The 72,089-nt window shown below is 44.5% G+C and overlaps 1 pseudogene; it reads left to right on the top strand.

Moving 5' to 3' along the window:
- The first annotated feature begins 46,198 nt into the window (after positions 1-46,198).
- Positions 46,199-67,309, top strand: LOC130109626 (piggyBac transposable element-derived protein 4-like; annotated as a pseudogene).
- Positions 67,310-72,089: the final 4,780 nt, after the last annotated feature.

Here is a 72,089-nt window from a genome sequence, read left to right as displayed (position 1 = left end):
TCACGTTTTTCTATTGTGTTGGTGTTTGAATTTGGATGGCAGACTTTCCAAAATGATATAAAAGAAAATGGTAGCATGGACAAATAACTTTGAACCCGTTTCCGTCACGAACGCCGTCTCTTCCCGTTTCTCCAGATTAGTGTGGATTTTTAATCTAAGATACTGGTATCTTTTTGGGGTTTTTTTGGGGGGGGTTCCCCCTCTTTTCTCCCCAATCGTACCTGGCCAATTACCCCACTCTTCCAAGCTGTCCCGGTCGCTTCTCCATCCCCTCTGCTGATCCAGGGAGGGCTGCAGACTACCAGATGCCTCCTCCGATACATGTGGAGTCACCAGCCGCTTCCTTTCACCTGACAGTGAGGAGTTTCGCCAGGGGGAAGTAGCGCGTGGGAGGATCACACTATTCCCCCCGAACAGGTGCCCTGACCGACCAGAGGGGGCGCTAGTGCAGCGACCAGGACACAGACACGGCCAATTGTGTCTGTAGGGATGTCCAACCAGAGGTAACACAGGGATTCGAACCAGCGATCCCCGTTTTGTTAGGCAACGGAATAGACTGCTACGCTACCTGGATGCCCCAAGATAACTTTAGGAAGTGGTCCAAAGCATGGCTTTCAGTGTCTTCATTCTTAAAATGTCTTAACCGCACTACGGACAAAGACAATTATAGAATTAAAATTGGTGATTTCCTCCATCACACCTTCATTTACATGATACTTCACTGGCTATTTCCCCTGACAGGTCTAAGTTGTTACATTTTAGGGTCGGCGTCATTTAGTGAAATGTCACATAATGTTCAGCCAATGGATTATGCCGTCTATAAACACACTGTCTATAAAGGTAGGGGGATCTTCGAAAGATTCCTCTCCTCTCTTTCGAAATCAGTGCAACAGCAAGAAGTGACCTGGGCTCAAGGGAGAGAAGTGAGAGGAAGAGAGACAGGTGTGGAAATTAAGGGAAACCTGAAACGGTGTTTCAGCATCGTGGGACTTCACTTGATAACGACTTAATAGTGATAAAGGAGCTTTGCAGACTGCACAGGGTTCTACACTGTTGTCAATGGGCACCTTAATTGAATTTTGAATGTTTTTATTAATAACGAATTTTGTTATTACATTTTTTTCCTCCCCATTCATCGTCCAATTGTCACACCTAAGAAGCGGTGAGGGATTTGTTTGGACTTTGGTAAACACGTCCAGCAATATCGCTGAAGAGGACAGGCTTTAGTGTACACTAAGACAACTACTATATACTAAGATCACACAGGTTGGGCCTCTCTCGTCCCCTCCAAAGTATAAAAAGATAATGGCGCTACGTTGGTTTCTGGCTGGTGGAGGAAAGGTGGGGGGGTTCTTCACCTTCTGGGATGGGTCATTTGAACGGAAGCTAAACAGCGTACTACATCATATGAAGCGACTAAAAATTTATGACTGCCAATTCGCTGCACACTTTGATTTAAGTGCTATTTGTCAAGGCACTCACTGGCAGCTATCAAAATTATCGCTAGAAAAGCGCAACAAAAGCTATATTTATACGAACGCACTCGTACCACACAGGTTTACATCAACGGATTATGGTTTCAGTTGGACAAGGATATAGGCCGATGGCATAGTTGACTTTCAGACCACATATATTTCTGTCCGAAAATGTGATTTTCATTTACATATGTAGTAACATGCAATGAAAAGAACAATTGCCAGGTCAAAGGTAGAACAGAAATCCATCCATTCATCCATCCATCCATTATCCAAGCTGCTTATCCTATGCAGGGTCACAGGGATGCTAGAGCCTATCCCAGCAGTCATTAGGTGGTAGGCAGGGAGACACCCTGGACAGTCCAGGCCATCACAGGACGGACACACACACACACACACACACACACACACACACACACACACACACACACACACACACACACACACACACCCACACCTAGGGACAATTTAGTACAACCAATTCACCTGCCCTACATGTCTTTGGACTGTGGGAGGAAACCGGAGCACCCGGAGGAAACCCACGCAGATACGGGGAGAACATGCAAACTCCACACAGAGAATGACCTGGGACGACCCCCGAGGTTGGACTACCCTGGGGCTCGAACCCAGGATCTTCTTGCTGTGAGGGGACCATGCTAACCACTGCGCCACTGTGCCACCCAAAACAGAAATGTGATAGTAAATAAGGGGCAAAACAAATTTAACACGTGTCAGTTGGGTTTTTGTCTTGAGTTACAATCATAACATAAATATATACATATATAAAATACAAATAGTTGAACTGAAGGTTTTGCTGGGGGTTAATGGAAGTCTCTGTGATTTACCTTTAGCCAAAAACTGATCTTACTCAATCAGTGTTTCTGCTTTATTGCCACTGGCACCAGCTTGCTATAGTCAATTATTGGAGGGGTTAAGTGTTGTAGCTAGACTGATTCTGGTGATCTGGGTCAAACAGACCATGTGGCTGTCCTTGGTCTAAATAAGCATTTGCCTAGAAACACCATAGAGTATGCGAATCTAGACCTACTTCGTATAGGTAACGCTATCCATCAGTAACCAGGTAGCCAGGTTGAAGGGTGTACCCGAATTTGAAAATTAACGAGTTAGGATTTAAATTGTCCTTGCAATGAAATGCACTCAGTCGATGAACAGCAATCTTCAAAATCCCATGTCAGGGTCCTATGTTAGGTTATATCAGGGCAGGCATATGTGGATAACTTCCATGAAATTTCATTTTAAAAAGGGGTAATGCGCTATGATTTTAATTTTGAGTCGGAATAAATCCTGTGAAAATTAATCATTTGTTGCATTATTAAAAGCATAGCATAAATGAAGTGTTGGCGATCAAAAACACCAAATACAATCATTAATGGAACAGATACGATTCACTTCCACTTCACGACTGACTGCAAACCGTGCCGCATATTTATTTTTTTTCATGCGGCAATTCATATTCTGACAGATCACAAATGAAGAATCCCAGACGACGTGACGCTGCAACCACTGATGATTCCCATGATTCCGTTCAAATGAGCGGCTCTTGGTGGGAAATATGACTGTCATAAATGCTTGTTGTGATTGGGGGCCTACGCTGTGTGCGTACACCTTTGAAAAGCTGATCGCGACAATTTGTGAGTCACACTTTACAGAATCATGTCAAGCAGCATGAAAAATTCATTTGTTTCTCTGGAAAATAAAAGGAACCACAGTACACTGCAATGGTGTGTGTGTGTGTGTGTGTGTGTGTGTGTGTGTGCTTATTAAAGTATGTAAGTGTGCTAAGAAAATGAATATTTCTTAGGTTTAATAAGCTATATGACAGCTTTAAGCTAAGTGAGAGGCTGGGCCCACCTGAAATTGCAGGATCAGCTTTTATCATTCAGAATGTGAAGCGCTCCTCACTAAAACATGTAACCAAAACACAACAAACACATTCTGCTGATGAAACGATCCCCAGACGTAAACTCTATAACTGCGGAGCTAATGAGAGCAGGATGCTGCTTAGCATTTGGACCCAGTGTGATACGATGAGCTCGGGCAATAATAAACCATAGAGTTAATTTCATCTTTTTCAGCTGTTTCCATTCAAATGCATCACGATATATGCTTCACAAAGGAGATTGGGGTGCACATTTCATGCCAATTCTTAATTATTATTTTTTTGGATTTTGAGACACTTTATTGATCCCCGTGGGGAAATTACGCTCCGCATTTGCATTTTAACCCATCCTAGCTGTGTGGCTAGGAGCAGTGGTCAGCCGCCGCGCAGCGCCCGGGGACCAACTCCAGTTCATTTTGCCCTGCCTCGGTCAGGGGCACAGACAGGAGTATCAACCCTAACATGCACGTCTTTTTTTGATGGTGGGGGGAAACCGCAGCCAGAGATAACCCACCGCAGACACAGGGAGAACGTGCAAATGCCACACAGAGAATGACCTGGGATGACCCCCCAAGGTTGGACAATCCCGGGGTTTAAACCCAGGACCTTCATGCTGTGAGGCGACAGCGCTGACCACTGGGCCACTGTGCCGCCCAGCTGTGGAGCAAATGAGAGCATGATGCTCTTTAGCATTTGGACCCAATTTGATGCGATGAGCTCAGGCAATAATAAAGCATGGAGTTCATTTCATCTGCAGCGTGGTGTTAGACCACTAGACTTCCTGCAGAAACAGCCTCTTTCAGTTGTTTCCACTGAAATGCATCGTGATATATTCTTCACAAAGGAGATTGGGTTACACATTTCATGCCAGTTCTTGTAGCCTCACCTTTTCTTTGGGTGCCAAGACGTGTAAACAATTTTTCATTTTTATGGAATTTCAGTATTGTCCAACATGGTTTTCTAGAGGACAAAATGTGACTTATCTATAAAAAATATTGTCTTATTAGAAACTCTGGCCACATAATTTTGACGTTTCTTTTCAAAGGCCTTGACTGCTTGGCTTCCTTGCGTAGCATTCACAAATGCCAAAAGAGCAGCAACAGAATTATGCTATTTACATGCAAATGCCTGGTGTAGTTGCAGAGGAGTGAGAGGTGCCAAAGTGTATTGTTGTGTGACAAGCAGGATTTCTGAATACATAGCTGAAAGCCGAGACGTACATGAGTGCACTTGACACAGCAAAACCCGTGGCATCTATTTTTCATATAAAAAGGCATAATAGATTCATGAGCATTACGGTGTGGGACCTATTCATACAAAGGATGGGATTACTGTACCCTAATGACAACAGATTAAATGAGGTCTGTCCAGTAAACATGATGCCTTGAGTTTCAGGGGAGCATAATTAAGTTTGGAACGGCAACCTGATGTTGGTGTGCTCTTAACAAAAGGTCAACAACAGTGATCAAGGAGTGCCGCGGTTGGCGTGGGCCTTACAGCAAAGTGCGAGCTGTACGTGATTACGATGTCACAACATTTGGATGCTGCCGCACTAATGAGGCAGTGACCTTCGTCTTCAGCGAGACACAAAACCAGACGCAAATGCACACTTGAGCATATTGCTCGTATCAGCCATTAATGAGCAGCAGTCGTTGTTGAGAAAGTCTCCATCAACATTAGGCTGGGCAGCGTGGTTTGGTGCACAGTCACCTGGTATACGGGACAGCAAGTTGCTTTTGTTGTGAAATGTATTCAGGTCACGAACTGGAGATGTGTCATACTTTGATTACTGCAACAAGACAGCCTGGCACAAAAGCGAATGCAACTATTGCAGTGTGTCTGTGTGAACTGAGTGGTGAAGATTTCACAAACGACAGCTTACATCTCTGTAATTTTCGGTACATAATTGGCAACATAAAATAACAGTAAAGCAACGACGGCAACAGTAATCATGTCAACATTGGGAAATGTATAGGCGGTTGTGTATTTCAGTGTTAATTCATCCCATTAAAGCCCTGTTCGGAGCAGCAGCCAGGTGGATTTAGAGGAGATATAGGGGGATTAGGGAGCTGATATCAATCACCACAGTTGAACCAGCCCCTTATCCAGCACCATCAGACACCCTGGCTGCCTTCCCCCATTGGGGCTGATGGTAGAGCAGGAGCTCAGGGCTACGCTTTCACTTTGGGGGACCAAAAGCTCCAAGAAATGCCTAATCTGAAATTATTAAATTCAACAGATTGTCTGGTATCAAGCAAGAGCCTATAATAAACGCAAGCCAAATTGGGTTGGTTGGAGCATGAATGGCTGAAAAAAAAGAAAAGAAAAAAAGAGCAGAAATTTGGTTTTGAAGGGAGCGTGCACCACTATTTCTCTAACAGAGCCCCCGCTGGGAAAGCAACCTTCTTGCATCCCTGTTCACCTTTTCATGGCCGATGACGCTCATCCTAAATCGTATCCGCCAGCCGAGAAAGCGCAGACGATCACGAGCGGCAAGGGACACTTTAAATTACTGCATCCGTCCTCCAAGGGGGAGAATAAACAAAAGAGGAAACCAGCAGACTGTCTTGTTACCAACTGAGTGGTAATCATCCACTTTCAATCTGCACTCATCTGCATTCAATGAAATGATGATAACTGAGGGACAAATTAGCAAGACTGGAAAAAAAATGAATATGAATTTTGTAATGCGGCGAGGTGGGGTTGCTAGCGTTTGGGGCAAAGCCATGACTCCATATCACACATGAAGGAGGGAACATTTGCTCTAGCAGACGTGTCTGCTCTCCATTCACTATTTCTAATCCTGTCTGAAAGCCTATCTTGGATGTCAGGCTTCTTCCTAAATTGGCTCATGTTCTTGGTGATTGATTAAAGTACTGTAACCCAGCTTTATCAGACCACCATGAACTCTATTTCTGCCAAATCTATTAGGTAATGCATCCTTTGTCATTGCACTGGTTGGTCTTTTCCTTTTTTTTTCTTTCCCTGTCCCCAAAAACTTGTACGAAGACCCATCAAACATATTTTCCTGTATGTGGGGCCGTGACATAAACATACCCAGTCTTATCTGCCTCTGTGATAGCAAAGCTGCCCCCCAGATCAACCTGCCGAGTGGTCTTAAGCTCGCAGTGTTTTGCAGTAAATATGTCACACACTGTCAATTGAATGTTATTGAGCGATGTTGACGAGTACATTTATCACTCGAATCCAAAACAGGAGGCTGTGCACGGGAATATGCTAAAGACACGTCTCAAAATTCCTTATTTCTTATTTCCGCAGCTTGATAGATGTTGTGGTAGGGCGAGGAACACAGCTATGTTTTCTCCTGACATTGAGCTAACGATATGGATATAATTCACAGGTTCTAATGCTGTAATATCCACCCCCGCCCCCATGCTATTGCACAACGAAGAGAAACGAGGAAGAGAGAGGAGAGGAGAGGAGAGGAGAGGAGAGGAGAGGAGAGGAGAGGAGAGGTTGGCCTGGTAATATTGCTGACGCCTGAGTCCTAGACGTTGCACTTAAGAGTGTCTCCTTCAGGACATTATTCACACACAGGCACTATAATGATCATGAGACAAGAGTAGGCCACTGTGGTAGGAAATACAAATATACTCAGACACTGTGGCTCGCTGAGGTTATTCAAGGTCACACAGCAAGGCGCCACATACAGTATGTCGCCACCTTCCCAAACCATTCAAACCCATAAACCTTTATCGAGAACATGTTATATATATATATTGCCAGGAAGTAGACTGCACCTCTGAGTTTATGCAAGCTTTAACTGTACTGGGAAAATGCAGAGCATGCAATGAAGAGCACTGACACTCAAAACAAAACCCCTTGGATCTCTGGGAATGAATTCAAATCCCATTTGTTTACTTAAAACAAAGTAGGAGACCACATTAATGACTGGATACAAAGTAGGCCATGTCCAAATACTGCAGGCGGCTTTGGCCTGAGGTTGTCTCCACCTCCTGAAAGACTACACACAAGAGGGACTAAGAGCTACTATCCCCCCCCCCCATTCTATGGCTGCCCGGCACTGAAGAAGCCCAGAGGGATGCCAATGCTTACACATTTGCACCCTCACCTTATTCATTCTTTCATTGCAATTATGCTCTCTCTCTCTCTCTCTTGCTCTCTTTCTCTCGCTCTCTCCCCCCCTTCTCTCTACTCCTCATTCACTCACTCACTCACTCACTAACATATACAAACCCACGCATGTATAGTACTGTACATACAGACATGCAAGGTGGAAAACAGTTCTGAAACAACCCACAGTGTTTTTCTACCGCAGAATATATACGCAGAGCAAACGGGCGGTTTTCTCTATTTTGTTATGCCCTACAAGATAACTGAGAACATCACTCTTGTTTTTTGCATCAGCATCCCGAGAAATTCTGGATTGGGGTTATCGTCCAAAATCTGGATGGTAGCCTGCTTAAGATTGAAGTCAGATCAGATCCTGCAACATCAAATGCAACTTGAGGGGTTATTATTTATTCATATAGCTGTTGACATCAAAACCATGCCCTAAACGGTGACACTTTGAAAACTATTCCTCTGTGCCTGAACTGTGCCGATACGACTGTAACTAGCAGGGGCTCGCAGAGGGAAAAAAAGTGTTATGTTCCTTTTACCACACATAAATGTACAAGAAAAGAATAAAGAACGAGGCCGTTGTTGTTTTCTTGTTTGAGAGCCTTGGAGCTTCTGTGAAGAGTTACTACAACAATGGAAGTGACTCTACAGAAAAAATCCTGTGCCTACAAGTCCCTCCCACAGTTCTCATAGTAAGTACACTAAGGGCATAGCCCTCAGTTTCAAAATGCCCTGTTAACGATTACACATATTTATCCCTGCGGTCAACAGAAACACAAGCTAGCATAAATGTGCCTCATTGTATATAGCATGGTTGTGTGTTGCTATGTGTGCGGGCGTTTGTGGGCGAATGTAGCTACTTCTGCATGTTTTATGAGTTGTGAAAGATAAAATGCTGATGGTAAATCAAAGAAGAAGAAAAATTCCACTCAGCAGGAATAAAACATAGCTTTTAGTCAAGACTTGTTTTTTTTTTTTTGTGAGTACCAAACTGCAATTCTTTAAATTTCCCAGGTAAAAAGGCATGAATTATTACGACTGATGCTCTTTTCCACAGTCTCAGCAGTAGGTGTCTGGAGTTTAGCTTCAACAACTTAGCATGCAGACATACTACATCACAAAGGAAATCCATGCAAGTAGAAAAAAGTTTGCATTGGAACATTGGCAACCCGCCTCTGTGAAGGATTAAGTGCTTTAGATCTAATGATGAGAGCGGGGTTGTTTTTATTGTTTGCGAGCAGGCATTTCACTCTTGATGGAAAAGCATCCATGATATGTCTCCTGAGTGTACCGCTGCTCATCAAAGACACGGCTTTGTCAAACGATCCATGAACACTTAATGCTAAATTGTCAAGTTAAGAAAAAAGCAAAATCTCAGGTCAATGAAAAAAAACTATTTAGCCCTTTTGCCGTGCGATAACTCTACATCATATTTTATGCTGTATATTTTATATATGATTCCACACCATAATGGCGAGCAGATTTTTAGGGGAGGTTAGACCCTTCAGTTCAGAATTCCTTAGTGGGATTTTAAACCTCCCTATCAATATCTGTGGCAATGACTGCCAGAAGATTTGGTAGCACTGGGCACCCGGGGCTGTAAATCTAGGCCGGAGGTTGTGTGGGCTTCCCAGATAAATGGGATGGGCTTTGTTTTATTGCGGCATTGCTTGTCTTAACTTTCAGTGTTGACCAGGGATTTGGAAAATTTGCTACTGTCCTTGGGCCTCTTTTTTAAAACAGCCACTCTGGTTTGAGTCCGAGTTTGAGTCAGCCCTGGTGCCCTAAGATTACATAAATATCCTCTACCAGCCACCAGCCCCCCCCCCCCATACCCGGGCTCAGCCAGTTTGGTTGGTGTGTTATCTCGAGCAGCATTTCGTTTTGTGAGGGTATGGGAAGCAGTGCTCAGATTAAAACAGAAACAGAGGCGGCACATATAACCGGAGTTGACGGGTCCTTTCACACTGTGTTGAACAATTAAATGGAAAAAGTAAACAGTTTGGATCCTATTTTTTTCAGTCAGAGAATTCCTTTGTCCACAACCTTCACTAATGGATTTGTCTGGACGGACCTTTGCATGTGAGGCAGCTGCTTCGTCATTCGTGCGCAGCAAAGCATCAACATGAGGCAAAAGTGGGCCACCGAGACACAAAGCACAATCGTCCCCGGGGAATATGTCACATTTCCAACGTCTTTTGTGATAACGTTCGCAATTCATGCTCCCTCACTTCCTTTTTCGGAAAGCGCTACAGGAAACGAAGGCAAATATATTAGGTCAGCTGTGGATTTGTTTTCGACACACTTATCCTCTATAAGGTACATTAGAGGTGTGTCATTAGAATCGACCAGGAGGAGACCGTGGTGGTGGTGGTGGTGGTGGTGTGTGTGTGTGTGTGTGTGTGTGTGTGTGTGTGTGTGTGTGTGTGTGTGTGTGTGTGTCTCTGATCCTTGAAATGTTGAAATTTCTCAGAAAACACATTTTAGTGTTTTAACGTCTTTCTCCAAGTAAACGGCACAATAATTATTCGGTCCTATCAAGAATGTAGAGTGGTTTTATTTATTACGGATCTAAACTTGGAAGATAGCTGGGGCACACAAATCTTGAGGAGGCTCAAAGAACATAAATTCAGTATCTTGTTTGATGAACTGTTATTCTTCTACAGTACCGAGAGCAAATAACTCCATTCGACATCCCATTAGTTAGCACATTATCAAGGGCCAGGCTACCAAAAAAAAAAAGATTCAACACCGAACGCTCGCTGCTTGCTTTGGAGTTGGGATTCTGTGGACTTTCAAAATGCATGAATGTGTGCGAGGCAGGTTGGAATTGAAAGAGCATGTGATTAAAGAGAATAAGAGATGAGACTGCCAGTAATTTCGGGGGTGTCAGAAAGCGTTGAAACATTTAGTAATTTTTCAACATGGCAGGGAGATCTGGTTCAATCAAAAAAAGATCTTCAGATAAAAGACTCACAAAGGAATACTTAAAAAAGCTGGATTCAACTCGGTGGCATTTGTATTCTTGTTCTTTGTGAATCGCCGCGAAAAAAAATATATGGTAGAACAGTAGTTATCCATGGCATGAATAAAACAAACTTGACAGACTTTTGTTTGACTGGCTTTCTCCGGCCCACACCTCACTTGTCAAAAGGCTTATCTCGGCTTACCTTTCTCCAACCTAACCATTTTCCTCTTGTTTCTTCTCAGTCTCGCCTCCTCCACCTGTCCTTACCCTTATCCTCCCTGATCCCCTCCTCGCCCCTGCTACTCTCACAGAAGTGCTCCTATCCAACACTATCATTTCACTCCTCGGCTTCAGGACTGAACTGCCCACCGATATTATGTCATTCAACACCTGCACTTAATCCCGGTTGAAATACACCGTGGGCTTGCCGGCCGAAGGGCCCATGAGGAAGAGCGGTCTTTCGTCACAAACTGTTCTGCCTGCTGAAGTGTTTACATGCATGTGTCACTTTTTCCACTTGGCTTGCAAGGGACAATCAATAACTTTCATTACCTCCGCCAAGCGCTGGCCTGGAGGGGATTATGTGTTTGGTCGCGTGTGCGTGCGCGTGCGCGTGTGTGTCGGCTAATCTCCCAAACTACTGGATCCATCAGCCTAAAATGTTTGTGCACAGTTATGAAGAACCTCTCGTGGTTGCGGTGATTCAAACCTTCAAAAAAACCATTTGTTCTCGCTGCTCCCTCTCCTCATTCACTTTCTAGCTCGCTCAATCAATGCTGCTGTCCGTGGCAGCCCGCTCCGGGTCAACCGTGCGCATGCGCGACTCACATCTGTGGTTGCGTCAGATCGGGGCAGCGACCGTCAAGGTTTTGACAGCCGCTGCCCCGATGAGTCTTGAAAGTAAACGAGAAGTCGATCGTACTTTGCAAGCCAGCAAATCATTCATTGCTGATCTCAGCACAGGAGAACGGGAGGAACACGGGATGAACCAAAAAATAATTTGCCTTATTCACCTCACCATCACACGGAAGTGCCATATAGTCTCCAACGTTAAAAAAAACCAAAAACATCAAAGAAGGTCAATCAGTTCATCTGGATACAATGTTAATTGACAAATACGTTTCACCGCTCAACTCCGCTTTAAAAAAACATTTCAACAGAAGGATTAACAACAGTCACAGTAGTAAATCATTTAGTGGCTACAATAAAACATTTCCCATGGCTGAGCCATGTTTTCTTACTGTTGTTTTATGAATGAAAGTCAATTAGCCATTCTCCTTCATTCATTTTATAGCATGGAAACCGCTACGGCTAAACATATTTCAAGTCTTTTAATAAGGGCTTTGAAATGATGATAGCTTGATTTGTCATTTCATGTCAGAGTTGATCGCTCCCATGTGAGCGTTCACCTTGCAGGAGGTGTACAGGAGGCTGCACATCCACAGACAACATGTTTTTATTAGGCAGATTTTTGTTTTAGCTTGAGCACTGCATATTAATAATTTATAATTATATGTATATAATCCTGGATTATATTGCTCCTTGTTTGTTGAGCACTTTCCCTACCGTTAAGTGTTTCATATAATGAAGTTTTATATATGTATATATGTGTGTGTATATATATATATATATATATATATATATATATATATATATATACACACTCACCGGCCACTTTATTAGGTACACCTTGCTAGTACCGGGTTGGACCCCCTTTTGCCTTCAGAACTGCCTTAATCCTTCGTGGCATAGATTCAACAAGGTACTGGAAACATTCCTCAGAGAGTTTGGTCCATATTGACATGATAGCATCACGCAGTTACTGCAGATTTGCCGGCTGCACATCCATGATGTGAATCTCCCGGTCCACCACATCCCAAAGGTGCTCTATTGGATTGAGATCTGGTGACTGTGGAGACCATTTGAGTACAGTGAACTCATTGTCATGTTCAAGAAACCAGTCTGAGATGATTCGAGCTTCATGACATGGCGCGTTATCCTGCTGGAAGTAGCCATCAGAAGATGGGAACACTGTGGTCATAAAGGGATGGACATGGTCAGCAACAATACTCAGGTAGGCTGTGGCGTTGACACGATGCTCAATTGGTACTAAGGGGCCCAAAGTGTGCCAAGAAAATATCCCCCACACCATTACACCACCACCACCAGCCTGAACCGTTGATACAAGGCCGGATGGATCCATGCTTTCATGTTGTTGACGCCAAATTCTGACCCTACCATCCGAATGTCACAGCAAAAATCGAGACTCATCAGACCAGGCAACGTTTTTCCAATCTTCTATTGTCCAATTTTGGTGAGCCTGTGCGAATCGTAGCTTCAGTTTCCTGTTCTTAGCTGACAGGAGTGGCACCCGGTGTGGTCTTCTGCTGCTGTAGCCCATCTGCCTCAAGGTTCGACGTGTTGTGCGTTCAGAGATGCTCTTCTGCATACCTCGGTTGTAATGAGTGGTTATTTGAGTTACTGTTGCCTTTCTATCAGCTCGAACCAGTCTGGCCATTCTCCTCTGACCTCTGGCATCAACAAGGCATTTTCGCCCACAGGACTGCCGCTCACTGGATATTTTCTCTTTTTCGGACCATTCTCTGTAAACCCTAGAGATGGTTGTGCGTGAAAATCCCAGTAGATCAGCAGTTTCTGAAATACTCAGACCAGCCCGTCTGGCACCAACAATCATGCCACGTTCAAAGTCACTTAAATCACCTTTCTTCCCCATTCTGATGCTCGGTTTGAACAGCAGCAGATCGTCTTGACCATGTCTACATGCCTAAATGCATTGAGTTGCTGCCATGTGATTGGCTGATTAGAAATTTGCGTTAACGAGCAGTTGGACAGGTGCGCCTAATAAAGTGGCCGGTGAGTGTATACCTGTGTGTGTGTGTGTGGGCCCATGTGATGGCCTGATGGCCTGTCCAGGGTGTCTCCCAGCCTGCCACCCAATACTGCTTGGATAGGCTCCAGCATCCCTGCAACCCTGAGAGCAGGATAAGTGGTTTGGATAATGGATGGGTGGATAGATGGATATTTACAATCTGAGAGGTAGTTGTCTTGTATAGCATGAGAAGTCTAAGCCACGGACTCTTACTGCAGACTCCTTCCCACCGGGACTGAACCCCAGATTGTCGGCGGGAAAGCCGGTGTTCTTATCTACTGAATCTAGCTGCTAACTAGCTAATTGAACCGTTCCCATTCAATAGACTTGGGTGCTGTACAAATGTCTTAAAAATACTGATTTTTCTGTCCATGTGTGCGTGTATGCCTGGTGGAGCTCTGCACTGGACTCCTCAAGTTGTATTTGAGATGCAAAATGTGAAACAAGTGCTTTAAGTCCATGGAGGTATTTTAATCTATATCCATATGAAAGTTATATAGCCCACAAATCGCATAGTTTTAAACCCATAAAGGTATTTTTATAATCATATACAACTATAAACATATATTTTCATATCCCAGTAATTGCATCCACATAGTTGCAGCACCCTACGAATAACATGTAAAGTGATTATGGATTTTCACCTAATTTGAGCAGTTTTAGAAAAAAAAACATATCTAGGCTTCTTAAAGGATCAGCAAAGGTGCCTTAAGGATGCCTGTGGCGTTATGTTTTCACCCACATCACCATAGTCTTATAAAACAAAATGTTCTGTGACTAGACCCAGGGAAGACCTCCTAAGCTAAAGGGGAACACATCACACGCTTAAGAAGCCCCCCCCCCCCGTCCTTATCATTTCTTTTTCTCTGGCCATTGTCATAGTGACCTACAGCCACTAATTTATCATGCTGCCATCTTGGGAAAGGGAGCCACCATGCTATTTCTGTAATGACCCAGATTTTCAGGTGAATCGTTATTGGAATCAATGTAATGAGCTGCAGCAAGTCAAACAGAACCTATCAGGTTTTGAAACTAACTGTATTTAGCAAGTACACATAAAATAAATGCTCTATCATTAAGATCCAACAGACACAAAAAAGGTGTGCATTTTGCTTTAAAATCCAATCAATACCAGAGAAAATTCCCTAATTTAATTTCCTTTCCTGACAGTTTTTGTCCGATTAGTATCAAGTCAATTTCCTGCAGCCTGTTCTTACACAGACAGAGTGATGGGCTGATGATGCTATCATTGGGGAAAAGCTCTAATTGTGGAGGATGGCTCCTTTTGGGGAGAATATGGTCACAGATGGGCCCTGAGCTTGATGGAGGAATTTCTCTGTCCTCCAAAGCAATCGGGACGCTTTGCCAAACTGGCAATAGCCTAAAATAGATGTGAGCAAGGACTGGGTCTATATGCGAGTATCGAAATAGCCCAATCCTAAGGCAAGTACAGAAACTGTGCTGCTGCAGCACAAGGCTCGCTGTGTGATCAGGTCAAGGTTGAAATGCATCAGCAATGTCAAATGTGAATGGGTGGTAGTGACACGCAGTCAAAAGAGTCAGAGTTTGGAAGAAATTGCCATAAAGTGATTGCCCTTTTCCTCCTTCTATTTGTCTATTATTTTTATTAGTCCATCATTTTCCTTTCATTTTCAGTGGCATGAAACACAACAAGATGAAATTAAGTGAAATAATCTTGGCAATCACACTGCCAGAAAAAACTGGCAAAATGTTGGGAGTGTGGCGACGACTCTGCTTAAATAAAAGACTAAAAAAAAAACAAGATCCCACAAAAATCATTATCCACATCATTGAAACCCTGCCACATGAGAGCTCTGTGGATATTATGGATGATACTCAGCAACTCCTCAATTTTAAGGGATAAACCCAAAGTGGATAGTGACTGACACTGGTGACCTGCAAGAAGAGCGATCCTGTTCCTAATGCGTCACATCTCTCTCCTGACCTTTACAGACTTCTATAGACACACGCCTCTGAGCTGACGACGAAGAGGGAGAAGAGGGGAACCGGAGGATGCAGCATTTTCAAGGTGCGTGAAAAGAGTGACGGTGATTATGGACTCTGCATGGGCGATGATTTTGCTCAGTCTAAAATACACACACACAACAAGCATGTGCATTTTAGACATTGGCGTGTTTGTGCATGTTTGTGTGTGTGCGCGTTGTGTTGTTGCAACTGTAATTTGCGTTAACATTCTGCATATGCTGTTGTGGTCTGTTAGTAAATGACAGACAGCCAGGGATAGTGTCAGAGGGGAGTTTGCATGTGTGTGTGTGTGTGTGTGTGTGTGTGTGTGTGTGTGTGTGTGTGTGTGTGTGTGTGTGCGTTGAGGAGCGAATCTCTATTAATCTCTTGCATTACTGCAGTCATTTCCACTCTCTTCATCATCAGCAGCATGTGCTCCCTGAGATTTAAAATATTTAAATCTGTAATCTGTCAGCATTATGAGGTTAACGCGCACCCGCGAGACTGGTGTCCCATCCGTCACCCTGCTTTCCACTTCACACTGCCCTCACATACATCACAAGGACCTGACATGGCCTTTTGTAGACCTATTGGAAAAGTCTTTGTGGCTGGTGTCTGTTAATTTTTGAACAGTGGCGCGAGCAGGCAGCAGCTAGACTCTAGAGAAAAATTAAGCGCAGTGTGCATAGCTGGGGAAGGGGGGAGAAAAAAAAAAGCTGCCGTACCGCGAAGCGAGAGGCAGCCTCTCTAATTGTTTCCCTAGTGCATGTGACCCAGTGACTCAGGAGGAGCTCTTCCTTGGTCTTTTACTACGAGTAAACCAGCATGCATTATTGATTCGGCGGCGTAGACTCGCAGTCTTACACAACATACTCTTACTAGCGGGCCTAAGCGTTGTGTCAGTCGGATGTGCAACTGTGTTAATACACCTTCCTTACTCATGCAACCTGACGGAGCCGCATTTTCCCTAAAACTCCGAATTAATAACCGAGAATGAATAAATTGAATGGGATTAGGCGGTGAACGACGGTGACCCATATATGAATATTAGGTTGATGGAAGGCACTCCAACGCAGCCCATTTAGCCAGCTCCATGTCATGTCTTCATGCGACAGGCTTTTACTAAGCTTCTTAAGAGCCTGCCCCAAGGGATCTATGGTAGGCTGGAGGTACTGACTCGGGCCTTATCTCTACTAATTTACCCCATGAATTAGAGAGGGCCCTCACCTCTGTGTACCGCCAGACCCACAAAACACCCGCCTGACATTAAGAAAATGAGGTGGAAGCGGCACTTAGTGATGGTTCAGCTTGATAAGGGTGCTGAAGATTGGATGGGCAGCGGCCATGTCAGCCCCGCCTGGACTATGACAGTCATCCCCGGGATTTACAGGCGCTGGTTTCCAGTCACCTGTTTGCATGTTTTTCTAGGTAGATTAAGTAGAAGAGAATGCAACTCGAATCAGCGGGATTAAGACCAAGTTTTCAAAATAAAAAAAAAAAGGACACAGCTGTAACCGGTAGCCCAAATGCAAAGATTACATCTTCTTTTTTGTTCATAATCTGCACTGGGGAAAGCTACGTGTTCTACATGTTTGCCTCTTTGGACAAGTACACAACAAGTGCGAAGCCACGCAGAGTCACGGCACACCTGTACTGCACACGGAGGTGCAGGAAGGCGGTGTTGGATGAGAAAGGGGGCAACAGCTGATGTCTCTCTCAGGTCATCCAGGAGTGAGTGAGTAAGTGACCACAGTTTGCCACCCCTTGCCCAAGGCAGCAGTTGTGTGCATGCATGTCACCCCTAACAAACATCCCTATTAAATGTCCCTACTAAATGTCCCCAGTTAACGAACGTCCTACTAAAAATTCCCAATAAACAAACATCCCTACTAGATGTCCCTACTAGATATCCCTACTAAATGTCAAGTCAAGTCAAGTCAATTTTATTTGTATAGCCCAATATCACAAATTAAAAGTTTGCCTCAAGGGGCTTTACAGCCACACAACATCATGTCCTTAGACCCTCGCATCGGATAAGGAACAACTCCCTAAAAAAAACCTCCTACTAAATGTCCCTACAAAACGTACCTACTAAATGTCCCTACTGAATGTCCCTACTAAACATCCCTGATAACGTCCCTACGAAACATCCCTACTAAAAGTTCCTACTAAACGTCCCTATTAAAAGGCCTTACTAATTGTCCCTACTAAACATCCCTACTAAACGTCCCTACTAAATGTCCCTATTAAACATCCCTACTAAAAGTCCCTACTAAAAATCCCTATTAAATGTCTCGAGTAATTGTCCCTACCAAATGTTCCTACTAAACGTCCCTCGTAAATGTCCCTACTAATCATACCTGATAATGTCCCTACAAAATATCCCTACTAAATGTCCCTACTAAACATCCCTACTGGATGTCCCTACTAAACGTCCTGAGTAATTGTCTCTACTAAATGTTCCTACTAAATGTCCCTAGTACATGTCCCTACTAAACGTACCTGATAATGTCCCTACTGAATGTCCCTACTAAACATCCCTGATAATGTCCCTAATAAACGTCCCTACTTACTAAACATCCCTACTAAATGTCCCTACTAAACGTCCCTACTAAACGTCCCGAGTAATTGTCCCTACTAAATGTTTCTACTAAAAGTCTCTAGTAAATGTCCCTACTAAAAATCTCTAATAAGAGTCCCTACTAAACATCGCTACTAAATGTCCTTACTAAACGTCCCTACTCACCATCCCTACTAAACATCCATACTAAACGTCCCTACTAAATGTCCCTACTAAACATCCCTACTAAGAGTCCCTAATAAATGTCCCTACTAAATGTCCTTACTAAACATCCCTACTAAATGTCCCTACTAAACATCCCTGCTAAGAGTCCCTACTAAACGTCCCTACTAAATGTCCCTATGTGGAGTTAGAAAACAACGAGACAAGAGACGTGAGAGTAGACGTAGTCGAGGTAGTTTACTAGCTCCAACTTTGCATGTCATACGTTCGACAACGACACTGAACTCTGTACCGGAAGCGGAAGTGCATTATTTGACCCCTCACCTCTTCCCTTAAAGGTACACTGTCCTCTTAGGTGAATGTCTCTAGTTATATAGATGTGGGTCACCACACAGGCCCCCCCAGAATTCACCTACACAAAACAATGCAAAACAGCAAAAGCGCAAGTCATGAACATAAAAATAGACTCTACAACAGAACAGTCAATGACATAGTGCCAAGTCATGGGGAAAACAAGTGACGAGTCGGGGGGCGGACCCTGCGGCCATAACGGCTGCGCTTCACAGGAGGGGAAACAGATGGGGCCGAAACCCGGGCCATAGGCGGGGCCGAAGCAGGAACAGAGGCAGGTGCCGGGGCCGACCTAGGAGGGCGTCCCCGCCGCGGGGGTAGGGCCAATTACATTGGCTCCCCAATGTCCAAGTGAGCGGGCTTGAGACGGTCTATAGCGACCCGCTCCGGCCTGCCCCCCATGTCCACCACAAAGTTCTTATCCCCCGCCTCCAGGACGCAGAAGGGCCCGTCGTATGGGGGCTGCAGCGGGGACCGATGGCTGTCGTGCCTAATGAAGACGTACCTTGCCGATGGCAGATCCTTGGGGACGTAGGACCGGGGGAGGCAGTGTTGAGACATCGGAACGGGAGCGAAGGCACCGGCAGCGCTCCGGGACGCACTGAGGTGAGAGGCGGCCGACCAGGGAGCCGTAGCATCCGGAAGAAACTCCCCCGGAACTCGCAGGGGCTGGCCATACACCAGCTCAGCGGAGGAGGTCTGGAGGTCTTCCTTCGGGGCCGAACGCAGGCCGAGCATGACCCATGGGAGCCGGTCCATCCAGTCGCAGCCAGTGAGGCTTGCCCGCAGAGCGGCTTTCATGTCCCGATGGAACCGCTCACAAAGTCCGTTGCTCTGCGGGTTGTACGCCGTAGTGCGGTGGATCTTCATCCCCAGGTGCTCAGCGACCGCCGTCCAGAGCTCCGAGGTAAACTGGGAGCCCCGGTCGCTCGTGATGTCACCCGGCGTGCCGAAACGGGCCACCCAGCAGCCGATGAACGCCCGTGCTACCTCTGCTGCCGTCGTGGAGGACAAGGGAATAGCCTCTGGCCACCTGGTGGCCCTGTCCACAATAGTGAGGAGGAACGTATAACCACGGGAGGGGGGCAGGGGACCCACTAGGTCAACATTGACGTGGTCAAACCGCCTCTCTGGAACCACAAACGGCGCCAAAGGGGCCTTGGTATGGCGGTGCACCTTGGCGCGTTGGCACGCCACACACGAGCCGGCCCAGGCTCTAACATCCTTACGGAGCCCAGGCCAAACAAACTTGACGCTCACCAGCTTGGTCGAGGCCTTCACTCCCGGGTGGGAAAGGCCGTGGACGGTGTCGAAAACTCGGCGCTGCCAGGAAGTAGGCACCAGGGGGCACGGTTGACCGGTGGAGATGTCACAGAGGAGGGTGGTGTTAGCTGCGTCGAACGTCACGTCCTCCAGCCGTAGCGCCGTAGGGGTCGACCGGTAGTCTTGAACGGTCGCGTCCTTGGCTTGGTCCGCTGCCATAGCGGCGTAGTCGAGTCCCAAGTGAACGGCGTTAACAACCGCCCGTGAAAGGCAGTCGGCGACGAAGTTATCCTTGCCCGACACGTGTTGTATGTCCGTGGTAAACTCGGAAACCGCCGCGAGATGGCGCTGCTGACGCCTAGACCACGGTTCTGAGGTTTTGGCCATACAGAACGTCAGCGGTTTGTGGTCCACGAAAGCGGTGAACTGTCGGCCCTCCAATAGGAACCTAAAGTGTCTGGTTGCGAGGAAGAGACCCAGTAGTTCCCTATCAAAGGTGCTGTATTTGCGCTCGCTCTCACGGAGTTGTTTACTGAAGAACGCCAACGGCTGCCAGCCCCCACCCACTGCTCACACACGGCCCCCACGGCGTAGTCGGAGGCATCCGTTGTAAGGGCTATGGGGGCGGCAGGCGACGGGTGAGCTAGCAGCGCAGCGTTGGCCAGCGCGGTCTTGGCGGCCACAAAAGCCTCGTCCATCCCCGAAGACCAGTCCAGCTCGTCCTTAGACTTCTTACCCCGCAGGGCCTCATACAGGGGACGCATGATGTGGGCGGCACGGGGCAGGAAACGGTTATAAAAGTTCACCATGCCCAGGAATTCCTGCAGCGACTGTACAGTGTGGGGGCGGGGGAACATGGTGACAGCCTCAACCCTGGCAGGGAGGGGAACGGCCCCCTGTGGAGTGATGTGGTGCCCGAGGAAGGTGATGGACGACTCCCCGAACTGACACTTAGCTGGGTTGATGATGAGGCCGTGTTTGCTGAGCCTGTCAAACAGCTGTCTGAGGTGCGTCATGTGTTCCTCCGCTGACGCGCTGGCCACGAGGATGTCGTCTAAGTACACAAACAAAAATGGCATGTCGCGGAGCACAGAATCCATAAGGCGCTGAAACGTCTGCGCCGCCCCTTTAAGGCCGAAAGGCATACGTAAAAACTCAAAGAGTCCAAAGGGTGTGATGACAGCCGTTTTTGGGACATCCAGCGGGTGGACCGGCACTTGGTGATACCCCCGCACTAAGTCGATTTTGGAAGAGATGGCAGCGCCCGCCAGGTGGGTAGAGAAATCTTGTATGTGCGGTATGGGGTACCGGTCGGGGATCGTGGCATTGTTTAGGCGACGGTAGTCCCCGCACGGGCGCCAACCCCCGTTGGCCTTAGTAACCATGTGAAGAGGGGAAGCCCACGGGCTGTCAGAACGGCGGACAATGCCGAGGCGCTCCATAGTCGAAAACTCCTCCCTGGCTATTGCGAGCTTGGCCGAGTCGAGGCGTCGGGCCCGGGCGTAAACTGGGGGGCCCACTGTGGTGATATGATGTTCCACGCCGTGCTTGGCCACCGCCGAGGAGAAGGTGGGTGTGGTGAGCTCGGGGAAATTTGCGAGCAGGCGTTGGTATGGATCCCCGGTGGAGAGTGTGTTAGCGAGGCACAGCGCTCCAGCGCCCCCAAGCGTGCAGGGGTATGACGCAAAAGAGACGGCATCAATTACGCGACAGTTTTTAACATCCACCAGCAGGTTGAAAGCACAGAGGAAATCCGCACCTAGGAGCGGGGTGGATACAGCAGCCATCACAAAGTCCCAGCCGAAACGTCGGCCGCCAAAACACACATCCACATGTCTGATACCGTACGTCCGAATGGACGTGCCGTTGGCGGCGTCCATCTGGGGGCCGTGACTGTCGGTCATCGTGTCCACAGCTTGTGCTGGTAGTATGCTGCGTTGAGCGCCAGAGTCAACCAGCAGCCGCCGGCCCGACAAGGAGTCTCTGATGAACAACAGCTTGCAGTCACGGCCGGCGCCCATAGCCGTTAACGAGCGCCGGCCTTGGCGTTTCCCTGAACCCTGTAACTGCAGGGTTTGCGACACCGTTTTGCTTTTGCCCCAAACCTGGCATGGTAATAACAGAGCCTGTCGTCAGGTTGGCGGCGGGCTGTCACCGCAGCCGCGGTGTCCATATAGTCGTACACAGGTGGTGGTGGGGCGGTCTGGTGTGGTAGCAGGGCATGCACAAACTGTTGCCGGTTGGCCAGGAAAACCCTGTCTGCTTCAGCAGCCACAGAACGGTAGTCCTTGGAGGCGGCGAGAGGAGAACTGGCCAGTGCTGTGCGTACAGGTGCGGGGAGCTGCCTCAGAAAAATGTGTGTGAAAAGAAAGGCCGGATCAGCCGATCCCAGCACAGACAGCATTTTTTCCATTAACTCAGACGGTTTGCCGTTGTCGAGGCCATTCGGGGACAGTAAACGGTCTGCCTTCTCCAGCTCCGACAGTTCAAATAGCTTCAGGAGGAATGTCTTTACAGCATCGTACTTGCCAGCAGCTGGCGGAGCTTCCAACAGTGTCATTGCTCGCGCCGTTGTCGATGCGTCTAACGCCGCCACTACGTGGAAGTACTGCGTTGCATCCTGCGTTATCCCTCTCAGCTGGAACTGGGCTTCCACATGTTGAAACCACGGCCGTGGATTATGCTGCCAAAAGTCGGGTAGCTTCACAGTAGCGGTGTAAATGCTAGCGTTAGCAATAGCCATGTTGTTAGCACCGGCGTCATCGTTGTCAGACATACTCGTATTAGTAGTTCGATCACGTCGGGGTCACCAATGTGGAGTTAGAAAACAACGAGACAGGAGACGTGAGAGTAGACGTAGTTGAGGTAGTTTACTAGCTCCAACTTTGCATGTCATACGTTCGACAACGACACTGAACTCTGTACCGGTAGCGGAAGTGCATTATTTGACCCCTCACCTCTTCCCTTAAAGGTACACTGTCCTCTTAGGTGAATGTCTCTAGTTATATAGATGTGGGTCACCACACCTACTAAACGTCCTGAGTAATCGTCTCAACTAAATGTTTCTACTAAATGTCCCTATTAATCATACCTGATAATGTCCCTAAAAAATGTCCCTACTAAACGTCCCTACTAAATGTCCCTACTAAACATCCCTACTCGATGTCCCTACTAAACGTCCCAAGTAATTGTCTCTACTAAATGTTCCTACTAAATGTCCCTAGTACATGTCCCTACTAAATGTACCTGATAATGTCCCTACTGAATGTCCCTACTAAACATCCCTGATAATGTCCCTATTAAACGTCCCTACTTACTAAACATCCCTTCTAAGAGTCCCTACTAAACGTCCCAAGTAATTGTCCCTACTAAATGTTCCTACTAAATGTCTCTAGTAAATGTCACTACTAAACGTCCCTACTAAAAATCCCTAATAAGAGTCCCTACTAAACGTCCCTACTAAATGTCCTTACAAAACGTCCCTACTAAATCTCCCTACTCAACATCCCTACTAAACATCCCTACTAAGAGTCCCTACTAAACGTCCCTACTAAATGTCCCTACTCAACATCCCTACTAAACATCCCTACTAAGAGTCCCTACTAAACGTCCTTAGTAAATGTCCCTACTAAACATCCCTACTAAATGTCCCTACTAAACATCCTGAGTAATCGTCTCAACTAAATGTTCCTACTAAATGTCCCTACTAAACGTACTCTGTAATGTCCCTAGAAAATGTCCCTACTAAACGTCCCCACTAAATGTCCCTACTAAACATCCCTACTAAGAGTCCCTACCAAATGTCCCTACTAAAAGTCCCAAGTAATTGTCCCTACTAAATGTTCGTACTGAACGTCCCTAGTAAATGTCCCTACTAAACGTCCTTACTAAAAGTCCCTATTAAATGTCCTGAGTATTGTCCCTACTAAATGTTCCTACTAAATGTCTCTAGTAAATGTCCCTACTAAACGTACCTACTAAATATCCCTACTGAATGTCCCTACTAAACATCCCTGATAATGTCCCTAGTAAATGTCCCTAGTGAACATCCCTACTTACTAAACATCCCTACTAAATGTGCCTACTAAACATCCCTACAAAGAATCCCTACTAAATGTTCCTACTAAATGTCTCTCGTAAATGTCCCTACTAAACATCCCTAGTAAATGTCCCTAGTTAATGTCCCTACTAAACATCCCTACTAAGAGTCCTTACTAAACGTCCCTACTAAATGTCCCTACTCAATATCCCTACTAAACATCCCTGCTAAAAGCCCCTACTATACGTCCCTACCAAACATCCCTATTAAATGTCCCTACTAAACGTCCCTACTAAATGTCCCTACTAAATTTCTCTATCAAACGTCCCTACTAAACATGCCTACTAAATGTCCCTACTAGATATCCCTAGTTTATGTCTCTGTTGAACATTGTCCCTACTACACATCCCTAGATCATGTCTCTACTAAAAGCTCCTACTAAACGTCCCTAGTAAATGTCCCTACTAAACGTTTCTACTAAACGTCCCTAATAATGTCCCTACTAAACATCCCTTGTAAATGTCCCTACTAAACGTCCCTAATAATGTCCCTACTAAAAGTCCCTAATAATGTCCCTACTAAATGTCCCTACTAAACATCCCTAGTATATGTCCCTACTAAACATTCCTACTAAATGTCCCTACTACATGTCTCTAGTTTATGTCCCTTGTTAAACAATGTTCTTACTACACATCCCTAGAATATGTCCCTACTAAAAGTTCCTACTAAATGTCCCTACTAAAAGTCCCAACTAAACATCCCTAAGAGTCCCTACTAACGGTCCCTACTAAAAGTCATTACTAAACGTCCCTAGTAAATGTTCCTACTAAACGTTCCTACTAAACGTCCCTAATAATGTCCCTACTAAACGTCCCTACTAAAAGTCCCTACTAAACATCTCTAGTACATGTCCCTACTAAACATTCCTACTAAACATCTTTAGTATATGTCCCTACTAAACATTCCTACTAAATGTCCCTATTACACGTTCCTAGTATATGTCCTTACTAAACATCCCTGGTAAATGTCCCTGCTAAAATTCCCTACTAAACGTCCCTACTAAACGTCCCTAATAATGTCCCTACTAAACGTCCCTACTAAAAGTCCCTACTAAACATCTCTAGTATATGTCCCTACTAAACATTCCTACTAAATGTCCCTACTACACGTTCCTAGTATATGTCCTTACTAAACATCCCTAGTAAAGGTCCCGGCTAAAATTCCCTACTAAACGTCCATACTAAGGGTCCCTACTAAACGTCCCTATTAAATGTCCCTACGAAACCTCCCTACTAAACGTCCCTAGTAAATGTCCCTACTAAACGTCCCTAGCAAGAGTCCCTAGTAAGAGTCCCTACTACGAGTCCCTACTAAATGTCCTTCTCGGGTCGTCCAGGAGTGAGTGACCACAATTTGCCATGCATGGCCCACGGCGGCAGTTGCGTGCGCACTGTGGGGAAAAGTGAGCGGTACAGAAATCGATAATTGGAGAAGATTAAAGTCAGCATCGAATCCAGCTCCACACAGGAAACCTGTGTTACCGTCACCTGTCCTTTAAACCCTGCCAAGTAAGTTAGTATGTCCAAGTGAAGAGCATGGGTCCGTCCCTTCATATCATGCTTACACATGATTCATATTTTCACAAAAGCACAAGCACTTGTAATAAATGAATTTACATCTTATAATTTAATTTGTTATATATATATATGTATGTATATATATGTATGTATGTATGTATGTATGTATGTATGTATGTATGTATGTATGTATGTATGTATGTATGTATGTATGTATGTATGTATATATATATACTACCGTTCAAAAGTTTGGGATCACATTGAAATGTCCATATTTTTGAAGGAAAAGCACTGTACTTTTCAATGAAGATAACTTTAAACTAGTCTTAACTTTAAAGAAATACACTCTATACATTGCTAATGTGGTAAATGACTATTCTAGGTGCAAATGTCTGGTTTTTGGTGCAATATCTACATAGGTGTATAGAGGCCCATTTCAAGCAACTATCACTCCAGTGTTCTAATGGTACAATGTGTTTGCTCATTGGCTCAGAAGGCTAATTGATGATTAGAAAACCCTTGTGCAATCATGTTCACACATCTGAAAACAGTTTAGCTTGTTACAGAAGCTACAAAACTGACCTTCCTTTGAGCAGATTGAGTTTCTGGAGCATCACATTTGTGGGGTCAATTAAACGCTCAAAATGGCCAGAAAAAGAGAACTTTCATCTGAAACTCGACAGTCTATTCTTGTTCTTAGAAATGAAGGCTATTCCATGCGAGAAATTGCTAAGAAATTGAAGATTTCCTACACCGGTGTGTACTACTCCCTTCAGAGGACAGCACAAACAGGCTCTAACCAGAGTAGAAAAAGAAGTGGGAGGCCGCGTTGCACAACTGAGCAAGAAGATAAGTACATTAGAGTCTCTAGTTTGAGAAACAGACGCCTCACAGGTCCCCAACTGGCATCTTCATTAAATAGTACCCGCAAAACACCAGTGTCAACATCTACAGTGAAGAGGCGGCTGCGGGATTCTGGGCTTCAGGGCAGAGTGGCAAAGAAAAAGCCATATCTGAGACTGACCAATAAAAGAAAAAGATTAAGATGGGCAAAAGAACACAGACATTGGACAGAGGAAGACTGGAAAAAAGTGTTGTGGACGGATGAATCCAAGTTTGAGGTGTTTGGATCACAAAGAAGAACGTTTGTGAGACGCAGAACAAATGAAAAGATGCTGGAAGAATGCCTGACGCCATCTGTTAAGCATGGTGGAGGTAATGTGATGGTCTGGGGTTGCTTTGGTGCTGGTAAGGTGGGAGATTTGTACAGGGTAAAAGGGATTCTGAATAAGGAAGGCTATCACTCCATTTTGCAACGCCATGCCATACCCAGTGGACAGCGCTTGATTGGAGCCAATTTCATCCTACAACAGGACAATGACCCTAAACACACCTCCAAATTGTGCAAGAACTATTTAGAGCAGAAGCAGGCAGCTGGTATTCTATCGGTAATGGAGTGGCCAGCGCAGTCACCAGATCTGAACCCCATTGAGCTGTTGTGGGAGCAGCTTGACCGTATGGTACGCAAGAAGTGCCCATCCAACCAATCCAACTTGTGGGAGCTGCTTCTGGAAGCGTGGGGTGCAATTTCTCCAGATTACCTCAACAAATTAACAGCTAGAATGCCAAAGGTCTGCAATGCTGTAATTGCTGCAAATGGAGGATTCTTTGACGAAAGCAAAGTTTGATGTAAAAAAAAATCTTATTTCAAATACAAATCATTATTTCTAACCTTGTCAATGTCTTGACTCTATTTTCTATTCATTTCACAACATATGGTGGTGAATAAGTGTGACTTTTCATGGAAAACACAAAATTGTTTGGGTGATCCCAAACTTTTGAACGGTAGTGTATATATATAGTAAAGCAAGTCAGTATTAATTTATTACAAATTAATTTCTGTGGTGTAACTGCACATGCAGCTTCTGTGGACTGACCTTGCATGCAAACATTATACTGAATCTTCATTGCTCATGCATGTCATTAACCAATACATTTTTTCTTTTAGCCCAAGCTGAGCTCGTAGCATCTAAAGTACAGACACGCTTTCCATGTCATGCTAGCCTCTTCCACCCTCCCACTCCCTCCCTCCATGCGATGCATTTTTGATAAGTCTCCTAAAACAATTGGGGAAAATAGCGCCGCAGCACTACTGCGCGCCATAATACGTCCTGTATTTAAACCCGGCGGAGTTCCTCCGTGGTCTACTTTTATTGCGAATGAGTTTTTCTAATGAATTAATGAGTAATAATTAAATAAATAACAACTCCTGGCAGACATTGAGTACATACTGTGTGACATCTGTTTTGTAGTTATGGTAATGGTGATGTCCAAACGCATCTTGTTCACCAGACATACTACGCTGGTCTTTGGCAGGGAAACCTGTTAGTCAAGGGAGATGGGGTTTTTTTTGGGGGGGGGGCATGAACAATGCACAATCTCAGTTAAATATGTTATGTGCGGTAGACTCGAGGCGCATCCTTGTGCCTCGGGCCAAAAAACAGTTGCGCTCGTCGAACAAAGTCTCTTTCATCTTTCACCGGTGCGCACACGTGTTCGTGTTCGCCGTAACACCGGAACAGATGTGGCAACACAAGCTAAGCTAGCGGCTCGTGCACTGTCGTGAAAAATCAATGCCTCATAACATGTTGCTGCAATGTTATGTCCGTGTAGCTCGATGGTGAAAAAGAAAACGAATGAGGAGTACCCCCCCCCCCCAGCATCCGTGGCTGTGCATTGAAAGCCACAGATGGCCAGATATGGAGGAGCTCCACGGACGCCACACGATGCACACCAATTTGACTTGGGTTTAAAAGATTTGACTCCTTTTTGCCTCGTCAGCTTTTGCGGCTTTGCAACCGCGCCGCCATTGTACGGAGGCGATTAAAAAACCTGAAGGATTTAGGATCATTTACATTTTAAGCGGTAATAACTAGAATTCTCTCTCTAAATGATTCTCCTCTCCTTTTGTGTCAGAAGAAGAAGTGGCGGCATAAAGACACATTTTTGAAATAGCTTCTTCTTTCTTTTTTTTAATACGTGGCAGTTGATGCTGATGGGATCCTCGTGCATATTTTGTGACGTACTGAAAACAAATAGGCGTAATTTCATGCTTGACGGTTTGTTGTTCGGTGTGCATGCCATGGAGAGGGAAGTAATAAGAAAGTGCAGAAGAAAAATAACGCCAAGATTTTCTTGTGGGAAGCGTGAGACTTGGGGGGGGGGGGGTGGGAAAGCTGGTGATAATGCATCTTTCCAGACAAGGTCAGAGGAACTCTTTTGGGAAATTATTTAGGTCCTGCTCCTGCAGCTTCAAGACAACACTTTGAATTCAATCGAAGAATATAAGAAAATAAAAATAGACCTTTTCAGGCTACCTGCTCCCTCGTCCGTCTGCCCAGGATACACACACACACACACACACACACACACACACACACACACACACTAAAAGACATATCTACACACACACATACACACACAAAGACAACTCTGTCCACTCATCTGGATGCAAGAAGAGTTTGCTGACACTGAATTTGAAGGCTAAGGGGAGAGAGGCCTCTAAGAGCAGAGACCAACAAGTGGTTCTCCCATGTTAAGCCAGGCCAAGCCACACTCAGGTGAATTCATGTAGGGTCAGAACCAAGCCTTCCTCACCATTACAGCAGACAGGGAGTCTGTGTGTGTGTGTGTGTGTGTGTGTGTGTGTGTGTGTGTGTGTGTGTGTGTGTGTGTGTGTGTGTGTGTGTGTGTGTGTGCGTGCGCTCATGTTTGTGAGTGTGTGTGTGGGTGTATTCAAGTGTGTGTGTTCAGAGTGGTCCTCGGTCAAACGTCGACCATTATATTTGATTGTCCAATTGTAACCCACCTAATGTGCCCGTCAAATCAGCTCATTGAGCCAACAGTATTGATATTTTTTCAGCAGCATGTGATGAACAGCAAAACTTTCTAAACAAAAAAAAAACTCAGTTTTTATGTCTCGTGTCATGGCTGTCTATAGGTAAGGAATAATTCACAACAGGGGTGTAGAATTGAATTTGAAACAGCAGGGAACTTGAAAAATAGTGCTTTACTGGACTGGAATACAAACATGGAAATGTCACAGAGAGAATGTATAAGCAGCAGCAGCAGCATAATCCTGCACACAATACTGAAGGGACACATCACGTCTAAATCGACCCAATTTGCCAGCAAATCAAATCTAAACCAAAAGGATTATCATCAAATGACTTAGTGATTTCAAACGTATGCATGCACACAGAAAATAAATAATAATAAAATAAAACAACAGTCATCACCACCATAGTAAGCATGTCTAAATGAAAGGTTAGATAAATTCCTAAATGCTTAGGTTTCAGGCACAAATTGTTTAGTCAACCAATCACCATGACAACTCTTGCATGACATTTTCCACACCCCTCTTCCCTTTTTGGAATTCAACTCTCACAGTTAATTACTCGTTCGAGCGACGACTACAATGAAGCCATTTATCTGGGAGGCTGCACTATATGCGGGTCCCCGGATTTAGGAGCGGGAGCCGCAGTTGAGAATCCGAGGGCCTGGAGGAACATTGGGATTCTTCCTCATTTCCATTTCTATCAGCATCTTGCGTAGATGTTTATGATATTTTATGGAAGTATCAAGTGACCTCAGCAACCCCGAAGCACGCGCGCGCGCGCGCGCACAATAAAAGTGGGACCGTCCGTTGCAATTGCAACAATGACGAGAGTAGTGAAACGAGTCTGGTGGGGAAAACAGCTAAAGTGTAGAAGTGCTCCAAGGATGTGGGGAAATTCTGAGGAAAATAAATAAATAAAATCATTATATAAAACAGCGATAAGTCAGAAATATATGAAGCACTCCCTCTTTCCGTTACTAAATCCTCTTTTGAGAAAAATTAGACTGCATCATGGGGACATGTGGTACTTCTATCCTCTCTCTTTTTTTTTACAGGTTTTCTTCACTCGATCAAAAGGTCATGATGAGAGAAGGAACAAGACTAGTCCTGCACTAGATAAAAGTCCACTGGCAGACGCCTCTCGCGCGACCAGAACCCTAAACCTTATAACCGGCGTCTTGGGGACTGATCCGGTTCGTCCGCGTTCGATGAAGGACCCGCCGCTTCGTGTGAGCGACGCTACTTAGCAGCTATCTCATTTTGGCTAAGCGAGCAGCGAGAAACCCCCGGGAGGAGCAGCCTCCAGGCCAGCAGGCAGCCTGCAGCTCTCAGCCCAAGTAACAAGTGCTCTGCACATCTAATCACGTCAATCCACTTTCCCCCCTTCCCTTCCCTTCCCTTCCCTTCCCTTCCCTTCCCTTCCCTTCCCTTCCCTTCCCTTCCCTGTGCATGCGGTGCAGCCGTCACTGCTCCGACCTGCCCCACGCACCGGCCGATGGAGGCAAAAACACGCAATTCCCCCACACTGCTGTTCCAACAACTCACGCACCCCCTGCTCGTAGCCTGCGTGAGACGACAGACTACGGGGTACAGTCTACATCCTACACTAAGTCGCCAAAATCCTAATTCGCTCACATTTCACAAATGCGTGCTCTCCGTACAGTCGCCGTCACGCGCCGCATCGATGTTTCGCTGCACGTTTCGTATTTTTACCAAAACAACAAGTCGTTTAAATTGCAGCCCAATATGTGCCGTATCCCCCCCCCAAGTCACCCACCAAACAGACCTCCCAAACAATTTATGGCAGGATCCGTGGAAGGCAGCGTAGCCTTATGATATGACTCACCTGCCTTGCCGAGATGCAAATCCCCCCATTCCTTCTTTCTTTCTCTCTCTCTCTTTCTCTCTCTCTTTCTCTCTTTCTCCAAACGAAAAAAAAAAGAAAGGGCCGTGAGTGCTCAAATCTTTACTTGCAGTCGTTTATAGTCCAAACGTACGCGTATCGCTTTAGTCTGCGATGTTCAGAATGACCCTTTTCCAACAGCCTTCATCATCCTCACTTCGCTGACATTTTAATGGATCTCTCCCCAATTTTTTTTCCTTTTTTCTCTTTCCCCCACGGCGAGCTCTACTCCGTCTTAGTGCGTTTCCATGTTCTTGCCGACACTCTTGCTCTCAACGAGCACACTTGACGAGAACGCGCGGCGCGATCGCGAGCGAATCTACGGGAGCGCCAAGGGGGGGCGGGGGGAGGAAGGAGAGTTACTAGGTAACCAAGGGCATCGCGTAGGTGTTGGTAGAAAAGGACTACAACCTTTAAGTATGGCTTTTGTGGATGTAAATGGACTGCATGTGGTATAGCGCCTTTCTAGCTGCAACAGCCAGCCAGAGAGCTTTGCATTCAACGAACGCCTCACATCCAAGCACGCACGCACACGTGGGCGCGCGCACACACGCACACTGACGGCGGTGTCAGCCAGGCAAGGCGACAACCAGGCGTTAGGTGTCTTGCTCAAGGACACCTCGACATCTTTGCAAGGGAGGCGCTGAGGATGGAACCGGCAACCCTCCAGTACTACATGTCCCGGATGACCCGCGCTACCTCCCGAGCCACTGGGCGCTCTCTAAAATATTCACCGTCCACTGTAGTCGCCCCGTTCATCTCGTAAATCGTCGGTCCATCATTTGACGCGGATGTCCTGCAAATCATAATACAGACCGAGCTGTCCGACGTCGACGCGGCAGGCCAGCCCTCGGCTGCCGGGTGTGTTCAAGTGTTGGTGTGTCGTTCATGTTCACAAGGACGGTCTCTCTCGAAGTGACTTGCAAACACACGAATGCTGGGACGACTGAATGAGACAGCTCAGTTTGAAAATATGAATGCCTCGGGATTCAGTATGAGGACCCCTCTGTCAAAATAGTGGCTGTTACCTTCCACACGTTGTCCCCCAATCCTAGGAGACGTAACGATTGAAATGATAGGACCATTGAGTTAGACCTTACGAGAGGTCCCAAAAGTTGATGTTAGTTTTAGCACTAAGACATTAAGTCTACTAAAACGCCAACTTGTGTCAAAACGTTGATTTTGGGGGGGGGGGTCCCTCCTTTTTCTCCCCAGTTGTACCCGTCCAGTTACCCCACTCTCTTCCGAGCCGTCCCGGGCACTGCTCCATCCCATTTGCCGATCAGGGCAGGGCTGCAGACTACCACATGACTCCTCCAATAGATACATGTGGTGTCGCCAGCCGCTTCTTTTCACCTGACAGTGACGAGTTTCGCCAGGGGGACGTAGCGCGTGGGAGGCTCACGCTATTCCCCCCCAGTTGGCCCCTCCCCCCGAACAGGCGCCCCGACCAACCAGAGGAGGCGATAGTGCAGCAATCAGGACACATACCCACATACGGCTTCCCACCCGCAGACATAGCCAACTGTGTCTGTAGGGACAACCGACCAAGCCGGAGGTAACACGGGGATTCGAACCGGTGATCCCCGTGTTGGTAGGCAACGGAATAGACCGCTACGCTACCCGGACGCCCCCAAAGCATCAATCTTTAAGACATGGAGAGGATATTCCCCTTAAAATGAGTCATCTATAATTCTTGAAACCCAAGGTAAACCAAAAGTCCTTCTTTAATGACTCTGTAATGTGCGACACTGATGATTTCAGCTCAGCAAGCCTGAAAATATGATTCACGACCTCCTTAAGGTCAATTAAAAGCCCTCGAAAAGTTTAGGGGAGGAACGTGCTGGCTTCAAAGAAAGCACACAATATGTTTGAGTACTGATCCAACACCACAATGGGGGCAGACAGATTTCCACAATATCGATCTGATTGTCTGGACACATGAGATGTGTCGACCAATGTAAAATATACTGGACACAAACTATTAGTGAGCAGAACTGTGGCACACCCAAAGGCCTCATGCTTTTTAGTGGCTGGGTGCACCTGCAAACTGGATTTGCCCTTTTAGCTGATGTTCAAAGGAGGACGCCATGAGTTCACCACACACTTATGTGTGCTCTAATAACATGGTATGACATGCCAGCGGTAGTCAAGGCAGATGCACAAGTGGATTTTAGAAAGGCTTGATTGGGGGGGGGGGAGTTCAGCAACTTTGTTTTGTTTTTGAAAGCTGTTCCTTGCAGAAATTCTTCTGGGTATATCTGAAGAATTTATTTCTTTGCAAAATGTGATCTAACCCGAAGTAAAATTGGGGTATCTTCAGGGTAAATGTTGACAGAGTACAAGTTGTTACTCAATACGCCCCAAGCAGACAAAAGCATGCGCATAAATCAATTTGATGCCGACTCGAAGTCGGACCTTGAATTTATTTTAACTTTTTTTCCTCACTTATTTCTCAGTTAATTTTATGCTGATAAAAATTGCCCGTCTTCCCTCTGATTAAAAGTGATATGGTTCCACAAACCGATGACCGTATTTTCAGTAGGGACTTGCAGATAAATTATTTCATTATATTCTTGATTATACAGATGAAAGAAGCTCAAATCAAAAAGAGTAGAGCAAGAAGTTGCCAATGGATATCCTATAGACCGCTAAGGATTTCACATGATGCTTTGCACCCTACCCATAAAGTGATTTGGCTAACTGGAGTCAGCTCATCAGCTAGTTGGCAAGCTAAATCAGCAGGTGCTTGCTGCCAAGCACTGCACACAGACAACTGCAACAGCTTCAGATGATCTAATTTACAGAAAGTGAGCGAATTCTCAAAACACATAACAATGCACTAACTGGGTCTGAAAGGTGCTGAGGAAGCTTCTGTAATGACATCATTATATCATAGAGACTGGATGTGAAATTTGTTCTGGCATAAATCAGAAGTTAACCAAATGAGCAATTAATTAATTAGTATAAGTTATCACAATGTGGTACAAATCACAAGTGTAAGGGAAGTGTTATTTGTCTCACTAGCACAGTATTAGCTTATCCAGGAATTACAAGAAACCTACGTCAACAGATATTGTGCAATAATGCTGTGCAACAGGGGTAAAACTCCCAAGTGTTTCTGGGGGCCTCGCTTTAGTTTGTATATCCACAGTACATGGTTTTCTTGTTTGCACGCACAGCATTTGTGCAAAAGGATGAATAAAATCACTTGTCATTCATTTGTCACTGATGCAGAGCTTAATATTGTTAAGCCGGCAATGCTTCCCCCTTTGCCCTTGGCTAATGAGCCAGCCCTCCAATTTTATCTCCCCATACACTAAGAGGTTTCCAATAAATTACTCTGCAGATACAAGGAAGAGTTTCCTTGCATCAGCATCACCCAATAAAATCTTTTACCAAGCCCCTCACGCTTTACCTTACATACCCAGCAGAATTACTATAACCCTCCTGCTGCTCTCCTTGCTGGTCTTCTGAACCAGCCTACCACAATTCACTGTGTGAAAAGAAGCGCATCTGGAAATATCCAGAAAAACGAAACTTCTTCCAAACCTACTGTTTGCTGGAGGTATTCAGATGCCTGCAGAACTTTGTTATGTGGACCTGCAAACACCTGCAAATGTTCGACTACAGCTGTTGGACGGACGTTTTCAGGAGGATGTGGGGATAGTGAATAAGGAAGTGTGGTTAAGCAAGGAGGAAGTGAGGGCAGCTATGAAGAGGATGAAGGGTTGAAAGGCTGTTGGTCCAGATAACATACGTGTGGAGGTGTTTAGGAGAGCTGGCAGTGGAGTTTTTAACTAGATTGTTTAACACAATCTTGGAAAGTGAGAGGATGCCCGAGGAGTGGAGAAGAAGCATACTGGTACTGATTTTTAAGAATAAGGGTGATGTGCAGAACTGTAGCAGCTACAGAGGTATAAAGTTGATCAGCCACAGCATGAAGATATGGGAAAGAGTAGTGGAAGCTAGGTTAAGAGGAGAGGTGGTGATTAGCGAGCAGCAGTATGGTTTCATGTCAGGAAAGAGCACCACAGATGTGATGTTTGCTTTGAGAGTGTTGGTGGAGAAGTATAGAGAAGGCCAGAAGGAGTTACATTGTGTCCTTGTAGATTTAGAGAATGAATACGACAGGGTGCTGAGAGAGGAGGTGTGGTATTGTATGAGGAAGTTGGGAGAAGTATGTAGGAGAGGATATGTATGAGGGCGGTGTGACAGTGGTGAGTTGTGCAGCAGGAATGACAAATGGGTTCAAGGTGGAGGTGGGATTACATCAAGGATCGGCTTTGAGCCCTTTCTTGTTTGCAAAGGTGATGGACAGCTTGACGGACGAGATCAGGCAGGAGTCTCTGTGGACTATGATGTTCGCGGATGACATTGTGATCTGTAGTAAGAGTAGGGGGCAGGTTGAGGAGAGCCTGGAGAGGTGGAGGTATACACTGGAGAGAAGAGGGATGAAAGTCAGCAGGAGCAAGACGGAATACCTATGTGTGAACAAGAGGGAGGACATCAGAATGGCAAGGATGCAAGGAGTAGCGGTGGTGAAGGTGGATGAGTTTAAATACTTGGGGTCAACTGCTCAATGTAACGGGGAGTACGGAAGAGAGGTGAAGAAGAGAGTGCAGGCAGGGTGGAGTGGGTGGAGAAGAGTGTCAGGAGTGATTTCTGACAGAAGGGCACCAGCAAGAGTTAAAGGGAGGGTTTACAAGATGGTAGTGAGACCAGCTATGTTGAATGGTTTGGAGGCGGTGGCACTGATGAAAAGACAGGAGGTGGAGCTGGAGATGGCAGAGTTGAACATACTAAGATTTTCATTGGGAGTGATAAAGAAGGACAGTATTAGGAACGAGAGAGGGACAGCTCACGTTGGATGTTTGGAGACAAAGCAAGAGAGGCAAGATTGACATCGTTTGGACATGTGTGGAGGAGAGATGCTGGGTATATTAGGAGAAGGATGCTGAATATGGAGCTGCCAGGGAAGAGGAAAAGAGGACGGCCAAAGAGGAGGTTTATGGATGTGGTGAGGGAGGACATGCAGGTGGCTGGTGTGACAGAGAAAGATGCAGAGGACAGGAAGAAATAGAAACAGATACTACTACTTTTGGCTGCTCCTGTTAGTAACAGTACCAGTAGTAGTAGTAGCAATACCAGTAGTAGTAGTAGTAGTAGTATTAGTATTAGTAGTAGTAGTAGCAGTACCAGTAGTAGTAGTAGGTTTGGATGCCTGTACAACTTTGTTATGCAGACCTGCAAACACCTGCAAATGTACAAATACACTTGTTCGACAGTGGTTTTCAGTAATCTGTCTGACCACAGTCATTAGCTGATGGCTTGGCCTTTAAAATGCTAATAACAGTCAATGATCTGGGTGGGGCTGGGTACTGGAGCCTGCCCCCCTTCCCCTCTCCCTCCCCCATTAGTAGTCCAATGAAGTAGGGGTTAATATTCAAAATGTGCTTTCGACCTACTTCTTTTCTTGGATCTGACTGACACTTCTGTATCGTGATTCCGTTCAATTGTCTACAAAGTCTCACATGAAGTGATTTTACACATATGTATGTTGTCAGAAAGAAGTGACATAGAGTCAGGTTAAAGGGAATCTGAATGACCCAGCAAAGAAACCCTGATAGCAGAGACTTCTCGGTGTTGTCTGGATTTTTTTTTTTTTTAAATTTATAACAAGCCAGAAACACAAATTAACATGATGTAAAAAACTTTTTTGTAAAATGAATTGAAAAGATATAAAATCTGCAAAAACAAAGAGTAAAACAGATGCAAATAAAGGACAATATAAAGATAACATTAAGTAGGCCTTGCTTAAATCCCTACCACTGTACACTATGGAATTACCACAGATACTCTCTCCTTAGTACGACTGCACTGCACAGTTGTGGTACTGAGTACACACCTGCTTGTAATGTGCTCAACAGGCAGGAATAATGGTGCAGTGTGAGTCTCTTTCCTCTGAATATCTCAAACCTCTGTAGGATAACCAAAGAAGTACCTGTCTGGGGGAGGGTGTAGCCACATCAATTTTGCCACTACATGCTGAATGATAGAGGCTTGCATTTACAGAAATGACAAGAAATTGCTTCACAATTCCTGGACACACCTCTGCAGTTGGGTCAAGGACTGGCTCTTCTAACCTTGAATTATATGAGCTTTTTACACAGCATTTTCAAGGCAGGAACATTGAGTCATTAAGTTGCCTCGCCGTTCTGTGTAAAAGGTACGAACACGGAATGGGGGGGGGTCATTGTTGTTCCAGTGATAAGCCAGCAAAGGTGGCAGTCACAAAGCTGAATCAACATCTGTGTAAAAGGGACCGCAGGCAGGATGACAGCTGATGCTGTTGTGTTACACATCATGACGCCTCTGCTTCCACAATGCCAGCATGCTATGTAAAATCGCATAGTGGGGCACAATTATGCCGCCTTTGTTTGGTTCAGGGGCGGCATGGTGGTGCAGTGGTTAGTGCGGTTGCTTCACAGCAAGAAGGTCCTGGGTTCGAGCCCCGGGGTAGTCCAACCTTGGGGGTCGTCCCGGATCATCCTCTGTGTGGAGTTTGTATGTTCTCCCTGTGTCTGCGTGGGTTTCCTCCGGGGGCTCTGGTTTCCTCCCCCAGTGCAAAGACATGTACGTCAAGTGAATCGGCTGTACTAAATTGTCCCTGTGTGTGTGCGCGCGCGTGTGTGTGTGCGCGCGCGTGTGCATCAGCCCTGTGATGGCCTGGCGGCCTATCCAGGGTGTCTCGCCGCCTGCTGCCCAATGATTGCTGGGATAGGCTCCAGCATCCCTGAGAGCAGGATAAGAGGTTTGGATAATGGATCGATGGATGGATGATTGGTTCAGTGTAAAAAAAAAAAGCAGAAGAAAGAAAACAAAGCCGGGGTAAAGACGTGTCTTCATTATGCTGTCATTGCACAATCTCTGTGTAAAAACGCCTATAAACACACCACTTTGCAGACCAACATGCAGACCTGTCAGCCCTACTGCTTACGCCTGACATTAACACGTGTGCTGGGTGATCCATCACAAGTGGACGGCTCTAAGTATCGCCGTTCACACCTGGCATTAGAATGAGTCTCCATGTGCGTCTCGAGAGCCACTTGTGATCAGATCTCCCTGCTCTGTATGCAAATAAACACGTACATCATTTGTTTGCAAAGACCAAATGCATTGTTAATTTTAACCGGCAGGAGGCAGTAATGCATGTAAAGGCCCAATCCGTACTGGAGTGCCATGTTGTTATCGTCGGCTTACGCAGGCAGGCACAAGGTAAACGTGATTAAGGTTAGAGTTAGGTAGAGGTTGGAACAAATAGGGTGTGCTGTACAGATCGGCGAGTGGCAATGCACTTCCGAAAATAAAAAGACCTCAGCGTGTGGGCAAAATAAAAACAATCCCCGTCTCAATTCGTGTTCTTCCGTACTTACACTTGTTATTTGGAGTGCATAAGCGTGTTCAGACTGACAATTATGGCAACATGTAGTGCACTATGAGTACCCGGATGGTGCGTTTCATACTAGTCAAAAAGTTGAGGAAAACGCTGGACATTTCTCACCCTCAATGGTCGCCATCTTGGCTATGTAGTGGAAGGGGAAGGACCACCAACCTATTGTAGCCAAATCGGGGGGCAGCCCGGGAACCGCCGCAGCCAGGACGCGAATCCGGATCTCTCGCACCACGGTTGACAACGTTAACCAGTCGACTAAAGGGTCCGAGTTTATTCATCCGTGATGGCTACGCTACCCCTCCTTCAAGAGTATACCAGCTCCCTCACGACGCTGGGCGCATGCGCTTCCGATGGCCTCACGGTCTCACCGCCCCACTTCTGACACCAATGTAGCGAATTCGGGGGGCAGCCCGGGAACCGCCGCAGCCGGGACGTGAATCCGGGTCCCCCACACCACGGGCGACTACGTTAACCAGTCGACTAAAGGGTCCGACCCGTTAGCTAAAGGCTAGCGAATCTATTCATCCGCGATCCTTACACTATTTTCAAACTTGTGAAAATGGCGGCCGAGGAAGCTGCAACTGTTGCGATCCCCCCCCCCAAATTAGTTTCTGACTCCCCCTTTTTCTTTTTATTTATTACAAAACTGAACAATAACAAACATCAATATATGTATATTACAAGTGTTAAGGGATAAATATAATTATATAATGAAAAAAGGTACAGCAGTTCAGACAATTATACAAGGCTTTAGGGTTTGTAGCGTGTGATGTCTGGAATGTCCTACTGTGATGGTACCGCAAACGCATCAGTACAGCTGTCGCGTGATTTGGGGTATGTGACGTATACAGGAATATAACGTGGTCAAAAGTATATAACGTGGTCAAGCAGCGTCTGATAAAAGCATACTCTTTCATGTATTACGTTACGGCTTGGAATGAAGTAGTCGTCGAATTTCTTGAAAACGGCGTTGTAATCTCTCCCGTGGGCCTCCTCTTCAAACTCGAATGAGCTGCATATCTGTTCAGCCTCACTGCCCGTAGCGTAAATGAGCGAACAGACCTGGACTTGCCCGTCCTCTTTGTTCGACTAGGCGGCTGTCCTGAAATGCGAAAATCACCGTTTCCTCTCCGGCCATTCCCTCGGGCTGGCGAACTTGAACTCTTCCGGTGGATTAAACTTCGACATGTCGATCCGTTCCGATTTACTATTGTCACTTATGACACCATGTAATGTCTGTCTGACATCTAACTAATCTGGCTTGACTTGACAGTAACAGACTTCCTGTTAACGTCACTGGAGATTCTGGGACCGAAATAAACTGTCTTGTTATGGGGCGCCCAGGTAGCGTAGCGGTCTATTCCGTTGCTTACCAACACGGGGGTCGGCGGCTCGAATCTCCGTGTACCCGGGTGTCCCTACAGACACAATGGGCCGTGTCTGCGGGTGAGAAGCCGTATGTGGGTATTTGTTCTGGTCGCTGCACTAGCGCCTCCCCTGGTCGGTCGGGGCGCCCCCCCCCCCCGGATCGGCAGAGAGGGGGTGGAGCAGCGACCGGGATGGCTCAAAAAGAGCGGCGTAATTGGCCAGATTCAATTGGGGAGAAAAAGGGAGACAATTAAAAAAACAACATTGTTTGTTTATTTTGTTTTCCTCTGTATGACATTTGTATACCTGTTTTTTGAAAAAAGGAATAAAAAAAACACCGATCACACAATCACAGACAGGTTATTATGAATCCCACGGCACTTCTAGGCAAGACACGCCCCGCGTAGCATTCAAGCGAATCACAGACATCTTGGCTGGAGCAGCAGCTACACACACACACACACACACAAGCGACATTTACTGTGACTCGCTCAGGTAGAGTGAGTAAGCCAGTCCTTTGGCTGGATTTGTGAGCACATTTTTTAAGGAAAAAGAAAAAAATGTAACATTTTGTGCGATCGTTATGGAGAGGGACGCATCTTTGAGGGGGAGATGTGATGTGATGTGATGTGTGGAATCTCCCACTGTGATGGTACCGCGAACGCATCAGTACAGCTGTCGCGGGATTTGGGGTATGTGACGTTAACAGCAAGTGTTACCGCCTTCGTATATAACGTGATCAAGCGGCTTATTAAAGGCTCCTGAGAATCGGACTTTTGGGAGTTGTTCTTCTTATTAGTTAGATGTCAGACAGACATCGCAGAGTGCAGAACAGTTAGCTGTCGCGACTTCCACGGTGAGCACCGCACCGCACTATGTTGGTGTTTTTCCCCCCACTAACATCTGCGTCCAGGTGGAGCATCATTGCCAACATTTGACCGCGATTGTCACCCGCACCATAATTTCCACGTGGCGTGAAACGGGGCACACACATGCTCATTTTTACTAAAACTGAATCGAATTGAAATCGAGTGAGAAAACATCATCAGATATTTTGGCCGGTGACAATTGTGGGCAAATGTTGGCGATAACCCGATAATGCGCCCCCGGTAGTAATTAGCCATTAAAAAGAAGAAGCGGTCAAATGTTGCGATTGTCCGATAAGTGCACAACGGGCGTGTTCAATTTGGGACAACACTATCCTGTCGAAATTCACGCGCTGTGCAAGTAAGTACACAGTGCACACAGTGTACTACATGGAAGTGCACAACGGAAGTATCCGAATTGAGACACAGTGAATGGAAACAGCGGGTGGTTGAGGAAGAAGGAGCAGAAAACGATTTAGCGGATTTGCCACAAGTGTCGCGGATGTAGAAATCACGGCAGGGAATTTGGATGATGATTGGGATTATAGTGGAATGGATTGGCAAAAAAGACCCTTTTCCAGAATAGGAGGAAAAAGGCTAACTTTGGAAGAAACAGTAGTTCAAGTGAGGATAATGATGACATTGTAAGAAGGGTAAAAATGTCTAGACAGGGCCTCAAGCAGTAGGCCTACAATTAATGTAGTGTCAAGAAATAACATGGAGCAAAATAATGAATGGAAAGTAATCATTGAGTTGAGCAAAGATGGTAGTCACTTCAATCCAATTAAAGTCACAAAGGCAATTGAGAAGGAGATTGGGAAAGTTGAGTTTGCGAAGTACTTGGACGACAGGAGACTACTTGCGAAGGATGAAGAAAAACAGATTTTAAGCAATAGAACAACTAATGGAAAAAGTCAAGTCACACACTGCAGGTGCAGTTGCAAAAATGAGGGGCATAATATCTGGTGTTCCACTGTCGATATCCATTGAAGACATTGTGCAAGAACCTAGAGAGAAAGAAGTTAATGTTGATGAAGGGGGGGGGGGACGGAGAGTATCTTGAGCTTCATTCATTTTGAGAACATCTTACTGAAGAAAGTCTTGGGTATATTCAGTTATTCAGTGAGAGAATATATTCCGCCACCGTTTATGGTTCAAGTGTCAGCATATGGGTTATATAGCAGGGAAATGCAAAGGAAAGGAAAGGTGTGCACGGTGCGGGGGGAGTCATGCACACGGAAAATGTAGTGGAAGATGATAGCGTGAAAAGCTGCAATTGTGGAGGAGAACAATGTGCTGCTGTTCAAGGCTTTGTTACACAAAATCAAGCAAGAGAAGTACAAAGATAGAACATTGTGAGCCAGGTTTCATATGCTTAAGCATTAAAGAAGGTAAATGAAGGAGTAAACAAGAAAATAAAAGGAAAATGAAAGGAGGGCCTCCGTCAAAGACATGAAGAAAGAGACTCCTACATTAAGGAGAACAAACACTGTGCAAGGATCATATACACGTAGGTGTAAAGTAAAGGAGGGAACTTAACCTGTAGATAGAGTTAACTTTGTTGTGTTTATTTGCAAAGAGGCTTATATGGGTCTCCCAAAAGAAGATGGAAGGCAAAGGATTTATTCAATTGTTGATGTAGCACGGAACTATTTAGGGATCACAAGCGCTGAGGGCGATACAATAGTTGAAATGCTTAATCCACTGAACGGTGATGATACCTTTTAAAGTGGTGATTTATATCATAATGGTAATCCATATTCTCCAGTGGAACGCTAGGAGTTTAATTGCAAATGATCAAGGGTTTAAAAAGTATGTCCGTGAACTAGATGTTTTAAGCTGATGCAATTTATGTTCAAGAAACCTGACTAAAACCACCCTTAGACTTTATAATACCGTGCTATACTTCAGTGAGATGTTCTAGAAACATTAAACGAGGTGGGGGATGTGCAACATTTATTAAGGAAGCCCTGGCATTTAGGAAATTACCTTGTCCAAATATAATAATAATAATACAGTACCTTTCAAACATGGGGTGTAGCTCAAAGTGCGTTACAATAAAGTGAAGAAACAAGAGAAATAAATAAAAACAGGTAAATTCAAACAAGTGCTAATACTGCAGGATAAAACCAAGCAATCAAAGGAATAACAAACAGAAGAGGCAGGAAATAGCACGAACAGGTAGACCAAGATGTGACAGATAGAAATAAGACAAATGAGGACATAAGAACAATAAAATATGTAAAAGGAAAAGAATAAAGCAAAGGAAGCATAACAGCTAGTTAAAAGCGATATTGAATAAATAAGTTTACAGTTGTCGTTTAAAAATGTTCACAGAGCTTGCATCTCTTATAGCCTTGGGTAGGGAATTCCATAATTTTGGTGCATAGTTAAAAAAGGCTGAGCTGCTGATTTTCTTATGTGTGTGATAGTTTGTATTTAAAAAGCCGGCAGCAGAGGATCTAAGAGACCGTGAAGGATTACAAAACGACAATGAAGTAGTAATGTAGGCCGGTCCCAAACCATTAAGAGCCTTATAAACAATTAAGAGAACTTTAATATCAATCCTAAAAGACACCGGGAGCCAGTGCAGGCTAGCTAAAACTGGGGTGATATGCTCTTTCTTGTTCTAGTTAAAAGCCTGGCAGCAGAGTTTTGAATTAATTGAAGTTTATCAATGGATTGATATGGAAAACTGGAAAAAAAAAAAAGAAGAGCATTACAGTAGGCTAATCTACTTGAAATAAATGCATGTGCAAGTTTTTTGGCGTCATACCTTTGCAGTATTTCCTAAATGAAAGAAAGCTGCTTTGGTCACCTTCTTCATGTGCGATTTAAAATTTAAGTCTAAATATAAATGTATGGTTATTGAAATATGCAGATCAAAAGGAAATATTAAGTTGGTTAACTTTTATAATCCATGCCAATCACTAACTATGAAAATGTTCAATGAAATAGCAGATGAGAATAGTAAAAGTGAAATATGGTGTGGAGACTATAATGCTCACAATTTATGAGGATGCAGTGAAACGGATAAAAATAGATAAGTGACTGATAGATGATGGATGGTTGGTTTGTTTGAATAATGGTAGTGGTACAAGGATAAACATAGTGAGAAATGTGAGCAGTTTAGAGCTTATACTAGTCAGTGCTCATTTAGCAAGCTCTAGTGAATGGAAAGTCTCAAACATCTCCAAAACTGGCAGTGACTAATTTTATGCTCTTCAGATATAAACATTTCAAATATAAACGATGGGTGGCACGGTGGCGCAGTGGTTAGCGCGGTCGCCTCACAGCAAGAAGGTCCTGGGTTCGAGCCCCGGGGTAGTCCAACCTTGGTGGGTCGTCATCTGTGTGGAGTTTGCATGTTCTCCCCGTGTCTGCGTGGGTTTCCCCCGGGTGCTCTGGTTTCCTCCCACAGTCCAAAGGCATGTAGGTCAGGTAAATCGGCCATACTAAATTGTCCCTCGTTGTGTGTGTGTGTGTGTGTGTGTGTGTGTGTGTGTGTGTGTGTGTGTGTGTGTGTGTGTGTGTGTGGGCCCTGTGATGGCCTGGTGGCCTGTCCAGGGTGTCTCCCCGCCTGCCGCCCAATGACTGCTGGAATAGGCTCCAGCATCCCCGCGACACTGAGAGCAGGATGAGTGGTTCAGATAATGGATGGATGGATGAAATATAAACACATTTTCAGGAAAAGGTAATTCTCACAGTAGATGGTGCTGTGCAGAATTAGGAAGGAGTATACATAGGGAAGGTAATATAGATGAATGCACAGATACAATAACAAATATAATAAATACAACATCAATGTATGCTCCAGTAAATAAAATAAATGCTAAAAGGAAAGCTGTACCTTGATGGAATGATCAGCGTAGCAAGGTCATAAAAGAATGAAATCCAGCTTTTAAATTACTACTACTATTACTGCTCCTTTTACTACTTTCGGACGCTCCCTTTAGGGGTCACCAAAGCGGCTCATCTGTTTCCATCTCTTCCTGCTTCTTCCTCCGTCACGCCAACCACCTGCATGTCCTCCCTCACCACATTCATAAACCTCCTCTTTGGCCTTCCTCTTTTCCACTTGCCTGGCAGCTCCATTATTTATTTATTTATTTATTTATTTATTTAGATATACTCTATTGATCCCCGTGCAGAAATTACGCTCTGCATTTAACCCATCCTAGCTGTGTAGCTAGGAGCAGTGGGCAGCCGCCGTGCAGCACCTGGGGGCTGACTCCAGTTCGTCTTGCCATGCCTCAGTCAAGGGCACATACAGGAGTATTAACCCTAACATGCATGTCTTTTTTGATGGTGGGGGAAACCGGAGCACTGGAGAAAACCCACCGCAGACACGGGGAGAACATGCAAATTCCACACAGAGGACGACCTGGGATGACCCCAAGGTTGGACAACCTCCGGCTTCGAACCCAGGACCTTCTTGCTGTGAGGCGACAGGGCTGACCACTGCGCCACTGTGTCGCCCTATAGTCAAATAAATATTCAGTGACCTTCTCCCAATATACTCAACGTCTCCTCCACACATGTCCAGACCATCTCAATCTTGCCTCTTTTGCTTTGTCTCCAAACCATCCAAACTCAGCTGTCCCTCTAATATAATCCCAATATTCCTAATCCTGTTCTTCATCATCACTCCCAACGAAAATCTTAGCATCTTCAACTCTGCCACCTCCAGCTTCGCCTCCTGTCTTTTCTCAGTCGGTACGTTTACATGACACTTCAAAATCGAATTATTGCGTTAGTCCGACTAAAACCGGACTTTTGAAATGCATGTAAACATGTTAGCTCGACTGAAATCGAAGTTATAATAGTCGGACTAACACACCCAGATAATGCAATTGGAAGTCGATTTACTTCTGCATGTATACGCCTTAGTCGGACTGGAGCTGGTCGAGGCTATCTGCGCACGCGCTAACTTTCCGCGCGCCAAGTCTGACCCGGAAGTCGAACAGCGTAAACAGAAGAAGAGGGGGACACAAGAAGAGGAAGCCAGTGACTGCAACATGGCGAAAACATCGAGAGCTCATTTTTGGACGAATGAAGAGACGGAGTATATGCTTACTCAGTTGAAAGAGCTGAACATTTTAAAATACATGGACGGGAGGAAGACAAGAAATGACGATTTATTCAAAAAAGTAGCCGAGCAGATGGTCGTGGCAGGGTTTAAAATGACGCCGGAGCAGATCCGCGTTCGGTGGAAGCGCCTTAAACAGGCGTATAACGCCAAAACAAATAACTCCACCAGTGGCCACAGTCCTGTTTCTTGCCCATTCTTAGATATATTGGAGGAGCTGCTTGGACGCCGGTCCATTATCTCAAGCCGTACAGCATGGTGTGGACGTCGGATTAAGCACTCCTGTCTCAGGTGAGTTAAAGCTAATTTCCTGTGTAGCAAGATGGGTGTGAACGTCCGTGTTGAGCCACGTCGACCTGTGGATTTTCAGAAGTTAAAGTTTACTTGGATTTTAAGTCATCTTTATTTGTGCCCTCTTTAGAGAGTGTGCAGGATGCGGAGGACGACTTGGAGGAGACCGCACAGGAGCCCGATGAGTCGGATTTACCCGAGAGGTCGTCTTCTCCACTACCACAGAGTAGCAGCAGCAGCTATTGCAGTGGGGAGCCTGTAACCAGCACTCCTACCTTCCATTTATCTCGTGAGTTCTTCAGTACTGTGTCTGCATCTAGTGCATGCTGGTTTCTGTTTCACCATAGTCTGCCAATGCACAAATACTTAATACCATACATCACATTATCTTCCTTTGGTAAATAATACATGTATTCATAAAGTGCTTTTAATCAAAGCGTAGTATATAGGCTAAGCTTTTTCTTTTTAATTATGTGTCACCTTCTCCAAATCATACAACATAGCTGGTCTCACTACCATCTTGTAAACCTTCCCTTTCACCATTGCTGGTACCCTTCTGTCACAAATCACTCCTGACACTCTTCTCCACACATTCCATCCTGCCTGCACGCTCTTCTTCACCTCTCTTCCACACTCCGTTACTTTGAACAGTTGACCCCAAGTATTTAAACTTATCCACCTTCACCACCTCTACTCCTTGCATCCTCACCATTCTGCTATCCTCCCTCTCATTCACGCATAGGTATTCTGTCTTGCTCATACTGACTTTCATTCCTCTCCTCTTAAATGAAATCAATCTTTTAAAATGGTGGGAAAAAAATTAAATCCAGTAAATGTTACTGATTATCAAAGAAAGAGAGCTAGGGCTAGGAAAGTTATTAAATCAGCAAAAAAAAAAATGCATGGAGGCAATTTTGTTCAAGTATAGAAGGGTAAATCCAATTACAAGAGGTATGGACAATGTTAAAGAAAATGAACGGGAAAAGAACATCTGTATAAATTCTTGTTCTAGTTGATACTAAACAATTAGTGATAACTAATGAGGAAAAGGATAATTTGCTTGGGAAAAATGTTTGCAGTTGTGCACAGTGGAAATCATATTGAGGACAGACATAGACAGAGGAAAAGAGAGATATTAAGAGAAAACCCTGAGGTGAACAGGATCAGAGTTAGAATGGGTTCTTGTCTGGATTTAGAATTTACAATTTCTGAGCGGAAAAGGGCTCTGGCTGGTAGTGGTTATACTGCTCTTGGACAAGATAAATTATGTTATGCAATACTTATCTGATAATATTTTGAATAATATCCTGAATTTGTTTAACAAGATCTGGAACGAAGGAAAACTCCCTAGGAAAACTCCTTCTGATGCCTCCTTTTGTTAAACCCAGTAAGGATCCAGCTAATGGGGGTCCTCCCTATAGTCCCCGGGTCCTATAGTCCCCGGGTCCTATGTTCCCCGCTTTGTATGAGACCGGGGAATAGCGGACCTTTTTGTATACAGAGGGCCCTATATTCCCCACTTTTCCCCAAAAGGGTCCTATGTTCCCCGTTTTGTATGTGCAGGGGAACATAGGACCTTTCTTTATAAAAAGGGTCCTATGTTCCCCTAGGGCACCCGGGGAACATAGGACCCTTTTTATAAAGAAAGGTCCTATGTTCCCCGGTCAGCAGGTTTGACGCTGTTTGGCGCAAAAAGTGCATTTTCAATAATGCATTATTTAGGGCAGATTATTAAGAAGACAATGAATCATACGATTTCTATTTTTATATCACAAAAACGAATTCACAAAGTCCAGGTTGGCTAAAGTATGTGGAAACTTTCGACACTACACCAATTTCAACTTATTAGGCTATAGCCTATATTTGGGCGCATAACCCACCCCGGTAGTTCTCTGATATTTATGCGTGAAATGTGTCACTTATCGAGGAAAATGCGCCTCGCCGAGTAGGTGAGCTGGCTCGTCTGTGTCTGAATGTAATATAGTAAGCCTATGTTCCTTGAGCAACTGTACCCGGGCATAGCTCAGTCGGTAGAGCTCTCGCCTATGGATCGCAAGGTCGTGAGTTCGATCCCGGGTGCCGCCAACTCAGCGTATGAGTAGCACATTGCGCGAGAAGTGCTGGGAGCTGAGGATAGGTGTTGTGTTCCGTCCTCAGCAGTCCATCTCCCAGAGGTCTAGCGCATTGTACCAGGGATAGACTCCTGCAAAAGCTGGCTGATACCGACAATAGGCCAATTCCGACCCACTTCTTCTATGTTCCCTAGAAAGCCGTCGTTCCCATCATAACCACACCAGCTTATTGGGAAAAGCATCTGACAGATATTAGATAGAAACCATCTGCTCAGTAAGGCCCTTTAAGCATCATAATTGTAATGATAATAATAATAGCCTAATAATAATAATAATGATGATGATGATGATAATAATAATAACAATATAGCCTTATATTAGAAATGCTAAAAATTGGATAATTGAAATATTTATAATTATAAAGTAGGCTAATATAGCATGGTAATAACAATAAAATAATAACAATATCTGCCTGGTCTCTTAAGATTCTAAGATGCTGTATGCTACAGAAATAACGGGACATAGGCCTAGGCTAATGAATACGCCTTTTTGACAAAATATGAATGAAAGGGTAATCAACAACGCTAAAGCTGAATCACAAAACACATATTGCTCGAAAAATAATTTATAAATAGCCAAATGCACACATGATTTCGAGTTTGGAAATATTTAAGACTTGTCGTGGATGTGTGGTCATCTGCACGCAAGTTTCCTGGCGTTCTAAACCACATGATCAAAATTCACCAATGTCTAAACCGCCCGCCAACTTGCAACAATTTGCAACAATCGGTTGTTATCGGTGATAACTCGTGGACTCACTGTCATGTGCTTACTAGCCTACAAGAAGACAAACAATGGCGATAGTTATGGATGGTGATCGAGGGGGCAAAGTGTTGGTACATGAGAACTTCAGATATCAGAAGCACCACACTAATCAAGACACCATTAGATGGAGGTGCTGGAGATGGAACTGTAGAGTGCCACTGATCACAAATAGATTTGAAGTGGAGGACGTGGATGCTAACATTATTGTGCACGATGTTGGGGAACACGTGCATCCCCCTGACGGAGAAATGGTGCACCGTGCAGAATTCCGACAGGGGGTGGTTGCAGAAGTTGCGAGGGAGCCAACAGTCCCAATCAGAAGGATCTATAATGCGCAAAGGGTCCTGCAGCGTCGGCAATGTCAAATCCAGGGTTTTAGCCCCTCTTTGTTGAGTAGCCTAATGGACTAGGACTACTCATTTTGATTTTTTGAAGAAGAAAAAAGCCTTAACGTTAGGCTAGTTAGGCCTTGGAGATTTTTGTTTTAGACCATGCCTTTTCTGGGGGCTTCTGCCATAGACCAACCCTTTTTCAGCCAAGCTTTTACTAGAAGCATTTTGTTATTAATAGCCTATTATCAGCATTACTATTGATAGTATTATGCCTGTAATTGTTATTTGTTATTAGGCCTCTTTTATAATTAGGCTATTATTATTATTATCATTATTATTATTAGGCTGTTATTATTATTATGTATTATTTCTTATTATTATTATTGATATTATTACTATTATTATTATTATTATTATTATTATTAAAGAAGAACATCAAAGGATGTAAGGTAGCACTCATCAAATGAAAAAAAAGACACAATTCTCTATTTTACCATTTCATTGTTTGGCATCAGTCATTAACTTGGCCGGGTGGTCTTCTTCAGAAACCTTAATGACTGATGCCAGACAATAAAATGGTGAAATAGAGGACTGCCTCTGTTATTTTTTTACCATTTGGTGAGTGTTACCTTACATCCTTTGATGTTCGTCTTTGATTCATGTTTTTGGTTTAGCACCTCCACAAGCCTTTAGTTTTTTGAGAAGCACATATTATTATTATTATTATTAGGCAATTAGCCTATTGTGTAAGGTAGGCGGCCCCCGTTGATGGATGCTTTGTGTTGGTCCTAAATTTCAAGTCCTGGTCTAAGTTCTCTGCCTAAAAAGTTCATCATTAAAGTCTTTTTGAAAGAAAGTCTGCCAAGTGATTTAATATGGAAAACGATCTGCAAAGTAACAAGAAAGTGGCTGAAGTGTCCAGTGCTGTGCAAACTGGACTCTGAGCGAAGGTGGAAATGGCTACTGGTTATACTGGTAGGCGGGCCTACTGCAAGACAAACTTGCGTTGATTGCCGACTGTCCATGCTGAGCCGGAGAGCCAACTAACTAGGCCTACTGCAGTACATTTTGGTAAGAAATAACAATAAAGCAAATTACAACCTCCTCTATAGGCCGAATTTGGATACGCACTCAAGGTGGCCTGCGATATACAACAGCCAACAATGGTAATACGGCCTAATTTAATCAGCGGAGGAATAGATTGTCGTAGCCTACAACTCAGCCATGACCCAGGTTTTTATTATTTTGGACCCGTTAAGGAAATAATTTGCAAAAAGGGTTCTAAGTTCCCCGGTTTGTTCCTCGATTGGCAATAGCGGGGAATATAGGACCCTTTATTTGGAAAAAGGTCCTATGTTCCCCTGGAAACAGCGGGGAATATAGGACCCTTTTTCCAAAAGAGGGTCCTATGTTCCCCGGTGTCTATTGCAACGGGGATTATAGGACCTTTTTAGGGGAAAACGGGGAATATGGGACCCTTTTTTTTCGAAAGGGTCCTATGGTCCCCGATGGGGACCATAGGACCCGGGGAATATAGGACCCGGGGACTATAGGCACGGCCCCCAGCTAATGCAAGTAACTATAGACCTATAGCTTTAACATTACATTTATGTAAATTAATGGAAAAGATGATTCTGAAAGACTAGTTTACATTTTAGAGCATAACGGATTGCTAGGCCCATGTCAAAGTGGATTCTGTAGAGGTAGATCCACTATAGATGCTTTTTTTTTTTTTAATTTATTTCTGATTTTTCCCCTTTTTTTTCTCCCAATTTAGTGGCCAATTGATCCCTATTTTAATTCAAACACCCACCCTTGTATTGCATGCGTTCGCCAACTGCTTCTCTCCGGCCGGCAGTCTCGAAGGAGACGCCTCCCCACTTTCGTGACAAGGCGAATCCAAGCCGAACCACTGTTTTTCCGACACACACAGAGACGCATTCACATGACGAACACAAGCCGACTCCGCCCCCCTCCCGAAGACAGCGTTGCCAATGATTGCTGTTTCATCGAGTCCGGCCATAGTCGGATCTGACGAGACCGGGGCGCGAACCCCAGTCCCCAGTGGGCAACTGCATCGACACCAAGCCGATGCTTAGACCGCTACGCCACCGCGGACTCCACTATAGATGCTTTAGTGAAGATGAGTAATGATGTAGAAAAAACCTCTTAGGAAAGAGGTAATGTCAGTTGTATACTTAGATATTGAAAAGGCATACGGTGCTATGTCGACAGAAGGGCTACTAATTAAAATGTGTCAGCTTGGTATTGGAGGAAGGATGTATAACAGGATATTGGATTTTTTTTTTTATATAACATCTTACTTTCAGGGTTATAGTGGGATCAGTTATGCCTCCAGTGAGTTTGAAATAGAAAATGGAATTCCTCAAGGAAGTGTAATTAGCCCTATCCTTTTCAATATTATGATAAACAATGTATTTAGGGATGTAAATAGAGATATGAGTAACCCAGCCTCTGAGGATGCACAAGCCAGTGCATTCTTTGTGCCGGTCCCAAGCCCAGATCTGTTTACAGATGCGATGTATGCTTTAAGAATGTTGATGGAGAATTATAGAGAAGGTCAGAAGAAGTTACATTGTGTCTTTGTGGATTTAGAGAAAGCGTATGACAGGGTGCTGAGAGAAGAGGTGTGGTATAGTATGGGGAAGTCAGGAGTGGCAGAGAAGCATGTAAGAGTGGTGCAGGATATGTATAAGGGCAGTGTGACAGTGGTGCGGTGTGCAGTAGAAATGACGGATGGGTTCAAGGTGGAGGTGGGATTACATCAAGGATCGGCTCTGAGCCCTTTCTTGTTTGCAATGGTGATAGACAGGTTGACGGACAAGATCAGACAGGAGTCCCCATGGACTATGATGTTCAAGGATGACATTGTGATCTGTAGTGAGAGTATGGAACAGGTTGAGGAGAGCCTGGAGAGGTGGAGGTATGCACTGGAGAGAAGAGGAATGAAAGTCAGTAGGAGCAAGATGGAATACATATGTGTTAACAAGAGGAAAGACAGCGGAGTGGTGAGGATGCAAGGAGTAGCGGTTGCGAAGGCGGATGAGTTTAAATACTTGGGGTCAACTGTTCAAAGTAACGGGGAGTGTGGGAGAGAGGTGAAGAAGAGAGCGCAGGCAGAGTGGAGTGGGTGGAGAAGACTGTCAAGAGTTAGGTTTACAAGACGGTTGTGAGGCCAGCTTGTATGGCTTGGAGACGGTGGGACTGACGAAAAGACAAGAGGTGCAGCTGGAGGTGGCAGAGTTGAAGATGCTAAGATTTTCATTGAGAGGATGAAAGAGGACAGGATTAGGAATGAGTATATTAGAGGGGCCACTCAGGTTGGGCGGTTTGGAGACAAAGCAAGAGAGGCAAGATTGAGATGGTTTGGACGTGTGCAGAGTAGAGATGCTGGGTATATTGGGAGAAGGATGCTGAATATGGAGCTGCCAGGCAAGAGGAAAAGAAGAAGACCAAAAAGGAGGTTTATGGATGTGGTGACAGAGGACATGCAGGTGGCTGGTGTGACAGAGGAAGATGCAGAGGACAGGAAGAAATGGATACGGATGAGCCGCTATGGCGACCCCTAAGTTGAGCAGCCCAAAGTATTTTTTGTTGTTTTTTTTTTTAACTCCTTCCTGATGGATGTATGCTCTAGTACTTTTGTGTTTTGTTGTTGATTGCACAAATGTTTTTTATTGCTTTGTTTTATTGTATTTGATGTAAGGTGACCTTGAGTGTCAGGAAAGGCACCTTTAAATAAAATGTTTATTATTGTTATTATTATGATTATTAAGTAGGAGTTGTAGTAATAAATAGTTATGTAAGTGCTTCACTATATCTAGATGATGGGGTAATCTGGAGAAGAGGGGGGAAGATAAAAGTGTGATTAAAAGGTTTCAGAGTGCTTTACAGTTTGTTAAAAGTTGGTCTTATAACTGGAGTTTCAAGGTTTCAATTGCTAAATCATATTCTATGATTTAACCCAAGGCTTCTTACTGTACTGCAAACCTTTGCTAATTGGCCAACCTGTGAGACTGAACTGTCAGGATATACATTTTTGTACATTGACAACAAAGTGTGTCTATCAGAGTCTGTTAATATAACGTTCTGAAATGAGGTTAATGCTTTGACCATGTCCACATATGGCAAAAGAAGTTTTGCAGATGATGTACATGAATACTGTTTTACGTACATCAGTGGTGTCATGGAGTAATCCAATTTGTTTTTTTCTTCCTGTTAAAGGTTTTTTTTTTTTTACATTTTTAGGGAGTTGTTCCTTATCCGATGTGAGGGTCTAAGGACAGGATGTTGTGGTGCTGTAAAGTAAAGCCCCTTGAGACAAATTTGTAATTTGTGATATTGGGCTATAAAAATAAATTTGACTTGACTTGATAAGGAACCCACATCTTTCGTGGACAGGATGTTAATAAATTCACCAGCATTGGTACTTTGCAGTGGCATCTGGGGCTGCTGATTTTGTTGAAAATGCCTCAATGTTTGTGTTGTTGTTATGGTACTGTCCCAACATTCCAAATGAGAAACACCAAAAAGCAGAGACAGGACCATAATCTAACATGCAGTCTTTTAAATGTAAGGTAAGTGCATGTTAGGGGTGCAATGAAGGGGTCCATACAGTTCAACAAACTTGGACAAAAATGTTTGCAAGTAGCTATTTTAAGCCTATCATATGAGATGACCCTTGAGCAGATAATAATGTGGGCTTATACAAAATCAAACCACATAGTATATATAGTCTGGATTCCTAATCAAGCCTTTTAAGCAAAACAAAGTGTAAATGGTGCCTTGAGGCAAATTTGTAATTTGTGATATTGGGCTATACAAATAAAATTGACTTGTCTTAACTAAAAATGGTGGTCCTGTAAACCAGGCATTCCAAGGGTGAAGAGTCCATCATGATAACTGCTTCCCACAGTTCTCGGAGGTCATCGACCAAGGGCTCAAAGTATGCATTAATGTTGATTTTGGGTTCTTGAGGTCCTGGTATCACTCCAACTAAAATCATATTTTTATCTTTGAATGGTTCCTCTCAGCAAATTCAAAACAAGATATATGACACTGCATAAATATGAGTGCTTAAAGGGTTGGTACCAGTCAATATTCATCAGTACAAAATTATTAGGTACTGCAAGAAACGGTTGTCCATAAACATTGAAAGTCCCGCCAGATTTTCCCATCATACACATCCCCCATGACAGAGTCAGGCATATTCTGGTGTCTCTGTTGTCATTGTTCACACTTCTCCAAAAGTCCAGACCTTCTCACAAAAGACAGAGTCACCTTCTTGTAACAGTAGACTCGTATGCGATAGGTATTCTTTACCACTCCAGTTAATAATCTTCCTCATCAAAGCAGTCCCACATTTTTTTTCTTAATTTCTTTTGTGGGTGTTTGGGGAAAGGAATATAGCCACGTGTGTTGCTGATTTTTGAACCAGTTCTGGTGATTGTGTTTGATTTCTCAAGTATATATGTTGCTATACACGTGATATAGTATATACTGACAAAAGCTGTCTCTGCTCATGTTAGTCCATTTCCCGAGTGAATGTAAAGTCCGGGGGATCCTTCCAGCCAGCTCACTGAGTGTATTAATGCACAGAATATGTCCTATGAGCCAAATGAACTGTCTTATACACTACAAGAGTGCAAAGACTGCACGATGTGATATTTTCAAAGCAGCTTGCCATGCCAAAAGCATAACTGCAAACAATTTCACCATCAAATATGCAGAGCTGTCTTCAGGGAACCCATCTGCATCTGTATATTCCTCTCCTAAAATGTCAGTATCTTAAAGCAGATCCTCTTCTACAAAAAAATTCTCCTGATCATAGCAGCTTTCATCATCTGAAGACTGTGTCACTGGCACTCAGGAAAAGCTTGAAATCTTCTTCATCAATGTTATCTGTAACACAAACACAAGACCCATTTTACTCTCACAGACAAAAACATACACCCACAATCTACCATGTATCACCAAGTATATTACAGGACAGAATCATGAAAATGTAGAGTAACCTTAAAACCCTTGTGTTTTGTTCCGAGTCTGTGGGACCCGTTTTCATTTTTTACCAAAAGAAGAATGATACAATTAATTATTTTTTCAAACTCAGACTCATTGGCCTTGGCTCATTTTTTTGTGAAGACCAAATATAAGAACACGTTTTCAGTGACCACACACCGTACACCCCCTACACATTTATATTACATACAGGATGTTTGGGTCCACTGGACCCACGGCTAATAAAAGTGTGGAAATTATAGGTCCTGTGTATCTTCACTCTGTCCTCCTCCTGTCTGGGCCCTCTGTTACTGTGTGTGTGGGAGTTTTGTGTTTCTGCCCCCACTGTTCCCGCACAAGGTTGCACAAGCACCAACACCTGCCTGCTCGCACATTCCCGCACATTTTACCCCCATCTTCAAGCAACCAATCTTTATTTTCTCATACTCTCTTCCAGCTTCAAATCGGGGGCCAGACACTATACATTTGGCTTAGCCAGTGTCGTTCCTTATCACAACTGATCAAGATGGCTAAAAGATTCTGTGTTCAGAGGGCCTTGGAGAACCTTTTGACAATGATGTAGAGGGAGGGGTTTCAGAATGTGAGGATCAACATTTCTGAAAATGCAGAGTCTGACAATGACTTTGAAGAAGAGGATGAGATTGGGCATCAGCCAGTTCCAAAATGAAGGCGAGCCACAGGACCAGCCCCAAGACCAGCTCGTCAGCAGCTAACAAATGAACAAATATGGATGTCAAAAAATGGTGAAATTCAATGGTCTTCTTGCCCAAGAAATGAGCCACCCCGCATGGCTGCCAATGTGATAAGGATGCAACCAGGGCCAACACGGATGGCGGTTACTCATGTGCAGGACATCAAGTCTTCTTTTGAGTTTTTCATCCCACATTCCATTCAGAAAATTATTCTGAAATGCACTAATTTAGAAGGAAGGCGTGTTTTTGGAGAGAAGTGGAAGGAGATGGACCAAATCCATTTACATGCCTACTTTGGGGTTCTTATCCTTGCTGGAGTTTTCAGGTCCAAAGGGGAATCCACAGAATCCCTGTGGGATGCAGAAACTGGCAGAAAACTTTTCCGTGCAACAATGTCTCTGGAAAACTTCCACATAATTTCCAGGATTATCTGCTTTGATAACTGAGATGACAGGCCAGCTCGACGACAGAGAGACAAGCTAGCTGCCATCAGGACAGTGGGACAAGTGGGTGCACCGCCTCCCCATGTTTTACAACCCTGGGCCTAATGTCACCATTGATGAGCAGCTGATGCCATTCAGGAGCCGCTGCCCCTTTAGACAGTGTACCATCTAAACCTGCAAAATATGGAATAAAGATCTGGGCTGCCTGTGATGCCACTTCATCATATGCTTGGAACTTACAAGTCTACACAGGGAAGCCTGATGGAGGAGCCCCTGAGAAAAATCAAGGAATGAGAGTTGTCCTGGACATGACTCAGGGACTCAGTGGACACATCATCACATGTGACAATTTTTTTTTTACCTCGCACAAACTGGGACAGGAGCTCCTAAAGAGGAAGCTGACCATGGTGGGAACAATACGGAAAAACAAGTCTGAGCTGCCACCCCAGCTGCTGACTACAAAGAACAGGCCTGTCAACTCGTCCAAGTTTGCGTTCATGGCTGACGCATCCCTAGTATCCTATGTGCCAAAGAAAGCCAAGAATGTAGTGCTCATGAGTACACTACACAGGGGTGTGAGAATCTGTGGCCAGGAGCGTCAAAAACCAGAGATCATCTTGGATTATAATGCCACAAAAGGAGGGGTGGACAACATGGACAAGCTGGTGACTGCCTACAGTTGCAAAAGGAGGACCCTACGCTGGCCACTGGTGATGTTCTTTGACATATTAGACATCTCATCGTACAACGCTTTTGTCATCTGGATGGCACTGAACCCAGAGTGGAACAAAGGAAAGCTCCAGAGGAGACACCTCTTTCTCCAGGAACTGGGGAAGGCACTGGTGAGACCTCAAATCCAGTGAAGACAACATGTTCCAAGAACCCCAGCCTCTGCAGACATCGTGAGGAGGATTCAGGAGGAGAATGCTGGTGCCCCATCCACCCGACCTAAAGAACCACCATCTGCAGAGCCTGAAGTAAGTGTGATGCTGTTGCAGTATATGTCTGACACTTTTTCTGATTGTAGTGTGTGTGTGTGAGAGAGAGAGAGGGGGTTGTTGGTAAAACCTCTGATCATTTCCTTATTCTAGGTTGTGGCCAGCAGCAACAAAAAGAAGCACTGTGAAGTGTGTGGACCCAAGATGGACAGAAAGACACAATATACATGCATTAAGTGCAAGACGTATATATGCAATACACACAGCAAAACTCTGCCCCTCATGTGTTGTATAGGCTGGTATGAAAAGGCAACGTGTTCAATGGGGCTGATGTGTTGTCTTGGTTACATTCAGCTTGTGTTGTGTAAACTGACCTGAATGTGTTAAATTTCTAATGAAGTTCAAAGAAATAAAAATCAATAGTTATGAAAAACCTTGCTTCATTTGTGAATTTGTTCAAGATAAACATATTTTCCCCCTAATATCTTGACAATAATTGAGTTGAATTTTATTACATTTTATTAAAAAAAAACTAAAAACGAGTAGCACTTTTATTCATAAATGTGATCTAACAAAGGTAAAGGGCAAATATTAACCATATATGCTGTTTATATATCTTTTAATTGGGATGAAGTAAACATCTGTTGAGTAATTTAATGTAAAATTGTTTGGTTGTGTTGAATAAAAAAAACTCAAAAATGCAGCGGGTCCACCAGACCCACGAACAGTGGCTGAATAACAAAAAATATGAACACCACTTAAATTCAAACTATATTGGAAATGCACGTGAAGTAGCCCACACCTTTCTCTGGGCAAGCTACAAGTTTTTTTTTGTTTTGTTTTTTATTTCAACATAGGCTGATGAGGCTGACGATCGTACCTTGCAGAGTGCTGTCCTCATCACTTTCTTGGTGTTGTTGCTCATGCTCATACCCCTGGTTGCGTGCAAAACACTTGCTGGAAACTGTGGCACATGGGCAGTATCTTAGGCTTTGAAATAGGCTTTGCAAGACATGTTTTACTAATTCCAAGTAAAGCGAAGTACTTGTATGCTTCTTGAAGCTGTGGACGTGTGCTCTGATATGCAGAATAGGCTGTAGTTTCATTTATATATTATCTGTAAATTGCACAAAGCGGATGTTCTTGCACCGTTTTTTTCACCTATTTCTAACTTAGCCATCTGGGTTGCAAGGTCAGCAAAATATTGTAAATCATGTATTCTTTACACAAACTAAGATAATTAAAAGCCCTTCCACCCAAATATGTATTTTTCTTATGTTTATGTCTTTTAAAATGTCTGGCCCTGACCATACTGACTGACATCTGTGCAAAGTTAAGTTTGTCACTAGAACGGTGTTTTCACATTCCTCCACTGAAGCAGCTGTCTGTACACCTCCCTAAAATCTGAGATTCAACGTATCCGGGGCAAGCTAGATTTGGTACGTCACAAATCCGGAAGACAATCCCTGTCTAATATGCAAATGCAATGCGGGCAGAGACACCCGAAACCGCCTGCGCAGAGAGGATTTGTCAGTACAGAGAGCGAGTCTGTATTAGTATTGAAAAAGTTTTGACAGCAAACATGGCAGAGTGCCATTTTTGGATGTCAACCGGACCCTGGAGCTTCCTTCCACTACCAAAAAAATCCCACTACACTGCTGAAATGGTATTTACAGATGTCATTTACAGACATCAGGCACACCTTGCCCACACACCTGGAGGGACTGCGTATCTGCACTGCTCATTTCAGGGAGGAGTGTTTCCATAACCTAATGCAAAAGTCAATGGGTTTTAACAAGAAATTAGTTTTGAAGTCTGATGCTGATGCGTCCTACTATTTATCTTGGGAATGCAACAGCTAGCAGGAGTCAGTATGTAAGTTATGGATTTCTTTTAATCAACCAACAGTCAAATGTAAGCTTTCTGCATTTAACATTTTTCCTTTGTGACTTATAGATAGTGTTAACTATGTTAACTTTTTGCTAGCTCCTGCTAGTTGTTTGGTGATAGTAAAAGTAAAACTATGTATTTAGCCATCACAGAAAGGTGAACCAGTTCATCTGGACACTTTTTATTGGGGGAGAAACGTTTCATCACTCATCTAAGTGACCTCTTCAGTCTCAACTGACGACCAAAAACAATGATCGGTTTCCTATGCAAATTGCCATGAGCATTAACTAGAGTTACAATGGCCACGTGTACTATTCACAGAGGACTTGAGAATGGTTGCAATCACAGCATTGTAAGATGGCGACAGATGTACTCTTAGACGCCCCCCCCCCCATCAGTTCAGGGATGGTCGTTCCCTCTTCACATAGATGGCCTCTTTGACTCCCCATTCAAACCAGCGTTCCTTCCTATCAAGGATGTGCACATCCTCATCCTTGAAAGAGTGGCCACTGACCTGTAGATGGGTATAGACCATGGATGTATTATAGTAGAACTGGATATTGCGCGGTGGCACGGTGGTGCAGTGCTTAGCGCAGTCCCCGCACAGCGAGAAGGACCCGGGATGACCTTGGTGGGTCATCCCGGGTCGTCCTCTGTGTGGAGTTTGCATGTTCTCCCCATGTCTGCGTGGGTTCTCTCCGGGGGCTCCGGTTTCCTCCCACAGTCCAAAGACATGTAGGTCAGGTGAATCGGCCGTACTAAATTGTCCAGAGGTATGAATGTGTGTGTGTGTGTGTGTGTGTGTGTGTGTGTGCGTGCGTGCGTCGGCCCTGGTATTGCCTGGCAGCCTGTCCAGGGTGTCTCCCCGCCTGCCGCCCAATGACTGCTGGAATAGGCTCCAGCATCCCCCGCCACCCTGAGAGCAGGATAAGCGGTTCAGATGGATGGGTGGATGGATACGGCGCAGCCGCTCAGCCTTGCAGCCAATTTTTTCCAGTGGTCACTCGTGGTATTGCAGCGAAAAATCCCCTGCGGCCCAAATAGCATTTCCCCCATAGACCACCATTGTAAAAGAGACGTCTGTAAAACTGTTTACAGGCCACCTGCAGCTATAACCATGGTCAATTATTACTCTTTGTGTTGTATATTTTTAAGTCATGGGGTTTTAATCTTTTTTTTAAAATGTCAAAGCCCAGAAAAATCTATTTTTTTCTGCATGATGTCACGGCTGTGTACGAGCGCTCTACGGCTGGTGCACTGTTTGGGCGTCTTCCTGGCTTTGACAAACGCCCTGTTAGGATAACCATACTTAACCAGGGCCTGTTTAATGTGGGATTTCTCCCCTTCCCTGGCTGCTGTGTCGGTGGAGACATTAACTCGGTGGTACAGCATCCTGATGACTCCTAGTTTGTGCTCCAGTGGATGATGAGAGTCAAACCTCAAGTACTGATCAGTATGTGTTGGTTTACGGTAAACATCAACAATCAAATGTCCCCCATCACCAACTGCAACTTTACAGTCTTAAGAAGGCTAACCTGTCATTTTTCACATCCTCCCTGGTGAATTTGATGTGGTTGTCCGCAAAGTTAATGTGGTGGGTAAAATGTGGCACGTCCTGAGGTTTAATTTTAAATCACATGTCGTCCACAAATCTGAACCAATGACTAGGTGGTGTGCCTGGATAGGTCATCAGAGCCCTCTTTTCCACTTCCTCCATATACAAGTTGGCCACTGTAGCTGAGACTAGGGAACCCATAGCACACCCATGCCTCTGCCTGTAGCAGTGCCCCCTGTATGTGAAGTACATGGACTGAAGACAGCTTCAGGAGCAGACACACTTGGTCAGTGTTAAGGGTGGTCCTATTGCTACGGATGGGGTCGTTTTATAATTTCATACGCACTACCTCCACTGCTTCATCAACAGGAACGCATATGGAGAGACTTTTCATCATTAAGACACCATTGTTTCATCCCCCTCCATAATGATGTCGCTCACCTTATCCACAAAATCCATAGTGTTCTGAATTTAATGTTCATTACTGCCTACCAACGGGTTTAAGAATAGATGGCAGAAACTTAGAGATGTTACAGGTCATTGAGGTAATCATACAAACAATAGGCCGTAACGGCACATCCTGTTTATGTATCTTAGGTAAACCACACAGACTACGTGTAACTTCCACTGGGTATAATCTGTGGTACAAGATTCTGTCAATAGTATTGTCCTGTTCTAACAGCTTCAGACAATCTGTCACCTTTTTCTTGGAATCACTGCCTGGATCTCGTTTCAGGGGCTCATGAGTATTCATGTCGCTAAGTAACATCATAACTTTCTCATGATAGTCTGTCTGGTTTAATACAACAGTGCATCTGCCTTTGTCTGCCAGAAGGATGATGATGTTATTGTCCTTACTGAGAGTAGTGAATGCATCCTCTCATCTCTACTTATGTTGGACGGCAGTGCCTTCACATTGCTGAGGCAGGCTGAAACTTTTGTCCGCAGTTGCTCCGCTTCTGGGTCCGCGATGTCGGTGGTACAGATTGCTGATTCCGTGGCTGTGATCAGTTCCACAAACAGGATTTCCCTCGGCCTGACAGCAAAATTCAACCCCTTAGCAAGGATATGTTTCTCCACCTGGGTGAGTTGTCTGTCGGACACATTCTTCACCCACTTATCCACATTGCCAGTGTGTCTGGCATCCGTCTCTTTGTCTGCCGATGTCTCTGGCATGCAGCAAGTAGGTCGAACTTCTTGCTGCCTGGTTTTCAACTTTCCGTGTTGTGCTAGATGAGTGTGACATGAGTCTCTGTTGGATCTGCTTTTTTCTAGCGTTCAAAGGGTCGATGGTAAAATTAGTTTATCTCACCCGTTCATTCAACAGTTGGCTCAGTCTGTGCTTTCTGGAGGATCTTGTTAGCTTGGTGGCACTTCCCCTCTGGTGCTTTCCGGCCTTGGTCCCGAACAAAACCCTCAGAACTATAAACTCAATTGCGGTACGACCACGCCCTTGTGTTCCGGTGGTTTTGTACTTTAGACTACTGCCAATGATCCAGTTCCCAGGCAAACTTGGGAAAAAAATCTTTTTTTTTTTTTTTTTTGGGAAAACATCTTTTTTTCTGCATGACGTCACGGCTGTGTACGAGCACTCTATACGCGGTCATGTTGTGTCTCGGTGTTGTCAGAGTTGAATTGTTCAGCGATTCTGGCATGCATACCCAGTGCTAGACCGAAATAAATGCTAACTGTACTGCGGAATAGATACACAGCGGGGTGTCAGTTCTGCTCTTACTGGAATCAACATAGAAAGAGAAACTTTAATGACAGATGCACACTTACACTCACTGGCCACTTTATTAGGTACACCTTCCTAGTACCGGGTTGGACCCACTTTTGCCTTCAGAACTGCCTTAATCCTTCGTGGCATAGATTCAACAAGGTACTGGAAACATTCCTCAGAGAGTTTGGTCCATATTGACATGATAGCATCATGCAGTTGCTGCAGATTTGTCGGCTGCACATCCATGATGCGAATCTCCCGGTCCACCTCATCCCAAAGGTGCTCTATTGGATAGAGATCTGGTGACCGTGGAGGCCATTTGAGTACAGTGAACTCATTGTCATGTTCAAGAAACCAGTCTGAGATGATTCGAGCTTTATGACATGGCACGTTATCCTGCTGGGAAGTAGCCATCAGAAGATGGGAACACTGTGGTCATAAAGGGATGGACATGGTCGGCAACAATACTCAGGTAGGCTGTGGCGTTGACACGATGCTCAATTGGTACTAAGGGGCCCAAAGTGTGCCAAGAAAATATCCCCCACACCATTACACCACCACCACCAGCCTGAACCGTTGATACAAGGCAGGATGGATCCATGCTTTCATGTTGTTGACGCCAAATTCTGACCCTACCATCCGAATGTCGCAGCAAAAATCGAGACTCATCAGACCAGGCAACGTTTTTCCAATCTTCTATTGTCCAATTTTGGTGAGCCTGTGCGAATTGTAGCCTCAGTTTCCTGTTCTTAGCTGACAGGAGTGGCACCCGGTGTGGTCTTCTGCTGCTGTAGCCCATCTGCCTCAAGGTTCGACGTGTTGTGCACTCAGAGATGCTCTTCTGCGTACCTCGGTTGTAATGAGTGGTTATTTGAGTTACTGTTGCCTTTCTATCAGCTCGAACCAGTCTGGCCATTCTCCTCTGACCTCTGGCATCAACAAGGCATTTTCGCCCACAGAACTGCCGCTCACTGGATATTTTCTCTTTTTCGGACCATTCTCTGTAAACCCTAGAGATGGTTGTGTGTGAAAATCCCAGTAGATCAGCAGTTTCTGAAATACTCAGACCAGCCCGTCTGGCACCAACAACCATGCCACGTTCAAAGTCACTTAAATCACCTTTCTTCCCCATTCTGATGCTTGGTTTGAACTGCAGCAGACCGTCTTGACCATGTCTACATGCCTAAATGCATTGAGTTGCTGCCATGTGATTGGCTGATTAGAAATTTGCGTTAACGAGCAGTTGGACAGGTGTGCCTAATAAAGTGGCCGGTGAGTGTATATACACACAGACCACATGTCAAGCTCAGCACATTTCATTGGCTGTTATCATTGTCAATCATACAGTACCCACATGTACTCATTAAGTTTGCCTATGTGTTAATACAAAAATATAGATTTACTTCTACAATTGAGAGCACACTTATTTCATACATGTCAACATCCCGCTTGCTCTCATGTTGTTATCTTCTTAACTCAAAACATCATAAGGTTTTCTACCTTGCATCATGTAACCTTTCACTTACATGGTTACTCTCCAAACATAAACTTTGCAAACTTAATCAACTTAAATTTTGTTGTGGGTTTCGTCATCACATCTGCTACCATCTGGTCTGTTGGGCAATACTCCAGACTTATTCTTCCATCATTCACAGTTGACCTTACAAAGTGGTACTTTATGTCAACGTGCTTACATCTCTGTCTGCTTACAGGATTCTTTGCCAACGCTATTGCACCTTGGTTATCCTCATAGACCTTAGGTGGTGCGTACTGACGTCTGTCAATACCTTCTAGTAGTTGTACTAGGTACATATGTACACTCTTGTGTAGTTGCGGCTAATGCCATATACTCTGCCTCACAAGTGGACAGTGCAACAGTGGGCTGCTTTTTGGTTTTCCATGAAACCAAAGGACCATTTTCATTTAGGCTTATACAATAACAAGTTGTGCTGCGTCTGTCAGTTATGTCAGCCGCCCAATCTGCATCACTGTACGCTTTTATCTACAGTTTCTCGTCGTCACAATTCCTTTAACACAACTCTCTGTCAATTGTGCCTTTCAGATATCGCAGTACATGTTTTACAGTAATCCACTGCTCTTCTGTTGGCTCAGTAAAGTACTGTGACAGTTTACTTGCTAAAAAACTTAGATTGGGTCTCATACATGTAGTCAGATAGATTAGGCTACCCACCATCTCTCTGTATTTTCTAGCATCACTCAACATTTCTGCATCATTAGAGTAGTTCAATTCACAGAGTGAACAAAAATTAAATTACACTAATGATGCAAGTTTACAATCTTGCATGTCAAACCTTTCTAGCATTTTCTCCACATACCTCTACTGTGACATTTTCACACATTTATCGCACTGGTCAAAATCGATACCAAGAAAATGTTTCAATTTACCCAAGTCTTTCATCTTGAATTTTGCTGTGAGCATCTCCTTCACAACCTCCAGTGCATTTTCATCACTGGCAGCAATAATCAAGTCATCAACCCATATTATAATTATCACTTTCTCATTTTGTTTCCCTTGTGTAAACACAATGATCAGCTGGATTTTGCAAAAACTAATTTTCACTCAGATACGCATGCAACATTTTGTTCCAGTTCCTGCCTGACTGTTTCAACCCATATAATGACTTTTCTAGCTTATACACCAACTTTTCACTTGTACTAGATTTCACCTCGTAACCCTCTGGTTGTTCCATGAAAATCTCACAATCTATTGGTGCATGTAGGTAGGCAGTTTTGACATCCATCTGATGTAAAATCAGGTTTTCCTGCACTGCTTTTTGCATCAACACTCTGATACTGGTCAAGTTAGCAGTAGGAGAAAATGTCTCCTCATAGTCTACACCCATCTTTTGACTGTACCCCTTAGCTACATACCGTGCCTTGTATTTGTCAGATCCATCAACATCGTTCTTAATTGCATATACCCATCTACCCCCCACTGCATTCTTACCCTGAGGTAAGTTGGTCAGGGTAAATGTGTCATTTTCTCTGAGCGATTGCATTTCGTCATCCATTGCATTAATCCATTCCTTTGAGTTAGTTGAGGTTACCGCTTCCCTGAATGTTAGGGGTACATTACACATCAGTCTGTAACAGTAATCTATGTTCATCAGTTCCTGATCATCACTCTCCTCATCAGATACATATTCACTTAAATAACCTGGTTTCTTCCTCACTCTAGAAGGGTATCATGTAGGCTCATGGCTGGGCTTGCCTGTCTGTGTTTGGCTGTTCACCTCAGGCCTAGTTCCTGGGACCTGGCTCTGAGTACATCCTGGACTCACATCAGTATTTTGCCTGGTCTTGTTAGCTCTATTCTGCACCTCGAAGTCATTGTCATCAGGCGTCATGTCAGTCTGTGTCTGCTGCTCTGCAATCGTTTTTGTCACAAACTTAACCAGTCTGTGCTTCTGCACTTTCGCATTGTCAGGATAATAGACCATGTAGGCTATTCTTGTCGTACCCGACAAAGATTCCTTTCTCACACCTTGAGTCTAGTTTTCTCTCTTGTCATGCTTATAGGCATAACACACTGACCCAAACTTTTGCATCCTAGAAATGTTAGGCCGTTTTCCTGTCAACATTAAGTTAGGTGTCTGTTTTGTGCGATTGTAAAAGCATCTGTTCCTCACTACAGCTGCTGTCTGCACTGCATAGGTCCATAACACTTTTGGCAACTCGCTCTCTATTAGCATACACCTCGCCATGTCAAACAGGGTTCGCCAGTTTCGCTCAGCTGTACCATTCTGGTGTGGTGAGTATGGTGCTGAGGTCTCATGCCTAATTGCATTTCTACTGAGTAGTGCCTGGTAATTCTTTCCCATGAATTGTGTACCATTGTCAGATCTGATACATTTAATTTTCCCGTATGGGGCTGTGTCATCAAGAAACTTCTCTGTTGCTTGCACTGTGTCACTCTTATTTTTTAGAAAGTACACAAACACTGCACTGGAATAATCATCAGCGAATGATAACGCAAACCTATACCTGTCTCTGGACTTTGGGTCTATTGGTCCCACTAGATTTGTGTGTACCAACTCTAGAGCTGCTTTGGCTCTCACATCAGGCTCCCTATTCCTAGTGTAGATACATTTTCCCTGAGTGCACACTTCACAATGTAGGGTAGGTTTGTCTACTTTGCCCTTGATTGTCATACCATCAACAACATTTTTTAAATTTCTGAATATCATCGTAATTACAGTGCCCTAGACTCTCATGCCATGCCTGTACATCAAAACACGCTTTACATTGGTCATTACATTCATCATTTACTGTGTGCAAGTAGGATAGTCTGTTATGTTCATGAATGTGGAATTGTGTACGGTCTGTCTCGTAGAACGTCATTACGGTCGCTCCGCTGGCAGTAGCCGCTTTCACAGAAAAGATGGCCTGCGGGTATGAGGGGAAGTACAACGCCTGTCTCGGCGTCGTGTTGTGGTGTCGCCCTCTGCTGTCGATCAAGCACACCTCCGCATCTTCGCTGCGCTCTGAGATTCCGTTGCACCTTGTGCCATCAGCCAACTCCACGCAGTGTGTCTCGGCCTGGAACCTGTCCGTCGAATTTCTTGAGCGTTGCCATTTGACTCGGCGGCGACCCTTCTACTCGTGGTGCTAGCATGCTTACCGACACACGCGGTACGTTGCGATATTTCTCTCGGTGGCAAATCGCTTGATAACTATCTCTGGGTAATACTGGACCTGTTGTCAGAGTTGAATTGTTCAGCGATTCTGGCTTGCATACCCAGTGCTAGACCGAAATAAATGCTAACTTTACGGGGGAATAAATACACAGTGGGGCGTCAGTTCGGCTCTTACTGGAATCAACGTAGAAAGAGAAACTTTAATGACAGCTGCACACTGTCATTTACGCACAGACCGCATGTCAAGCTCAACGCATTTCATTGGCTGTTATCATTGTCCATCATACAGTACCCGCATGTGCTCATTAAGTTTGCCTATGTGTTAATACAAAAATATAGATTTACTTCTACAATTGAGAGCACACTTATTTCACACATGTCGACACTCGGGAACGAGGATCTTTGCTTGGTTAAACAAACGCTGTTTGGATGAGCAAAAATCAAAGGTAAAGGTGAATAAATGACACAAAGCTGAGCCCTCTCTTTCACACATCAAGATATTTTGAGTTTGTGGTTTTGCGTCGCATTTATTGGTCGCTAGCATAGCATTCATGAACGCGCAGCGCCAGATCCTGAACGCGGCTCGCTCGTTCTCATAGCCTAGACCCTAGAGGCATGATGGGGGTAACACTACTGCCCATATATTCAGGGTTGACGCTAGATCCATTTTCAATGTTTTAAAAAGCTCTCTCCGCGTTACAAAGGGATTCGCTGTAGCTCCAGTTTGTTTCACTACGGAGGAGGATGGGGACTTGGGGCGAGAGAGCATAGTTTCCGGTAAGGCGTGTCCCTGACAAAATGTAAGGGGCGTAGCAGTAGGCGTGGGCTTGTTAGCGGCCGTTCTCGCCGCCGTTCTAGCAACTGTCTTGCATTCAGAAATCCTCAGACGATTGGTAGGCGGAGAGCTCCGATTGTCAGGTATCGCGAGACTACGTAGAAACGAACAGGCGCCATTTTTAGATCCGGTATCCAGCTCTGCTAATACAGCCATGGGTGCACCGCTCAAAATCCAAATTATATCTACCTCGACCTTACCGCTGACATTTCAAAGCGTAACCAATGAGATAACAGCTGTATGTGACATAGGCAGACTCGACACATGCAAGCAGGGGAGCGAGAGAGTGATGGAAGAAAAGTTCCCTGATCTCCATAACCCAACATTAAAACATACCATGATCTCAGGAGGAAAAGAATGCTTGGTGAAATGTCAGAAGTCAGATGGGGCTACCAGGTTTGTGAATAGGCATATAGTTTACAAACTTAGCTAATTCCAATGCTAAAGTATGTTGGCTTAGCTTTGATGACGTATACCTACGCTACGCTACGCTATGACGCTGCACCAAGTGCCTGCACTCTGCTCTGTGCCCTGCGTCACAGTGAGCGGAGAGCGTTTTTTAACCATCTGAAGGCGCACCGGTCATACTAGAGCCAGCAGCGGTAGTGGGCGGGGCGAAAGGCCTGTGATATTTGCATATTCATAGATCTTGCCTTTTTCAATAAGGGTGGAGAGCAGATGTGCTTCCAACCCCTTTTCAGTTTTTATTTATTTATTTATTTACTTGTATAGGGAAAACCATGTTAACCAACATATTAATCATCTCAGAGTATTTTTAAAAATTTAAAACGTGTCTGGAGGGGAACTTTGAATAATTCATTTGGAAAAGGCTGGAATTTACATCCTTTTATAGCAATGTGCATTTGATTTTTAAAAAGGAAAGCAACGTCTGCACATAAAAATGTCAGTGTGTTCAGTGTAACTTTTATTTCAACTTTATGGTTCTGGATCTTAAGCTGTCAGACTAATAATAATAATGACAGTAATAGCATCTATTATGACCAGTCTATAAATGTATCTGTGTATGATCAAGCTTTTTGATAACTTTTATAGAATGACAGGCTGGACTTGTGTATTGCTACTCGGTACTTGCTATGCAACTTGATATACAGATTATATAGTTCTTTCCATTTTTTTCTTGCTTTTTTTCCCAAGATAAAGCCACCCTCAGGCTTTGGTTTTCAGATAGAAAAAAACAATTGGACAGGGGATAGAGGAGAGATTAACAGCATGACATGAGCAACTGTAGATTTGTATCTAGTTGAAGTAGAGTGTACTAGCTTGCTCATCCATTGTGGCACTAAATCTCGTCAGGTCATATCCTTCTCCTCTCGAGAATCATACCAGTTGTAGAGTTTATTCTCAAAGCAACACTAATGTTAATTCTTAAAAATTATTAAATTTAACTGATTCAAATTAAGGATTTTATGAAAACATGTTAAGCACACTTTTATCCTCAAGATGTCTGGTTTTATGGGGTCCAGATTCTCCACTAAACTGCTTTGTAGACTCCAAAATTAAAATTTAATAACCTTGCTTGGATTTTCAAACTACACTCCTGATAGTATTTAATCACAGTCCATATCCACAATCCAATATCTGTCCTTACCAGTGTTTCATCACCCCATGTAAAACTAGTTTTTCAACTTGCTATTTATTCCCCTCTTGGTTTCATAACACAGTTATGGTATTTCGAGACATTCTTCTCCAGACGTGATTGGGTCTCAGGCAGAGGTTGATTACTGCACCACACTGATCAGGTTCCGGCCCAGGGGCTCGCTGAAATCAGGAGATCTCTCAGGGATCCCAATAATCAAGGAAGCTACAGAGTTTTAAGGCAATAACTGGTTCATTGTGCAAGTGTCGGAACAGATGCATTTTAAACATTTTTGATTTTTTTTCCAGCTATTGGATTATATTTGATAGGCAATGCGTCGATGTACAGTGATTTGAAGGGCCTTCTCTGCAAGCTTGGTGAAAAACAACACTATAGAGAACAATCACAACATGCCAAAAATACTGTTGGAAACTGCCTCCGCTGTCTATTTCCATATCTGCTGAGTATAACCAATTTACATAAACTGCTGGTGTTAACTAGAATATTGCAAATAAAAAAGTCTCATTGTTTCACAGCAAGATGCGTTGTAGAGTTAATGGTTGCCAGTTGATAAAGCTCCAGTCTGACTGTTTGCTATCAGTCTGTTTATGCTGAAGTGATACTTGACTAAACTGCAATAGGCAAAAGGCAGCTAGACAAGAGCTTGGCTCTTACGCTCAGATTTCCATATTTATTGTTTGGAATCCTGCAGGGAGTTCAGCAGAATGCCAATCGCAAAGCTGACTCACTGAGACAAATAAGCATCTCCCAACTGCACATTACACAAAAGACGCCATGTGACGCGTGCTCGGTTAAAAATCTACTTTTCAAGCTCAGTGTTTGTGCATTAGTGGCTTTCAGTGGTGAGACTTGACCTGTAATCCACACCCTTGGTGGATGTGTCGAGATCCAAGGGGGGATGGAGTGGCTTTTGTAACATGACAAGTACTATGCAACATCAGAGAGGAATGCAGAGGAGCTGTTTTCCCCTTTAAACATGTTTGTTCCTCCACAAGACTGATGAGTTGTTTTTTAAAGCAAGGCAAGGATTGACATGCAGTATCCCTCCTACAACTCATTAACATGTATAAGTGGTTCTGAACAAGATTCTGTGTGTGTGTGTGTGTGTGTGTGTGTGTGTGTGTGTGTGTGTGTGTGTGTGTGTGTGTGTGTGTGTGTGTGTGTGTGTGTGTGCGTGCGTGCGTGCGTGCGTGCGTGCATGCATGTGTGTGCATCTGTGTGTGCATGTGTGTGTCTGTGTGTGCATGTGTGTGTGTGTGTGTGTACATGTAGCTTGTGGAGTGGAGTTTTTAATTGTGGGCATTTGTGTGGCTGTGTCTGAGTGTGTGTCTGTGTGTGGCCATGCTTTCTTGTCTGTGCATATTTTGTTCTGCCTGGAAGAGTGACAGACAGATAGAAAATATATGCATAAACATACACATGCACAAGCTCTTATTCACAGGCCTACACTCTCAACCTCACGTTTTCTGTCTCTGTCCCTCACAAACCACACACGCACACACGCGCGCACACACACACACACGCACGGACAGCCACAAACACACCTTAGAGCGGAGCAACGTCTATTTTATCCGATGCAAATATATGCATTGCCATTGTGAACCTAGAGTCAATTATAAAGCCATGATTATTTTGAACCAGTTGAAGGTGGAGGCACCTCAAGCCATTAGTATGCCAATGAGTTTAAAGGCCAATTTCACCCTGCATGGCTCTGGAACAAAACCCTCGCAGAATTTGCATTTTCAACAGAATATCACTTTTTGCTGCCTGTTTAGGAAACTGCATCCTTGTTGGTGTGGCTATTTCGCATTCTTCAGTCTTTTGTGCCAAATTGTCTTCACTGACAACCTTAAATAAAAGGAAACTGAAGCAAGTTCGGAAGTTTTTTTTTTTTTCATGCTATTTCGCCTAGTCTGACTGATCCTGTTTCTCTCGGGTGTTTCTCCGAGACCGAGAAGCTGTATTTTTATAATTTACTGTGTCCATCATCAGAAGCCAAAAGAAGAAGAAAAAAAACCGTGAATGAATAGAGGGAATTCACAATCCTCCACACATAAGTGTGGGCCTAATGATGTACAAGGGATTGCTGGAAAGCTTCTCGGAGCAGTTCAGAGAGGTGTACTGGTTCCATGGAAAATTGATTCTCAATTCCCTTCATATAAAAGGACAAATTACTGCACTATATCCTCTGTGTCCCTCTGTCTTTTTTTTCCCTTTTCATTGGGAGTGTGTTTAATGACAGCTGGGGACTCTTGGCGACCCCACCCCTTTACAGAGGGAACTAATTAGCAGGTTCCCTCCT

This window comes from Lampris incognitus, chromosome 1 (genome assembly GCF_029633865.1).
Source record: "Lampris incognitus isolate fLamInc1 chromosome 1, fLamInc1.hap2, whole genome shotgun sequence".
Classification (NCBI taxonomy): domain Eukaryota; kingdom Metazoa; phylum Chordata; class Actinopteri; order Lampriformes; family Lampridae; genus Lampris; species Lampris incognitus.
Note: the sequence above shows the minus strand (reverse complement) of the source record. Positions and strands in the feature narration are given on the sequence as shown.